Here is a 72,089-nt window from a genome sequence, read left to right as displayed (position 1 = left end):
AGAATATCTGACGAATATTTTCTCATGGTTGTACGGACTGATTCCTATAGTACATTCAGATCTTGAAGGAATCATAGCGTAGCCTATTTTGGTTCTAGATCTTATCAAGTGGTATCAGAGCTTATCAGGATGATTCTTGTTCCATTCGACTTGCGTAGATGGATAATTCTTGTTCACTAGGGAGTCCTAACTTGGATTCATCCTGAAGAAAATAAATTTAGCATATATATAAACTTATTGATAATCTAATAAAAATAATTATGTATACAACTCAATCTATACATGACTGACTCTTTTTCTTTTCTCAACACGTACAAATTTTATTCTGAGTAGAAATTCACCTAAGCCATGATCCAATCCTTTAACCATTTTTTTCCTTTTGAGTAAGCTAAATAAGAGGAAGGATTTGCAAAACATAAAGTTTACATAAGCATGTCATAGACATAATTAGATAACTTTATAATAAATAATTTTTTAATTAGACATACCTTCTCAGCACTCAATTGAGGTATAAAAGTTGCTAGAGTGTCTTTCCGGAATTTGATAACACTAGCCCATCAAAATATTCTAGGAGTCATGTTAGGAAAATTGGGTTTCAAAATCTACTAACGCTTTAGGAACCAAACCTATAATGAGGAAAGTAAAGATAGTTAGAAAGATCCAAAGTAAATAGGTTTATAATCATCAATATAATCATGATTATCGTCAATACAACGGTACATCCATTCATGAACACTTCATTGACCAAACTCCCCGTCGTCATCATGGAGTTGACCTTCTCAATTGTAAATTGGAGGGAATGTGATAAGAATGGAACGTCTTCTTTAATATCCGGATTGGTTGCAAGAAAGCAGTCCATGCAACTGAGGGAAAATATTCATCAGATATTCTCCCATAGTTAGAAAATTACGAAACTAGGGGTGGTCGATTCATAACTTCTTGATCTACGTTTTTGGTATTAACGCCCTTCATAGATTCAGATTACAACTAAGATGAAAATACGCAAAAGTGAGGGTGATGGTGGTGGTGATAAGGTTAGGGATGATAGTGGAGATGAGGGTGGATGGTTTATGAAGTTTAAGGGACAAGGATGAAGAGGAGAAGTAGCCGAAATCCCAAGGAGGAGGGAGGACTTGACAGACGAGGGAGGTTAGAAGAACACTAATGTCGAGATGGCGCATGGCTAGGGATTAAAGGAAAGGGAAGGGAGATTAGGGTAGAGAGGATAAAAGGAGATAGAAATCAAGATTCATTTATCATAATATTTTTGGTTTTCAACCACACCTTAAGAGGCTAACCGAACAAGCCAAAAATGGCAATTATTAACCCTAAAAACAGTGGATTCTTGCCAATCGTGTTCCAACGCATAAATTGTATTCTCTGTCGATGCGAACGTATGCAGGCGTTTGCACGCGGGCATTTGAACACAGTCGAGCGCGTTCAAACATACAATTTGCGTTCTCTGTCGATGTGAACACCTGTAGCTGTTGGCAAAAGTGTTCAAACGCGCCCTCTCCTACGGTCTTGCTGAAAATGAATGAGACAATACAGAAAAGTGCGCATACTTGCTCAATCTATCAACCACCACAAAAATAACGGAATAACCATATACTAAAGGAAGACCTTCTATGAAATCCATAGAAATATCTTCCTAAACACAGTCCGGTATTGGTAGAGGCTGTAGTAATTTAGCCAATATCAATATGGTTGTCTTAGCCCTTTGACAAGCTTCGCGAGCATGGACAAAACTCCTCACATCTCGCCTCAATCCTGGCCATGTGCAACTCTGTGATATTCTCCTATAAGTTCTCAAGACACCCTCATGACCAGCCTCTAGAGTTTGGTGGAAGTGCTCCAATAATTTCTACAGCAATCCATCATTTGTGAGCATCCAAATACACCCGAGGTCCAGCAACAAATTGCCTCAATTCTCCAACTCTGGATTGCGCTCCAGATCATCCAACACCTCCTGTAACAATTTGAAAACATCTGGGTCAGATGTACATGCATTCCTCAGCTCATCAAGAAAAGAAAAGGTAGATGAAGAAAAGCCTACGAGCTCGGCGGTATCGGGTTGGCGCGATAGTGCATCCACCGCTTTATTTTTTGTTCTTTTTTTGTGTTGAATTTCATAATCATACCCCAACAATTTTGTAACCCATCTCTACTGTGCTGGAATGTGAATACGCTATCCCATAAAATATGAAAGTTTCTTTTGATCGGTTCGGATAATAAATCATCTACCAATCAAATAAGGCCTTCGCTTAGTCACTGCATGCAGAATTGCCAACATCTCTCTCTCTCTCTCGTAAGTTGATAATTGCTAAGATTTTTGTGATCAAGCCTTGCTTAGAAAGGCTATGTGACATCCTCCTTACATTAGTATAGCTCATATGCTAACTTCCGACATATCACATTCCACAATGAACTCTTTGGTGAAGTCTGGTAGAGCTAGAATAGGCGCCGTTGTCATTGCTGTTTTCATTTTTTTCAAAGGCTACAATGGCTTCATCTATCCATATAAAAGAGTCATTTCTCAGCAAAAAAGTGAGTGGAGTAGCGATCTTACCATACTTGGCGATGAAGCCGCGATAATACCTAGTCAGCCCCAAGAATCCTTGCAATCCTATGGTGGAAGTAGGGATTGGCCAAGCGCCGCCACTCCTTCTGGTATGATGATGTAGCCTAAAAACGCTACTTGTCGTACTCCCCATAGGCACTTAGACTTCTTAATCTTCAGCTGGTTTTGTTTCAACAAATTCAACACATTCTCCAAATGCCACCAATACTCTATTTCAGTCCTACTGTACACCAAAATATCGTTAAAGAATACTAAGACATACCTTCGCAGTAGAAGCCGAAAAATATCATTTATGAGGTCTTGAAAAGTAGCTGGAGCATTAGTGAGACCAAAGGGAATCACCTGGAACTCATAGTGCCCGTTTAGAGTCCAAAATACAGTCTTTTGCACATTCGCCGAGTGAACTCTAATTTGATAATACCCGGCTCTCAAGTCAAGCTTGCTGAATATGGTCGCCCATGCAAGCTCGTCCAGCAGCTCCTCTATGATTGGAATGATATATCGGTCCTTGACGGTGATAGCGTTTAGTGCCCGGTAGTCGACACAAAAATATCACCTCCCGTCTTTCTTTCGCACCAATAGCACGGGCGATAAGTAAAAGCTATGACTTGGTTGTATGAGGTCTTGCTCCAACATCTTGGCTACCATCTTGGAGATAACTTTCTTTTGCACATGTGGATACTGATACGGCCTCAGGTTCGTCAGTGCAGCCCGAGGCACAATCTCTATGCAATGGTCCGCTGTTCGCCTTGGTGACAACTCTTTTGGTTCCTCAAACAGTCTAACAAATTTATCTAATAAATTAGACAATTTAATTGTAGTACTTGGACTTATTAGAGGCTCATTTCCTACTAGTCCTAACTAAAGAAGATATGCCAAATCACCCGCAAAAGGCAGCCCCACCATCGCCTGCATCGCTGGAATCGGCGGAGAGCAAACACCATCAAGCTGTACATCTTTGCTTCCTTGCTTAAATTTCATCAACATGCTCCGGAAATCAAAAGTGACCAGTCCCAAGCTCTATAACCACTGAGTGCTAAGGACAATGTCTGCTCCTTGCAGTGCCAACGAATACAAGTCCACAATGATATCGTATCCTTGCACCTGTATACCAACCCGATGACACAAGCTCTCCGCCCGAAGCTTCGTGCCGTCTCGAATAGCAACGTCAATCTCTATGATCGATTCAGCATGCAAGCCCAACTTTCTCACTAACCTCTCTTCTACAAAGTGGTGTGTACTTCTGGAATTGATAAGGATGTGCACACAATGCTTTCTAACGAGTCCATTTACCCGCAATTTCCTTGACGCGGAAGTACCCGAATATGCATGCATCGATATTTCAACTTGGATATCTTCCTCCACGCCCTCCTCCACGGCCTCCTCATGGACCTCCTCTGAACACTTTCCATCACCAACAACCTGATTGTCCTCCTCGAGACTGTCGATGAGCATCACACTCCCGATCGGTTTGGAACACCGATAACCGAGGGTGAAATATTCATAGCATCGAAAGCAAAGGCTCTTCGCTCTTTGCTCTTCCACCTAGGCAGGTGTGAGAGTTCGAACGAGGGGTCTTGTGCCTCCTCCAACATTGGAAGAGGGTCTCAAAGGTTGTCGTACCCTAGTACTAGCAGCCGCTATCTTTGAATCTGCAGAATTTCTAGCTAACGTTCTAGGTGCAAACCGCCTATCTTGGTTGCCCCAATTTGCTTTCGCTACCATCTTGAGAGCCTTGTGCTTTTGCTCCATTCTCATGGCCTTCTCAAAGGCCTCCTCAAGAGTGGTAGGACAAAGAGCACAAACATCCACCTAGATCTCCTCCCGCAGCCTTGAAATGAATGTGCTCATCAATGTCGGTTCAAGCCAAGGTGGCTCGCAATGACTACTAACTTTTTCAAATTCTGCTTGGTACTCAAATACGGTTGTCCTCTGAACCAACTTGCTTAATGTGGCATCAAAATCTTCATATGTCACTGTCCTAAATTTGCGTGTAATCCTCCAACCGGTAAATCTTCCACCATGAATAGCTAACCGATACCAATGCAATGCCATTCCTTGGAGGTGAAAGCTTGCCATTTGGACCTTTGCGTCCTCCGCTATTCCTTGACAATCAAAGTATTGTTCCACTAGAAACACCCAATCCGTCGGATCATCGCCTTGGAATTTTAGGAAGTTCAAACGTGTGGTTCTTCCCCCAATAGCATTGTCGGATTCATGAAAGATCCTTGGTTCAGGTCTAAACCTATGTGCTTATTGATCTCCTTCTCTGAATCCTCGAGCACGCCCATTACCATCTCCGAAGGGATCAACATCATCTTCTAAGTGCCAATCCTCTTCATTAACGAAATGCACCGATGCTGCATGCCTCTCAAGTTTCACCACCGTCGATCTTGGGTTGTGTATTGGAAGTAGGGGATGATGTGTAGGAATAGATAAAAAAGGATCATTGACAGTAACATGTCATACCTGGAACTATGGGGTATCAGTTCAATGTGGTCCCACCGCCGGTCCTTCTTGAGACACTGATCTCCGTCGAGGAGATGATAAAGCCAATCAGTTCATAACATATTCCTTCAAAGCATTTATGATCATTCTGCGTTGCGTCCACCCTTTGCAACATGTTTGGAACATGTCTCTAAGTTCATCTGCTAAGCCTATGTTCACACTCATAGACGTTGGTTGACTCAGTCCTACCGTGGTCGCACTAAAGGAATCAGTCTCTCTATTGATCTCTTTATTGATGCCATCTTCTTTGTTTCCACCATTAATGGAGGTCCGAGGTTAACGGAGCTCTGATACCAATGATAAGTTACGAAATGATTCCTTCAAGATCTGAATTTATTGTAGAAAGTAGTTCGTGCAACCGAGAAAAAAATATTCACAAAATATTCTCCCGTATTATAAAATTATGAAACTAAGTGGAATCGAGCTGTACTCCGTGATCTATGTTTATTTTGTATTTACACCCTTCGTATATTCAAACGGTAACTGGGACGAAAATATGATATAGTGTGGATGATAGTGATGGTGACGGTTGGAGTGGATGTTAGGGTTATGGATGATTATGGAGATGAGGGTGGATGGTTGATATTATTTAAGGGATAAAGACAAAGGGAAAGAAGTGGTTGAGATTTCAAGGAAGAGGGAGGACTCGATAGACGAGGGAGATTAGAAGTTATGAGAGACCTTGCCAACGGTAGAGGTGGCTGGTTGGTAAAGAGGGAGGAGAGAGATTAGGGTAGAGAGACTAGAAAGAAAATAAAGAGGTAAGAAATAAATATTCCACAAGCATAATGATTTTGGCTATCATCCGCACCTTTATAGAGGCTAGCCAACAAGCCAAAATAACAATTATTAACCCTAATTCTAGTGGACTCCCGCCGATCGCATTCGAATGTATCCGACCGCGTTCGAACACACAAAATGTGTTCTCTATCAATGCGAACTTGATGTAGGCATTCGAACGTGGTGTTCGAACGCGCCCGACATTTCATGTTCTCTATTTTTGCGAACCTAATGTAAGCGTTTGCAAAGACGTTCGAACGCGCCCCCTTCCACGTTCGAATGCGATATACAGAAAATTTATTTTAATGAAAATAAATAACTAATGCAATAAGAAAATACTTTAACTAGATGTATCAAAGTGCTCCAACAATTTCTACCACAGCCCGTCGTTCGCGGGCATCCAGATGCACCTGCGGTCTAGTAGGCAACCACCTCGGTTCTCCAACTCCGGATAGCGCTCCGGATCATCCAACACCTCATGTAACAATCTCTTAATATCTAGGTCAGATGTATATGCATACCTCAGCTCATTAAGAAAAGGAAAAGTGGGAGAAGAAAAGGCTACGAGCTCGACGGTATCGAGTTGGCGTGATAGTGCATTCGCCGATCTATTTTTCGACCCCTTCTTGTATTGAATTTCATAATCATACCCCAGTAATTTTGTGACCCACCTCTGTTGTCCCGGAGTATAAATACGCTATCCCATAAAGTATGGAAGACTTCTTTGATCGGTTCGAATAATAAATTGCCTACCGATCAAATAAGACCTGCACTTTATCACCGTGTGGAGGATTACCAACATCTCCCTCTCGTAAGATGACAATCACTAGAATTTCTGTGATAAAGCCTTACTGAAAAAGGCTTTGGGATGTCCTCCTTGTATTAGTATAGCTCCTATGCCAACTCATAATGCATTTGTTATGAACCAGATCTGGAACGATCTATCCGTTGGATGATTATGAAAATTTAGATGGAGGTAGCCTCGTGAGTTAGTGTTCTAATGGATCTAGTTTTACCTAAATCAGAGGTTAAGATGAAAAGATAAAAATAAAATAGTGGAGATACATCAGGGAGGGCAGAACGGTAATATCTGATGTTGTGGCCGTCGTCGGAGATGGTGGAGGGCCAAGGGTAGTGGTGGACAGCCGTGTAGTAGAGTGGCTTCTAGAGGTATGAGGTGGCTGGGGTTTGGAAGCTTGAAGGGGATCTACGGTCATGATCTACTCCTATGAAGATAAAAACAATCCAACGGTTAATGTAAAAAAATAAGGACGAGAATAATAACTGGCTAAACTCAGATTTCTCTCAATTCCATTTCATCTCATAAAATTATTACATGTCCACTCCTATTTATAGAAGTAAAAATCCATAGCAGATCGGATCGACATGCGGATTATCCGATTTATTTGAAATTCAAACAACAAGATAAAACTAGCTAACTAACTAAATCAGCATTCTTTATCTTTCACGGATTAATCCTCCGTTTCATAATATATAGATTCCAAATCTGGAGAAATTGTTAATACTAAAGTTGTAGATCTAGAGGTTGGCAATCTTATCTCGCTAGTTTGATATTATTCGGACATCTGTAGAAAATTCTACAAAAATTTTTCAAAACTGCGCAAAGCTAGATTTATCTAATTAAATAAAATCCTAACCTCCTAACTAAACCAAATAAGCAAATAAGATAACTAGACTCAATCCATTGAGTCTAATCTCCCCTTTATGTGATCCGATCTGACCCGGTTCGCATCAGCATCGCAGTCCACAACGAACTCTTCGGTGAAGTTCGGTAGAGCTAGAACGAGCGTCATTGTCATTGTTGTTTTTAATTTTTTAAATGCTGCACTTAGACTTCTTAACCTCCAGCTGGTTTTGCTTCAACAAATTTAGCACATTCTCTAGATGACGCAAATGTTGTATTTCATTTTTGCTGTACACCAAAATATCATAAAAAAAATACTAAGACATGCTGTCGCAGCAAAGGCCAAAAAATATCATACGCTTTAAAAAGTTGCTGGAGCATTGATGAGGCTGAACGGCATCACCCAGAACTCGTAGTGCCCGTTCAGAGTCTGAAATACAGTTTTCTGCACATCTGCCGGGTGGACTCTAATTTAATGATACTCGACCCTCAAGTCAAGCTTGCTGAATATGGCCGCCCCTGCAAGCTCGTCCAATAGCTCCTCTATGATAGGAATGGGATAATCCTTGACGGTGATAGCGTTAAGTGCCCAAGAGTCGACACAAAAATGCCACAACCCGTCCTCCTTTTGCACCAATAACATGGGCGATGAGTAATAGCTATGATTTGGTTGTACAAGGCCTTGTGATACGATCTCCCCTTTAGGCCAAGGCTCGATCTTTTTCGATTTTCATATCTAGACAGGATTTGATACAGAATTTTGGATATAGATCCTGAAATATGCCACCATCAGATCGATATGAGATTTTGATATGTTGTAGCCCCGGGAAAGAGCTTTCCAACATATCAAGTTTCAAACGAATCGGATATTGAGATCTCGAGATATTGTCCGATTAGTAGACAAACGTTGGAGAGTCTATCTTATGATCCATGGAAGAAGGGGGAGGATCGGGCTGCCCCTAAGGGACTAGGGTGATTGGCTGATCGAGGGAGGTTAAAAACGGCAACGTTGGGGAATGAGAGAACGGGAGAGAAGAAGATGAAGGAGATAAGGCAAAAACTCAATTCATTCAATAATCATTCCATGGTTGCCATCCACACCTTTAGAGGCTAACAAAACAATTCAAAATGATAATTATTAACCCTAAAACAGTAGATTTTCACTGACTGCGTTCGAACGCTCCCGATTGTGTTCGAACGCACATATTTCGCACTCTCAAGATGTGCGAATGCGATGTAGGCGTTCGCCGGCACATTCGAACGTGGTGTTTGAACGCACATTTCGCACTCTCTGGACGTGCGAACTTGATGCAGACTTTCACAAGCGCGTTCGAACGCACTCCACTCACGTTTGAACGCGACATATAGAAAAATTATTTTTTTAAGAATTAAACACTAAAACAAGAAACAAAGACATCCCTAAAGTGTATCTATGCTCGAGACGACATCAATGAAGCTCGAATCGTATCACCTTGCTCTAACATCTCGGCCACCATTTTGGAGATAACCTCCTTCTAGACATGTGGATACCGATATGGTCTCACATTCGCCAATGCAGCCCCGGGAACAATCTCTATGCAATGGTCTGTCGCTCATGTCGGCGGCAACTTCTTTGGTTTCTCAAACAGTCCAGCAAATTTATCCAATAAATTAGACAAATTAATTGTAGTACCTAGACTTATTTGAGGCTCATCTCCTATTGGTCCTAACTAAAGAAAATAGGCCCAACCACTCGCACAAGGCAGCCCCACCATTGATTGCATCGATGGAATCGATAGGGACTGAATGCCATCAAGCCTCACCTCTTTGTTTTCTTGCTAAAATTTCATCCACATACTTTGAAAATCAAATATGATGGGTCCCAAGCTCTACAACCACTGAGTGCCAAGGACATTGTCCACTTCTCATAGCATCAACGGATATAAGTTCATAATGATGTCATGTCCTTACACCCGTATACCAATCGGCGCACAAGCTCTCCACCCAAAGCTTCATGCCATCTCCAATATCAACCTCAAACCCTGCGGTCGGTTTAACATCCAAGCCCATCTTTCTCACCAACCTCTCATCGACAAAGTTGTGTGTACTTCTGGAATCGATAAGAATGTGCACATAATGCTTTCTAACGAGTCCATCAACCCGCAATGTCCTAAGTGCGAAAGTACTCGAATATGCATACAACGATATCTCAGCTTGAATATCTTCCTCTGCGCCCTCCTCCACGTCCTTCCCATGGACCTCCTCCGTATACTCTCCATCACCAACAACCCCATCGTCCCCCTTGAGACCGTTCATGAGTATCACACTCCCGATCGGTTTGGAACACTAATGACCGGGGTGAAACATTCATCGCATCAAAAGTAAAGCCCCTTCGCTCTCCGCTCCTCCACCTAGGCAGGTGTGAGAGTTCGAACAGGGGGTCTTGTACCTCCTCTAACATTAGAAGATGGTCTCAAGGGTGGTCGTGCACCTATACTAGCAGCCGCTGCTTTTTAACCCGTAGAATTTCCAGCTAGCATTCTCGGCGCAAACCGCCCATCTCGGCTACCCCAACTTGCCTTCGCTACCATTTTCAAAATTTTATGCTTTTGCTCCATCCTCACGACCTCCTTAAGAGTGGTAGGACAGAGAGCACGAACATCCGCCTAGATCTCCTCCCGCAGCCCAAAAATAAAGGTGCTCATCAATATCGATTTGGGCCAAGGTGGCTCGCACTGGCTACTAACTCGTTCAAATTCTGCTTGGTACTTCGACATAGTTGTCCTCTAAACCATTTTGCTTAATGTGTCAGCAAAATTTTCACACACCGTTGTCCCAAATCTGCATGTACTCCTTATATAAATTCTACTCAATCGGTAAATCTTCCACCTCGAATGGTCGATCGGTACCAATGCAATGTCGTTCCTTGGAGGTGAAAACTTGCTATCGTCACCTTAGATTTCTTTGCTGTCCCTTGACAATCAAAATACTACTCCACTTAAAACAACCAATCCGTCGGATCCCCATCTTAGAATTTTGAAAAGTCCAAACATGCGGTTCTTCCCCGAATAACATTGTCGGGCTCGCGAAAGATCCTTGGTTCAAGTCTAAACCGCTTTAGTTGTTGCTCTCCTTCTTAGAATCCTCGAACATGTCCCATACCATCTCCAAAAAGATAGTGCACCACTACTGGCCTCGAGTTGGTGTACTAAAGGTGGGGGATGTTGTGTAGGAATAAGTAAAAGTGGCTCATTGACATTAACATGTCGTATCTGGATTTGTGGGGTGTCGGTTCGATGTGGTTCCATCGCTGGTCCTTCTTGCAGCACTGATCTTCGTTAAGGAGATGACGAAGTTGACGGGTTCATAATGTATTCCTTCAAGGCATTATGATCATTCTACATTGCGTCCAACCGATGCAGCAATGTTTGGAACATGCCCCTAAGTTCATCCGCCAAGCCCATGCTCACACCCACGGATGTCGGATGACTCGGTCCTGCCGTAGCCGCACCAAGGGGATCGGCCTCTCGGTTAGGTTTTCGTGGGTCGAGTCTTCCATTATCGGTGTGCTATCCATTGATCTCCTTGATGATGCCATCTTCCTTATCTCCACCATTAATGGAGGTCCGAGGTCTGCCGAGCTCTAATACCACTGATAAGAATGGAATGTCCTTTTTAATATCTAGATCGGTTATAGGATAGCAGTCCACACAACTGAGAGAAAATATTCACTAGATATTCTCCCGTAGTCAGAAAATTATGAAACTAGGGGGTGGTCGATCCATACTTCATGATTTACGTTTCTAGTATTAACGCCCTTCATAGATTTAGACTGCAACTGGAATAAAAATACACAAGAGTGGGGGTAATGGTGGTGGCGACGGGTGGTAATGATGATAAGGTTAGGGATGATAGTGGAGATGAGGGTGGATGGTTTATGGAGTTTAACGGATATGGATGAAGGGGGAGAAGTGGCTGAGATCCCAAGGAGGAGGGAGGTTAGAAGAACACCAACGTCGAGATAGCGTATGACTAGGGCTTGAAGGAAGGGGAAGGAAGATTAGGGTAGAGAAGATAGAAAGAGATAGAAATCAAGATTTATTCATCATATTTTTGGTTGCCATCCACACCTTAATAGGCTAAGCAAACAAGCTAAAAATGATAATTCTTAACCCTAGAAACAATGGATTCTAATTGATCGCATTCGAATAGGGTCGACCACATTCGAACGGAGTCGACCGCGTTCGAACGCATAAATTGCGTTCTCTGTTGATGTAAACGTATGCAGGAGTTTGAATGCGACCGAGCACTTTCAAACACATAATTTGTGTTCTCTGTCAATGTGAACGTCTGTAGGTATTTGCAAGGGCATTCAAACGCGACATATAGAAACCTTATTTTTTTCTGAAATAAATAACTAGTATAATAAGAAAAGACTCTAGCAAGGTGTATTAGAATGGAAGAAGAACTCATGGACAGCCAATTAATAATTATATTTACAAATATATTGAAGATTAGGGATAAGCTCTAAGGGGCAAGTAAAATTACTACGCTAAAATAAAATAGTACTGAAAATTAACAAAACGTACACTTTAACAAAATCAATGACACTCTCTTCATCGTCTAAAGGTGACAATTTTTCCAACACAATCTTCATTTATTTTCTCGTTATTATCATTCCATGAATGAAGTGTCTCTTTACAAAAGGAATGTCGTACCATTCCTCATTCACTTTTCCACCTTTTAGATTGCTCATGCCGAAGACTACCTTTTCACCATTTAAAGGTAATCCAAGAATTATGATAGTTTTCACTACCTTTAACTGAAGCTTACATTTCCTAAAAAAGAAAAATGTTGATCCACTTCTCCATCCCTTAATTACCTCTCGAAGGAGTGGTGTGTCTTGTGCAATATTAGGAAAGTCAAATAAATATTGAAAGGTGTTTTGGAAGCAATCTCCATATGTCGATCACGAACAAACTTTGAACATCTCACTTATTTTACTTGTATAGCATCGTAAAGTAATCAGGCACAATTTAAAGGGCCTGTATTTTCTCCACTGACTTTGAGAATCAGATCCCTCTATAGCCTTATCAATCTTCTTCTTTGATGGAGATGTCTGACTAGTTTGAAAATTATTATCAGAATCCATCATAGAAAGGTCTAACTTGATTGAAGTTCTTTCAATTCACCGCGGTTAATAGAATCTCTCTTCCTCTTTGATAGAAGTGTTTGACTTGATTGAAGTCCTTTCAATTCACCACGATTAGTAGAATCTCTCTTCTTGGTCTTTGCCATTATATTTATTTAAATTATTTGCAGAAATAATAAGAACATAATATTTCAGACATCGAGCATGTATTTAAGTGTTTAAATAGCAAAATGTATGTCTAATTTTGCTAATTAAAATTCAAATAATAAGTACAAATGTTGTCAATAAACTACGAAACTAAAATAACAACTTCGAAAGCAAAATAATAAGGAAGAATGTTATCAATAAACAGCGAACTAGAAATAATGACATATATTGTCAATAAACTACGAAACCTAAATAAAAACAACGATGAATTTTGTATATAAACTGCGAAACCTAAATAACAAGGAAGAATTTCATCATTAAACTGCGAAACCTAAATAACAACAAAGACGACTTTTGTCAATAAACTGTGAAACCTAAATAACAATAAGGACGAATTTAGTTAATAAACTATAAAATCTAAATAACAATAAGGACGAATTTTGTTAATAAACTACGAAACCTAATTAATAGCAAAAATAAATTTTGTCAATAAACTGCGAAACTAAAATAACAAAGATGAATTTTGTCAATACTGGGAAACCTAAACAACAACAAGGATGAATTTTATCAATAAACTACAAATCCTATATAACAACAATGACGAATTTTGTCAATAAACTGTGAAACCTAATTAACTTTTGTTAATAAACTGCGAAACAAAAATAACAAGGATGAATTTTGTAAATAAACTTTGCTAATTTAATTAAGAAAGTAACATCAACATTACAGCACAACTATTCACATCTTCTCATATTCACCAAAAAATGGTATCCCACGAAATTGCCCCAAAAATTCTTATAAATTGGAAAAATCTTCATTACAAAATACGAACAAAAATAAAGAACTCCGACAGTAATTTAAGAGAAATATTTTAAACGATAACCTCAATGCTACTAGTCGAAAGACGGAGAGAAAGATCTTGCTTACTTACCGGTGATAAAGAATACCTTTAGAGGGAACCTTATATGAGATTTCGAGGAGAGACGATCGATAAACCGAAAATCCTAGAGTAGAACAAGACTATGGCTACGATGGATATCCCCTAGCCAAACCCTTTTTCGTTCTTCAACTACGAAAGAAGATAATGAAAATATTACTTTTTTTTAATTTCAAGTAAATAATTTCGCTCTTTGCAATTAGACATGATCAAATGGCCTAGCCCGCCCATGCCCGGCCCGACCCGGCCTGGTTTGGACCGGGCTAAGCCCGGCCCGGACCCGGTTTAGGCCCGGCCCGGCCTGAGCCCGAACTACCCATGGGTGGCACGGGCTAGCCCTTTGCCCGCCCGACCCGGCCCGAAAGCCCGCCCGTTTAGCCCGCAACTAAGCCCGCCCGTCTGCTACAGTGCTTTGCCCATTTTGCTACAGTAAAAAATATTTTAGTATTATACCATTTTGCATTATTTTAAGCAGACTTTTAAAAAAATTTTAATTTTTTAAAATTTTTTTTAAATAGAGGAATATAAATATTTAAAAAAAAAAACTAATAGTTAAAAATATTCTAAAAATAGCTGAAATATGGGTTGGGCCGAGTGATTGATGGGTTGGGCTGGCCCGGCCCGATCTCTCACGGGCCAACGGGCGGTAACGGGCTAGACTATTCTAGCCCGGCCCGAACCCGGCCCGGCCCGAGTGATTAATGGGTCGGGCCATGAATAAAGACTTAAGCCCGCTTGGCCCGAAAAGCCCGACCCGAACCCGGCCCGGCCCGCCCGGTTATCATGTCTATTTGCAATAAGGCAGCAATACTCGAGTACGAGAAAGGTAAACTTGAAAGAAAAATATGGAAAAAGTATCAAGTGCAAGAGAAATCGAAAATAACCTTTGACTGCCAAATTGAAAACCAGGTAAGTTTTCGGTGCAAATAACCCAAATTCAAATATAAAGACTAGGTCTAGGTCTATCCTAATCTACCTAGACTAACATTTCCTACAATTCCCTAAAGTGCATGTGAAGCTACTCTTCATAACTTATTTGCTTGATGTCATTATGTTTGCAATGCTTTTTATTGATTAAAAAATAATATTTTTAAATTTTATTATAAAGTCAAAGGGTATTTTAGTTTAATTAATTTTATATGTCATATAATTCCTTAAATTAACAACACTTTTTTTTCAGTCTATTTCAATATATGTAAATCATGACCAAGAAATAGGGCAAACTAGTCATGTTGGGAACTTAAACTCAAACCAGACATACCATAAATATATATATATATATATAGTCATATAAGATTTTCTTAGATAAAGCTATAATAGGTATTAAAGTTTACTCCTTAGAGATAACTCTTTAAGTGCATCTAAATTTAATAAGAACTAGGTCTATCTATCCTAATCTACCTAGACAGTTCCTACAATTTCCTAAAATGCATGTAAAACTAATCTTCATAACGTATTTTTTTGATGCCATTGTGTTTGCAATGCAGCACTACAATATAGTTGTTGCTCAATTCATAGACATCCATTATTCTATAAGCCCTTATTCACTTGCATAATAAGAATAATCTTATCTATTCTCTCCTCATCCATCATCTCAATCTTTTCCATCTATAATTTTTTTTTTTATACTAATATAGCAAGTAGACAATTATTTATTTGAATCCTAGTTTATTTATCTCAACCTCTCATGCCCCCTTTTTTTTTTTTTATCCACTATCTTTAATTAAACATCATTTCAATCACTCTCTTTTCTCGTTCTCGTATTTTCTTATCATCCATCCATTTTAAATGTTATTTTAATTATTTATTAAATTATTATTATAACTTTATATTACATTGAATATAATTATTATGTACTATAATAATTTACAAAGAAATACTAGAATAACTTATAACAGCATGCAAATATAAAAAAATAAGCATAGTTATATTAGTATAGAACTTATTCCTCGTATAATTTGTCTAAGGCCTTTATCTCTGTAGTATATTAACTATATAATATTCGACTTTTGAAGCAAGTTAGTACCGTAGAGAAACAATTCCATAAAGTTTATACTATTTTATATTTAGGAGTGAGAGAAAAGCTATTACAATTTGGGGGGCAAAAAAAAGTGACTACCCAAGGAGAAAAGAGGATGAGAGAAAAAATTAGTGGCAGAGTAAACAATTGTGGGTAAATTCATGACGGTTGACTATAATATAGGGATTGGGTAAGAAAGGAGCAAGAAGATAGTTGCCAAAAGTGAAAGAGGTGATCAAGAAGTCTCGTTGTCTTCTTTATTGAGAAGATACGAGGTCTCATTGTCGCTGTATTGACATAACAAACTCCACCTCCATTGTGTCCACCGTGATCCTCTTTACACCCCCACCTCATAATCCATGCACCCTTATTACCTTTAGATGAGCAGCTTGAACCTTTCCTAATTTGCACCTCTCTTTCCTCCCCTTCCCCTTCTCCTTGAATTGTTGTTGCTGCTCCTCGTCGCTCAATCGATACTAATGATAAATATGAGATTTGAGTTATAGTGGTGGCGTCGCTATAACAAAAGTTCTCTCCTTTTGTATCAGACTCACACTTTGGATAGAAAAGCTCTTCATTAGTGAACATCTTCACCCCAGTGGAGGTACAGGAGTTGTATCTCTTTGCCATTTTTTATCCATGATCAAACATTAGTGGGGGTAGAGGTGGTATCACTTTCTAATATTTTTTTATTGATCATTTAAGAGTTTAAAAAATAGAAATGAGTTGGACAAATGGCCAACACTACTAAACCTAACACTACTAAGCCTTAATCAACATATTAAACCATCTACTATAGGTTTTAAACTATGTGTTTCATTGAGCTATTTTTTTAAACTAAATACTATCGAGACATTACTCTAAACTATACACTGCAAAACTGCTATTTTAAATTACTGTAGCATTGAGCCATCAAATTTAAATTTGCCACCAAACTATCGAACCAGCAAACATGAATTTGTTACAATTATTTACTTGGCAGCGGTGACCGACAAAAATTGAAATAGGGCTCGTAGCAAATCAAAAGACGGCAAGTCGTTAATGTATCCCAGACTCAACTCCACCTCTGACCTCCCGCCCACTTCAAATCGCTTTATATAAGAGAGGGAAATCCCCAAATTTTGAACCCCGAGCGAATACCTAAGCCTCTTCCCCATTCCAAACCCTAGGGTGTTGTTCCTCCTTTCTCGTTTCTCTCCTCCTGAACCTCAAATATCATCAATTTGCAGGAAGCAAATACCCATGAACACTCCAATGGAGGTCTCTCTCCCAGAAACTTCCGACATTGGAAAACCAGAGGAGGTCACCGCTCCTACTCCCATCTCCACAGAAGACGATAAAGTCCTCGTTTCAGGTCAAATTTTTCTGATCCCATTCTCGTACCATTTCCGGTCTCTTCATTTTGCCCTGAAGCAATGCTTCTTAGTGTTGCTGATTTGGGGGTTTTGGTGTCTCTGTAGTTGAGGTGTTGTTGAATCCCTCGAGCACGGCTCGAGTTGAAGATATCCGCACGGCTGTAGAAAGGTCCGTCTTTTCAGTTATTCGCTCAATTTATACCATTTCCAATGAGGAAGGATAAGATGGTGTTCAGTACTCTTATTCAAGTAGGAAGGAATTGTTAGTATATTTTTCTTTGTTTCTGTGCCTTTCTCAGTAGAATGTCAACATTCTTTGTTAACTAAACTTTAGCAGTTAGGGACCTAATTAACTTCTCTTGAATTTCTGTGGAGAAATACAGTGAGGAAGGGGGAAGTGACAAACTTGATGGGATTTGAGAACTTTCTCACTTGGTTATTCATTACGATGATATATATTACATGCACATGCGCACCAATATTTACAAACATCCCATACATACTGGGATTGCATAGAGGCATTTTTTCAATAACTTCATAAATAACCATAGTTATGCATGCCTATGCTTGTGAGGATTTTTTTTGGTTTTTGCTTTGGAGAATAAAGCAAGGGAAGCCCTGTTTCCTTGTTTAAAAAATTCCTCAATCTCCTTGATATTCTTTCCTTGTTAGGAAGGTGCTATTTGACTCATAGCATCTTTGATGCAAAGTAATTTTTAGATTTAAAGGACCTACTGGTACGTGGAAGAATATTTTACTTTTGAAATCCATGCCAGTTTCTTCTGGCCAAGGAGCAAAACCCTCAAATTATTCTGTGACATTTGTTCATCTTTAAGACACACATGGCACAAAAGCTAAATAGCTGATTAGGTGCAGCCCCCTATGCGGCAAATAATTTAAAACAACAGAAACAGAGCCGGCCATGCATGGTGCTGAATGCTTTATTTAACTTAGTGAGCAGAAACATTCAATGTAATATTTAAATATTCCTATATTCTTACAAGATATCCAGGGTTGCATAAGTTAAATATTGAGAAGAAAGAGACTTACTCAAGAATATAAAGAATGGCGAGAGATAATGCTGATGCTTGTTTGTTATTTCAGTTTGGGAACTGCTTTAGAGTGTGTGTAGCCATGAGTTGCTTAAATCAGTTAGTTAGGATTGAATTTGAATGTTTTCAAACCTATTCGGTTAAGCCCTGAAATTTTATTGGTCTACCTTGGTTGATTAGCATTTATATGTGACCTAATTGGAGTTCAGATTCAAGATAAGATAACCTATGTTTGTCAAATCATTAAATTTTACTGTATACCAGTCTAATTGAGTGGATCAATTGAGTCCTATCTAGTTTTCGATGAATCTATTTGTTAAATACACAATCAACATTGTCAATTGAATGGTGCCACTTTTCAGTCATTGTTAAATATTTAGCAACTCAATGAAGCTCATGAAATTCTAGGGTTTTGATCCAAACACTCCTAATTTCATGTTCATTTGATAATGTCCCTAGTTTTGCATGCAAAAAATGACCATGTTGCCCATATAATGTAAATTACATGATAATTAATATTACTTATTAAATTTGTCCTACGGTTAACATAACGTGGATATTTACTTAATTTAACTCTGCCTATTTGAAAATACTTCAGTTCATTCTTGTATAGTCATGCTATTACATCACCTATCTGGGAATATTAGTGTAGTAGTAAGAAAAAGACAGGATAGCACTTGATTTGGCACAAAATCTTGCATTTATAAACACGCATATAGGCTGTTCTTATAAGTTCTTTGACATCATGTTCATCCTAAACCTCTTAGTTTCTAAGTGCATATTCTTAAATAGGTTTTTACTCCCTTATTTTTCTCAATTTATATTCAGGATGCTAGAAAAACGAAGCTTAAGCTATACTGATGGTCCTATTCCGGTGCCTTCTGATGATTCTTTTCTTTTTGAAAATGTTAAGAGAATCCTAATTTGCGACACAGGTAGAATAACTCACCGAAACTGGCCCATGTTCCTTTCTACCTTGAACTTATTTGCATGTTCTTTTGTGTTAATTTTGCTGATCTTTGTTGTAATTGATATTCTTCTGCAGATGAGTGGTTGGCGAACCATGAAGTACTCTTGTTCTGGCAAGTCAGGCCTGTTGTGCATGTTTTCCAGGTATGCACTATTTTGGAATATAGAACTTTTGTATGAACTATTTCTATTTTCACTTTTTCAGTCATTGAACTTCTTATTTTTTACTTTCATGTGCCCATCTTTATTTTTCATATGCTTTTCCTCCTGTATGTCAGTCTTCATGCATTTTGATATTTTTATAGAAGTTTTTCTGGTACTATTTTTATAGATTGGTAATTATTAGATGTACATCTGCTACAGCTTAGTGAAGATGGTCCAGGTGAGGAACCAAGTGAAGACGATACACTTTCTAGCTTCAATGAGTGGGCTCTACCTGCTAAAGAATTCGATGGACTGTGGGAGAGGTTCGTTATGCAATACTTCTTTTTTGGTGATGCCTTATTGATGTCTATACTGTTTAGTGATTTAATTTATTTGCAGCTTAATTTATGAAACTGGTCTCAAGCAGAGGTTGCTGCGGTATGCTGCAAGTGCTTTGCTCTTTACTGAGAGAGGTGTAGATCCTTGTCTTGTTTCATGGAACCGGTAAGGAACTTTTCCCTAAGCCACATATTTGAATCATTAATATATACAATGGTTCAAAATGTAGATTTAATCTCTCTTTTAAGATGAATATTTGGGGAGTTGATTTGTCATGATATTGCTAGGGTGGTTTTGCAGATTCTTCTCATATCAGTTTAGGTAAGCACTAGCATGATAATAACTACATGTGCCAACTGACAATCCTCAAACATAAGCTTCAACAAAAGTCCCTTGGCTTCCTCTACATGATGTAACCAAATGCACTCAGTCTATCATCAAATTATAATATTGTCAATGTCAAAAGGAGTTCAAAATGTTGAGCAAACCAAATTACAAGATCATAGATTGTCATGTTGCATAATGAGAGATTTAGTTTTTATCCTTTATCTTTTAGGATTCAGATTAAATAAATTAAGATCTTAAATTACTTACCTTTTTCATATATAAAAAGAAGGGAAAACTTAGAGTAAAATGAACCCTAGAGGGAGAGGTTTTGGGGAATGTGGGCTTGGTATCGTAGCTATAGTGCTGTATCAAAAAGAATAAAGAGAGAAGAGAATTATAAAATAAATAAAAAAAAGAAAAGAAAGAGAGCATATCTGGTTCAGATAGAGAGAAGGGAAAAGAAAAAGAAGGAAAAGAGGAAGGTACAAAAATAGAGGGCATTGGAATCCGAGCATACTACGATTAAGAGTCCTAATAATTTGATTCCTACTCAAATTTTTTAAAATTTTTATTGTCCTGAATAATATAGAATAGAATTGAGCAAAAGTTATTTTTATTGAAGAATCTTTTATTAGATCTATTTTATTTTGTCCAATCTACTGATGTGAGAAATTTAATTTGGATGATGCTAATTATGCTACACGCATAGGAAATTAAGAAATTTATTATTTAAGTTTTTATTAAGAAATTAGAGATATCAAGATTAGATCATTTTATAGAAACACCTATTTATGATATTTTTTAGAAAAAGAAAAGGAGATTATGATTTCTTTATATTTCTAACAGGTTAGAAATATTATACTTAAATGGAATTTCTTATTTCTGCAAATATTTAATATTCTATTTTATTTCTAGAAAATAAGATATAAGGGGAAATATTAATTTATAATATTTTGTTTAGAGAAAATAGAAAATAGGAGATCTCTCTTTATTATATTTTCGTCAGAAGTTGAGTTGAGAATCTTTATCGGATTAAATCTTTGATTATTATTTACTCATGTTTTATATACATGACTTATAAAGAGGACTTGAGATATATATATCTTTGAAAATATTGTCAACCTAATGTTATTTAATTATGGATAATTCATACATGAATTATAGTGAGAAGACTAAGTCTAAGTCACCTTATAGATAAATTTGGTGAATGAATTTACTTAGTTTTACTCTACATCGTAGTTTACAAAAATATTTGTATACTAGTTGTCATAAATTACCATATTCTCCATACAATGATATTTGCTATATTATTTTTATTGTCATTTTATCTTTCGTGCAATGTTTTATTGTGTGCATCATTATTCTTTGTGCAGAACTTTAAGAATATTGATCATTATATCTAAGACTTCATGAAATGTTTTGGTTTGGTTTCGGTGTTGGTCTGTAGAAGTATTCATGAAGAAACTCAAAATCTATAGCAATATGTATAAAACATAGCATGGCTACTGCAGTACATAAAGAGGTTATTTGTATTGGCCATTAACAACTCTAGAATCCTAGCTCTCCATTTGAAAAGCTCAGATAAATCCTAACCATCCAAATCATCAAAAGTCACATGCTAATTACATGACCCTTTTATTTTATGCTAAAATACTGAAATACATAATAAAATAAGTATTTAGCTTAAATTATGTTCCTGCTTCGTATATTAGTATTTGGTGACATGGATGTGCTGCACATAAATGTACTAAGGGAAGATTAACTTTGCCTCTTAACCCATACCATCAAAGGTTTTGTAAGATCAGTATAATTAGAAGTTTTCCATATAGAGTTTGATGGTGGAAAGCAATGTACTTGAAATGCAGTTTACGTTAAAACTATCGTCCGTTAGCTTTAACAATCTTGAACTCTTGATGTCTCTTATCTATAGAGGGGCAACATTCATGCAACTGGACTTGGTGTTAGGAGATGCAGTATCTAAAGTGGACGATGATGATACATTTAATCTAATAAAAACCTGTCAATGGGGACAACAGATGAGGGTAATGTACTATAGACAGTCTGCTATTTTTTTTTTGTTTTACCCCTGGCCAACATTCACAAGTAGTCTAAGTTGTTGGTTATAGTGTTACACCAAGTTTTGTTCTTTCATGAATTAGCCCAACCAAAATGTCAATCTTGTGATCTTGTTTTGTTAATGATCTTTTCTTATGTAAATTCCTAGCTTTTTTAGTATCCCTTTCATTCAGTTTATTTAGATCATAAGACCGTTCTGGACCTTTTGGTTGATTTACTAGCTAAATAAGGAGAGGTTGCCATTTGTTTGCTGTTACCTGTAAAACATATACATACAGATATATATGATAATATCTTGTTCATTTGATGGATTTTTAAATTGCTTTCATGTATCATATATAGATATTTTATCTTGTAATTTCTTCTATGCTCTGAGGTTTAAATGCACATCTTCCTACTGCTGCATTTCATGTCACATATGATAATGTCAGCTAATTAGATTAGAAAAGGATGCCCAATGTGCTACTCTTGTCCATGTAGGGTGTGGGAAAGAAAGATGTGTGCACCCTTAGCTTTATTGTTGAGGCTATTTCCATGATGTAAACTTGTGACCTTTTGGATGCAAGGGACAAACCTTACTGTCCTACCAAGTAACACTCTCAAATGTCATATAGCAAGATCTTCTTTAGTTTTTAACATTAACATCGCAGAAGTGCATGAACACAAGCATCTAAATCTAATAGAAATATATCTAAGAAAATTTGTGTATGCCGGGGAGAGTCATAATCTCTTTGATTACATTTGCCCTGTATTACAGGATTATTCTTTTGCATGGACCACCAGGAACGGGCAAGACTTCTTTGTGTAAAGCACTAGCTCAAAAGCTTTCTATACGCTCCAAGTCAAGGTTTGTGATTGACTAAATTTCTTATTGATTATCAATAATCAATACACAATTTTATTCGGTCGATGTCTTTAATGATTATCAACTAGGTACTCCATGTGTCAATTGGTCGAAGTAAATGCTCATTCCTTGTTTAGCAAATGGTTTTCAGAAAGTGGCAAACTGGTATGTTGTTGTACTCCACTCTTACTGTTCCTTCAACAAATATCCCTTGTTCAGTTCTTTTCATGGGAGTTATTCTTTAGTGTCATTGAATTTTTTTCTACTCCTATAACTTTGCATATTGTGTAAAAGAGAAGTCAGGCTCCTCTTTGCAGTGTCTGAGGCTATAGGAAACTTTACCTGTGTAGTTGTATGCAAGTATTTTGTGAGATTTGAGAATCCATTTGCAAAAGTTTATTAAGTGTAGTTCAGCAACTAACAAACCAAGGACAACCCTTTTGAGTCTGACTAAAATGCATCTATGTCTTAAACCAATTCTGGAAACTTAAGTTTCTTTTATATGCTGTATCTATGCATCTTTTCTTTGATTTAATATGTTTTGACTCTTTTGAGGATAAGAACCTTTGCTGATTTTAATACAATTCCAATATGATGGTTAACTTGTCGAAATTATGGAAGCTGGTGAGAGGGGTAGAAGGTTCTCTCAAGGATTGCCGAGGTTAATACCCATAATTTGTTGGTACTATCGACTGTCATCAAACCGAACAATCTTGTCAATATGGGAACTCTGGATGATGGTTGATTTAATTGGAGCAGAGGGAGATGCAAAAGAGGAAATAAGGAAGAGGTTCTAAGGCATTAGAGAACAGGATTGTTTTTCATCTTTCCAGATAATTTTCTTGATATTAGTTCATTTTTCAATTTGGTCTTGTATTCCATAAGTAGCTGTTATAATGTTTTTTATTGTAACCAACTTGATTCAGTTAACTGACTTGATAATGCTTCAATACTATCTTGAAGACTTGAACAGATTAAAAGCAAATTAGATCTGCATGGTGAAAATCTGGCTGGAATCTGGAGAGTTGTTTGCTCATTTTGTTCAATCTAATCTGATGAGAAACTACTGACTGAACTTGCCCATCTTGAATTTACCATTATCTTTTTAGCTTTCTTGTATCATCATATCTTAAAACTTTGGGTCTTTGATATTCTTTATCTTTTTCAATCTTTACATTCAGGTGGCAAAACTTTTTCAGAAAATTCAGGAGATGGTGGAGGAAGAAAATAACCTAGTCTTTGTTTTGATTGGTTAGCTTCTTTTTCATCCTCTTTCAATTTCCTTGTGTACAAGTAGTGCACGTCCAACTAATGATTGGTTTGGTCGGGAGTTGGTATTGCATTACTTGATTTCTAACTTTTGAGAATTAATAACCTTTGAGCGATGAGGCATAGACTTGTGATAAATTGATAACGTCTAGTAGTTACTACTGTGGATAAGTTGTCATATTTGGGAGAAGACATGTATTTAACTATTTACAACCAAAAAACACTGTTCATATATACTTAAATAACAGATCTTATATCTCATAATGCTTGCAAGAAGCAAGTTCTCATTGCAAATTTTCTTGTAGGAGGCAAGTGTTCATGTTTTCCCTAAATTAGCTTAGTCTTGATTAAATTTGGTTGTTGTCAACTCACTTGTGGTGTCACAATAAAATCCCTTTTCTCAAGACTCAGAAGGATTACTGGCTTACAATTAAATTATCCAAACATACTACATATTGTTCTTATTGACCAAGGCAAATAACTTTATTATCTTGAATATTTTCATTATTTTCTGTTCCTCATTTTCAGATGAAGTTGAAAGCCTTGCTGCTGCGAGAAACGCTGCCCTCTCTGGATCAGAACCTTCAGATTCTATTAGGGTATTACTGAGTATTTAGCTTTTTCTTTGCCAGTAATCACACAATCTTACATTTTTTATGCTTAACTTAAAATTAAACACTTCTAAGGATTACATATATCCTTTTCTCATCTCACCCTACTGTGCTCTTTGCTTAAATTTTCAGGTTGTCAATGCTTTGCTAACTCAAATGGACAAGTTAAAGTCCTGGCCCAATGTCATCATTTTGACAACATCAAACATAACTGCTGCAATTGGTATATATTCGTTTCTTCTATATCTTTTTTCAGTTTTATAATATTTTTGATTTTACTAACCTGGAAATTTTTTGTGAGTTCTTTTTCTTGCTTCTGATCATTTTTCCACTCGACTGCACCTCCTTTTCATGATGAATCTGATGTTAATTAAAATTTTCATACTATCCTAGAAATATTTAAGATTTCTCAGTCGATACAAAGGAATTTGGATATAGTTAAACGATTAGAAAAACCCTAAAGTATTTTCTCATTAAGAATTAAGTGTTTATACATGTTATTCTCATAAATAAGTTTATTACATGTATATGTAGGGTAGGTTATTCCTCGGGTATAATATAAGAGTATTACATTAACAGCTACAAATCCCCCTTTAAACTCAAGGTGGATCAAATTGCCAACTAGATATTTAAAGTGTGTCATGGGATGCAACTTAGTGAAGAAATCAGCTATCTGCTTCGTAGATTATATATAGGAAAAATCAGTGTATTGAACGGTGATCGCGGGTTGCGAGTGGTCACCCCACCACCTAGGCATAAATGGAAGGCATGCACCAAGGCGGATGCTAAGGCAGTCCAACATTTCTAATATATAAAAACTGAAAAAAAAATTAAATATGATATATTATAGTACTAATATAATATATAATTGTATGAAGTTTTTAATAGTTCACTACACCAAAATTATTAAAATTAAGGATGGCTACACGACACGTGTTGCAAGAAAGGGAGAGAAAAAGAGAAGGAAAATTATTCATCTTCACGTCGCTCACCATTGACCTTGCCACCGACCACGAGGTTGATGGCGAGCAATGAAGCAAGCTCAACGATGAGGTCGGTGGTGAGCGGCGAAGGGCGAAGACAAGCAGTGACGACTATGGTGAGTCGATTGCTGCTAGGAGGGATGCCGTGCCACATGTGGTACGCCGTAGGCACGACCATCATTGATTAAAACATAGATGCCGACATATTTCAAAAATAAGTTACACAGTTGGAGATTAATTTTTGTTCGTGTTTGGGATGTGAGGTTTTTTTGAAATAATTGAAGACTTATCCAGCACGTGTGCAACACCAACTCTACCTCTTTCAACTCCATCACTTCCATTAAATAGTAGGAGAATGAAGGCAATGGGATCTCTGCTCCATATTGCAACACAAGCCCAACTCCACGTTGCTGCCATTGCATGACCTTGATCTTGATGATGCTATTGCCGTGTTGCATGAGCTTGACCTCCACTATGTCTCACAAGCTCGATCTCTAGTGAGAGAGAGAAGGAGAGAGAGAGGGGGCTCACAGAGGAGCTCACCACCGTGCTCAGCTCGCCGTGGGCCCACTGTCAACCTCGAGAGAGAAAAGAGTTAAAGAGAAGACTATCGAGAAATTAGAGATTTAGGGCTCATTTTGGAGAATAGAGGGTTTTCTCTTGTTAACTTAACTACTCTTACCTGAGCCATTCTCATCTGACCCACATAGCTCGTTAAGTTGGCCAGTTAGGCTTGTCAACTAACAAACTGGCTTGCCAAAAATGCTCTAATACAGTCCAAATGTATAATAGGGGCACATAGCAGGTTAGCGGCGGGTGCCAAAAATGCTTTTTAAAACATTGAGAAAAATTGATAGTGCCAAATAAAAATTGATGCTGAACAAAATAACAGTCTACCTCAATGTGTTTTGTTCTCTTATGGTATACAAGATTGCTTGCATTTTGTAGCACTTTTGTTATCACAATAAAAATAATAGTGGGCATAGGAGTTGACATGCCATTGTTGCCTAATAGATGGTGAAGATGAATAGTCTCCTTATTAGTGGACAAGGTTTTATATTGTGTTATGGTACTAGATAGAGATAATATCTTACTTCTTGCTTTGCTAAGATATAAGAGAGTTATTAAAGAACACATAATTTTGTGTAGAACGATGAGTGGTAGGATTACTAGCCCAATCAGCATCAGAATAAGCTTGAAGAACAAGAGAGGAGTGAGTAGACATCAAAAGAGAGCAAGTAATAACCCCCTACACATATTTGAGAATTTAAAGTAGTGCTACTAATGAATAGATTGAGAGGCTGTCACAAACTCACTAACTATGTTCACAACATGAAAAATATCTGGTCTAGTGATACTTATGTCTAATCTGTCACAAGCTGCCTATATCTAGTCGAATCTGCTAATGACACACCATCTGTTGCGATGAATCTTTAGATGAAGCTCAAGAAGTGTATCAGTTGTCCTATCATCAGGTATAGCTTTTCGATTGATCAAATTAGAAGCATACTTTCATTGAGATACATATATACCTATCTTGTTATGAGCAATTTCAAGACCAAGAAAATAACTTAGGCGACCCAAGTCTTTCATCTGAAAGTGTTCAGGCATGTGTTTCTGCGATGATTTGAAAATAAGTTGAATTAGTACCTATAATAATCATGTCATCTACATAGAGTAGTAGAATAACCAACCCCTGCATCAAAGTACACGTAAATATAGAATGGTCATAATCAGTCCAACCTCTATCATAGCTCGATGAAACTACTAAAACCAAGTTAGGTGACTGCCATCTACCCCATTTTTCAAACAAGTCAGGAGAAAATTGCATTCAATCCCATCCTATAAGGGCTATACTTTGTGGGCCTCCCTACTTTTCTTTGCTGGATCCTCTTTGCTATTGTGCTGCAGCTACTACTTTGCATCCCTATGGCTGTGCTATGCTTGCACAGCATTGCAGAAGAGACATGGAGTAAAGCTAGAGGGCAGAGCCTCACCATGCTTTATCCTAAGTTAGAGCTAGAAAACACGCAAAGCAAGATTGTGTGGTAGTAACGTATAGGGTAGTAAACTAGTAGACATAATTGTCTGGTGCTCAACCAACATAGAGCATCTTAAAAGTTTGCTTCGTTTACTTTGGTGCATTGGGGAATCTGTTCACTGACATCATTCGAATTCCAAAAACTGAAATTTGTTTGGATCAAAGTGTAAGTAGTGGAGTTCAGTATCAAGCCATGTTAATTTATTGCTTTACATGAGAACCCCCTTTTCTTATATGTTTGTCTTCCCTTAAATAAGTTAGCTATTGTTGTAGAGAACAATAATTAATTAATTATTTTTATATTGGTAATTTCAAGATCTTTTTCTTTAGTTTACATTCAAAAGATGCTTGTATCTTTACCCATCAGTTGTTTTTGAGATGTGCTTACTGGACTTGGAGATATTGTGCTAACAGTTGTCATCGATCTAACTTGGAGATATTGTGCTAACAGTTGTCATTGATCTCCCTCATCTAGAGTATTCCATATCTGGAGGACTTTTTCAAGGGCTAGCCAAGTGACTGAATTCTACATAGGAGAAAGAATTAATACTAATTCATCAACATTTATGTTCCGCCAAAATATGCTATAGCGAGCAAGTGAAAGGCAAGCCTAGTGTGAATTAGCATCAAATACCAAGAATCGATAACTAAGCACACTCGGTGCACTCAACTACTCAAGTACATTAATTTCTCTATATTAAGTTGGTAATTTTTTTGTTTATTAGTTGAATCATAACACCTTGTTGACTTCTTATTCTGAACCAAGGTGCATATTATTTAACCAACTTATTTTTTGACCATCATTGATCAACATCTATCTTCAGATCACAACTATCGGCAAGGATTGTCGTGCTAGTGTTGTGCTGATACTAGGCACACAGCGTGTCGGTGGTACTTCCTTGTTTTGAGGTGTGTTGCCTTGTGTTGACGTGTGTCACTGCCTGTATCGCTAGTATTGCTCTTGGTATGCAGTGGGTATCGAGTAGCACATCATGAGTGCTGTTTGATACCTATTTAGCTTACTTAGGAGACTTCTTTTTTAGGTTTATTTGTTGGTAGGCTTATCTCCCAAACCAAAAAAATGAGGAGAAAGAGAGATTTAGGAGAGGTCAATCCAAAGGTGGGAACTTGAAATCTCATCAAAAGATATATTTTTTCATTTATTTTCTTTTCCTATTTGTTTTTTTTTGTTTAGAAACCAAATTCAAGATTAATCATTCTAGATGTAGCAAAATGAAATTAGATTTATCATTTGTAAGTCATTCTAAACAGATCTAGCATTTTGTGCTACATCTATATAAAATACTCTTAAAAAATATAGGAATCAAAGAGAAAGGGAATTTGCTTGATATTATGTGTTGAATCATATTTTTACTGAACTTTTAGCATATTTAGGTCTTTTACAATATTATCTAAGAATAAAAGACTCTAATATAGGTTTTAATATATATATATATATATATATATATATATGCCCTAAAAAACCTATTGAGGGTGTGCTAGTCGCACACATAGGCGTCGCTGAGTCGGCACAGGGAATGCTGACAGGTACGTGCCATGCCAACAGAATATCTACATAGCACATGCCACTAGCAATAGAATTCTTGGCTATCGGTATTAATTTATTAATTTAATTATAGAATTGACCTTCCCTAATTCATGTTTTTCTTTTTTTCCATTAGGAAGGTCATTATTTGTTTACTATAGATTATTGCTGGATGTTTACTCTCTTTTCCACTTTACATGAATTCAAAATTATGGAAAATATTTATTTATCTTTTGTAGCACTTCGTCGTCATGTAAGAACTCACTTTTGTCTAGATTGCAGATATTGCTTTTGTTGATCGAGCAGATATCAAGGCATATGTTGGCCCTCCAACTGTTCAAGCACGATATGAGATTTTGAGATCATGCTTACATGAACTTCTACGTGTAGGAATTCTCACATATCCCAAGGTATTAGTTCCTCACGACCAGTTAAACTTGCTTGACCATCTTTAACATTACAAGTTTCTCATTGTTATTTAAGTCCTTGAAATCGATTCTTTCTTTGCATTATTCTATTAGTGGTAAAGGGCAGGGTTTACTGTCACAACCCCTATCACTACAAAAGCAAATGGGTATAGCTGGCCACAATCCCGTAGAGACAACTGTGCCCTAATTGAGTGCACAATAATCATTTCTTTTTTGATCTAGTGAGCTGAACTCAGTAATTAAAATGCCAAACTAATGTAGCGGTACATCTAAGAAAACAATTTATAGAAACCATAAACTAGAAAAATAAAAATACAAGCTATATTTACAACATCTCCAAAAATTGTTATACAATACCAAACATAGTGGTTAGCATAGAAATGCAAGCTACATGTGGCTAGTAGCTACCCTTGAGAGGGTAGGATATAAAAGGATACCACTAGTGTGCTACCCAAAATTCCAAATGCTAAAATGATGTTGCCTAGTGATTTCTACCTATTCACACTTCGTAAGAGTCATCGAAAAGAAGGGGATAATGAGCTCACATCGCAACTTAACAATCAGAAATGTTTTGAAAACCAATTACATAATATATAAACCATATTGCAAGAATCATATAATCATAATTCTAACTTTGAAGATACAAAGCATAGTATAGAACCAACCTACTACTTAGTATAAGATATAACAATGTATTCTTATAACCTATGAGTTCAGGTAACCATGGTACAAGCCCATCCAATTTGAAGTTTGAGATACCAAAGCATCATTACATTGGCTCTACTAATATATTTGTCTCTGTTAACTTACCAGCTATTTTAAAAGTTAAGGTTATTAGAAAATGGTAATTTTCATATGTTATATTTTAATGCTTCCTCTTGTTTCTTTGATAGGCACAAAATGGGTGGATATTTTATATTTTAAACAATAGATTGTCTTGACAGAATTTAAATTTAGAACCTCTGCTGTAATACCATTTTAATTCACGAACTACTATAAAAGCTTAAGTTGTTAGAGAATAGTAATTTTTATATTCTAATAATTTCTATTAATCTTCTAAGTACACTCTCAGATACTAGAGTTTTTTATTTGAAACCATATGGCCATGTGTTCTTGCCAGCTAACTAAGCTTGTAAATAGATGATTCTTGTCAATAATATTTTTCAAGCTTAGAATCCAACATATAGCTCTTACACAATTTTTTAAATAATCACACAATACAATCAGCCCATATAGGCTCATAGACCAAAATATCACATGACCCAAACTGAAGAACAATAGAAAAAGTTTCTAATGTGAAGAAATGAACTTAAAAATCAGAGTCATGTCTAATCACAAACCAAGCTTTAGCACAAATGATTTGGGAAAAATTTGTAGCTAATAAGTATTGCCATGTAACTAAGGTTCCAAATATCGGTATAAAGATCGGTCGCTCTAAAAAATGATATATATCAACCGTTTTAGTATCGGAATACTTTTTGACTACTATAACATTTTAGAAATATTTTAAAATGCATGAAAAATCGTAAAAAAGTTGGAAAAAATAATAGGAAAATATAGAAAAAAATTACTCATATATAAAGTCTAAAATTTGAAAGAAAATACTATTTCAATCTTTGTCTCTCTTTCTCTCTTCCACTCTCTCTCTCTTCCTTTCTCTCACACAAATAAAAAGTCTCCGTCTCTCTCCCACTTTCTCACTCTTCCTCTATATCTCTCTCTTCCTCTTCCTCTGTCTCGCACTCTCCTCCTTATATCTTTCCTACTCACTCATTTTAACTCCTCTTGCACGTGCTCTAGTTACTGTAGTAGAATGGTTGTTGTAGAACAGAGAGGAAGAAAGAAAGAGAGAGAGAGAGAGGGGACGAGGTATTAAGAGAGAGAGAGATAGAGATAGAGAGAATGATGCTTGTCAGAGAGATGATGTGAGGTCATCGGAGAGAGGAGAAATGAAAAAAACCAAAAAAGAAAACTAAAATGAAAGAAAGAGGACTTACCTAAGGTCGTTGGAGTGGGATATCACTGGATCCATCATCGGAGCTCACTCGACATCTACTTTGACATATTTTACATTAGAGGACTTTGCTAGTTTGGAGTATGTGGTAGAGAAAGATAAAAGTAGGTAGGAGGGGGACATGAGGACATCATTTATTGATGTTCTTGGGTTTGTTTAAGGTCAAATCCAAATGAGCCCCAACCTATTTCACTAACTCATGTCGGGTCATTTTGGCCAATTCGACCGAAACTGACCCAAAACTAGTCAATTGAATCATGAATATAACACTATATAGAACAACCCATGGAAAGTACAAAATCTCATAGCTAGTAAAACATATTTCACAAAAGATAATACTTGCCCAGTTCTACTCACCATACTTGCAAATAAGATTTTAGAAACCATTACCAATCCTATTAATATGCACTTAAGTAGTAAGAAAACTAATTTCATCAACTCGTAGTTGTATACAATGTTTTGAAAGGCAGCCGCGGGCAATCACCCCACTGCCTAGCGCCTAGGTGGAAGGCGGGCAACAAAGTGGTCTAACATTTTTAATATAAAATAAATAAATAAATAAACATATATAATATACATAATCATAATCCACAACCATGATAACATAAATATATAAATAGCAACAAGTTCTAAACCAAAATACTAAATAACATAATCATAATTCACAATCATAATAACATAAATACATAATTAAATATTTAAAATTATCACAACTATAGGTTCCTAACAACAAGTTCACAATCATAACAAATAATATGATAAAAAATATCAAAATCATAAGGTCCATAACAAATAACATATAATTAAAATTATCAAGTTTATAACAAGTTCACAACTGAGGCCATCTTCTAATCTTCTCCACAATCTATTGGAGGAGCTTCATCTACCAAAAGATTATTATCGGAATCATGATCAAGCTCTAGCTCAACATCATCCTCATCATCTATTTCTTCATCCAACTCAATTAATTGCTCATCTAAAGAAGTGGAAAAAGTGTTACTAGTAGTAGCTTGAGTAGATCTAGCGCTCCTTGATCTTAAATATTCTTTGGCTCCTAATGCTTCTGTTACCATCTCCTAAGTTAACGCTTTACCTAAAATGACCTCTAGCTCTACATGATCATTATCCAACTATTCTCTTGCATTATTTCTTTCTTTTGAAACAACTGGATCCTTCTCTTTCGCTATCTTTTGATCCTTCATTTTTGTATTAAATTGTACATAAATAAGATCATTTAGTCTCTTCACTTCCAATCTATTTCTCTTCTTTGAATGAATATGAAATTAAAGACTAAATCAATTTGATAATAAAATTCATCAATTTAGCTTAGTCAATACAATGATTAATGATATATTACCCATTCAAAGGAGCTCCAGTTTCTTTCACATTCTGAGGAGCTACATGTTAAATTAAGAATCTTAACCACCATGCATTTCAAATAGGGGGCACCGACTCTATATATACTCCACCAATGAGCTATAACAATAAAAATTAAAAAGTAACTCAGTAACATACAAAGAGTAAAACTGTAAAAGACATGTTTTACACTTTTACTACATATGCTAATTAATAATTATTACTTGGGTTGAATTCATCATTGTTAACTTCTCTTGTTAATCTTGCTAGCGGTCTCCTAAATATTCCAGTGGCATCTTTATATGTTTTCATCTCTACATTTGAAATGTGAATTTGAATGGCTTGATCTGGATAAAAGTTCTTAATACAACTAAGAACACCATCCATTATATTTAAGTCAGTCTCTATCTCATCCAAATCTCTATAAAAATAGTATAGATTTAAGTAATATGCAGCAACGTGGAGATGTGTATCAAGCTTTCCATTTGTGTAGTAATCAATTACATCTAGAAAAGGCTTAGAAGATGTCTTATTATTATTGAAAATATTTTTTATTTCTTTCTTGACATCTTTCAACCCATCATATATGAATCCCGTTGGTGGCTTTTTTTCACTATCAACAATTCGTAGCAACTTCACCAAAGAAGTGAACATTTTAATTGTTAATGACACTTGTCTCCAAAACTGGTTATTGAGGATAGTATAATAAACCCTCTTTCTTTTTGTAGTTTTTAGCCATTTGTAACTTAAAAATATATTGGAAGTAAACATAAGCCTTAATTTCTCTTTCTTCTCTAAAATACTAATGTGAGAAATGAAGTGGCAAATCTTATAACCCCGGGTCTCACGATCTCCATTTTTTATTTAAACTGACGCATCAAACTCAATATTTTGTGATGTTCATAAATGAAGACAGTGATTTCCTTTCCACATTCAATTAAACCTTTAATTCTTTCTTTCTTTGATATCATCTCTAATATCAAATCTATACAGTGGGTGGCACAAGATGTTCAATATATACGAGGATAGTTTTGCTTTAGCAACCGTGCAGCTGCTAAATTAACAGTAGCATTATCAGTCACAACTTGAAGTATATTTTCCTCTCTTACTTCCTTGATACCCTTAACAACAATATTATGGATGTATTCATCTGTATGTGAATTTTTAGAACAGTCAACTGAACGTAGAAAACTAACCCTCAGCTCACAATTGACACATAAATTCATAATGTTTTTTTCTTTTTAATTTGTCCAAGTGTCAGTTAAAATGGAGCAGCCATTTTTCTTTCATGTAGCTCTATGGTTTTTTAAATCATCATTTGTTTTATCCACTTGCTTCTTCAAAAGTGGTTCACGTAACTCATGCATAGTTGTCAACTTGAACCCCGGATTATACTGACCAACTACTTCCATCAATACATGAAATTATTTATTAGTAACAACATTAAAGGAAATGCTATACTTATAAACTCAATGAGCTAAGTACATTAGCATTCTATCTCTTTGTTCTTTTGTAAAAGTATTTTTTATACTTGTTCGTACCATCTTTCTCAGCTCTCTAATTGAAACTTCTGGATTAATGGAGGTGTATTTGTCTAAAGGACCTCTACTTCTTGGCCTTTTATTTCCAACTTTTAAAATTTTTGGATCTTCCCTTTCTTCAAATATGTTTACTTATGCTCTCAATTCTGTTTCCTCTTTTGATTTATTCTCTTTTCTCCTTTTGTTTCCTTCTATATGCTCTTTAATAACTTGTTTTGTCTCATCTGTAGCTTTTGGATAAGGCTCAACATTACCTCTAACATGAGCAATATGCTTTTTGAATCTACTAATTCCTCCCTTAGTAAACTTCTCACAAAATCTACATTTCACCGTGTTAGCATCAGTTTTATTTGGAAGGTATCCATATTGCCATTCTGGATTATTGGAGCCAACAAGCACAAAAAATTCAGATGAAGTTGACCCAACCACATATAGTGTTTGAGAGAAATTAGTAGTCATATCTAACTACTTGTATTCTGTAATTAAATTGGGCAAAAAATAAATATGATTGATAATTCACATTTTAGATTTAAAAACAGTAATTAATTACTGTTTTACCTCCAGTAAAACAGATAGTCAGATATTCACTAATTATTGATTACTGATTTACTTTCTCTAGTTAATACTTAATAACTTAATTCAGTAATTCACTAATTCAAGAGAAATGTTAAAAACAGATTAACACTAAAAGTTAACTCACTGTTAAATATTAATCAATAATCTTAATTTTTGAATTAATTAGAGGAATTAAGTAATAAGAAACAGAGAAAAACATGTTATTAGACAATTACTGAATTAATTTCTGAATCAAGTAATCAACAATCTTAATTAACAGAATTAGAGAAAAAATAGAGGAAACGAGGAATTAAGTAATAAGAAACGGAGAAAAACTGAAAAACATATTATCAGATAATTACTAAATTTCTAAATTAAGTAACTAACAATCATTAACAGATTAACTAATTAACATTCAAGTATTCAATAGATTAGCAGAATAGCAGATAACTACTTTAATTAATTTCTAAATTAACTAGAGGAATTAAGTAATAAGAAACACTGAAACAGAGAAAAACTGAAAAAAACATATTATGAAATAATTATTAAATTAATTTCTGAATTAAGTAATTAATAATCATTAACAAATTAAGTGATTAACTAAATAACGAACATATTATGATTATCAGATGATCACTAAGTCACTAACAGATTAAGATTTAACTACTTTAGACAGAATTGAAAATAAAAAAATTAAAAACCCTTCGATATGAGACAGAGTGAAATTGTGAGAGAGGAGTGAGATAGGGAGATCGTGAAAGGGAGTGAGATTGTGAGAGAGAGAGAGAGAGAGGCCCATACCTCTGTAATCGACTGTGGAAGAAAGAGTCGGACAGAATGTTGTCGCAAGCCAGAGAGAGCTGCAACGAGAGAGCGGGCACAGCGAGAGAGGGCGCAAAGAGAGACAGGGCGCAACGAGAGGGGGATTAGGAATTTAGGGATTTTAGTGAGACAAAGGGCGCAACGAGTAGCGAGAGAGAGCATTTTGTATTAATAGTTAATGGTTAGTTTTTTTAGTGGATATTGGATAATTCGATCCACTATAAAAAAACCTGATAAGGCGGTTTGGCGGGCTGAACCGCGAACCCGCCTTATCGGGCCGTGTGAGCGCCTTTTGGTGCTTAGGCAGCCCGCGAAGGCGGCAGACCACCTTCTACAAGTGCCAGGTGAAATGGTAGGGCTGCCAGTGCGTCGCCTCACCATGGCGGTCGTCTTTTCCGTAATTTAGTCAAAATTTTAAAAAACCGTAGGTGGTAGACTGGCGGACAAGGGATCATGTAGAGCGTAGGTGCTATGCCTATGCGAGTGCCCAAAATTTAAGATAGTTAAAAAAGATAAACAAATAAAATAAATAATAGTTATAGAAGAAGTTAAAATTAATACATACAATCTAAATAATATACTAATGAATTCTTGTTAAGAAGGAAAGTAAGCTATTTGAATCCACTAATTCGTTAACATATATAATAATTTTGAATTTCAGAGTCAATCTACACATTAAAATATGATATGAGATGCTAAAGTGGTCATCTAGGTGGGATCTAAACGAAGCCTAGTTATATTCTATCTAAAGTAGGAGCCTAGGTGTTAAGGTGGAAATTTTTTTAAAACAATGACTTTAATAGTAGGAAACTAATTCTACTTCTCATAATGCATAATATGTGTCACAAAACTGTTTGCTTGCATAGATAGGATAACCAATTCTACTCACTTATTGGTAATAAATATATTTCATTTCATTTGCATAGATAGGAAAACCAATTCTATTCATCTAAATAATAGATTTAGATAATCATAATGTTGCCCCAACTCTATTTTCAAAGAGCTTTTGAATCTAAACAACAATACTTAAGGCACTATCCACACTGTAGCGCTGTCAAACTCTAACTAATTGACTATATTCTTATTAAGGTCTTTCAAACTCTAAATTTGCAGAAGTATGATGTACAAGCTATTTGTAGTTGAATTACAATTAAGGTACTACTCACGTATGCAATCTAGTAAACCACTTTTATGGCAGTTTCTTGAAGAAGACAGTTTATGAACCATACTAACAATAGAGAAAATCAACTTCTTTAGAGTTTGGACAACAGCATGCATGAAATACTTTATCTAGTCATTATTAAGAACCCAAAATTCTGGATAGGAAACTTTAACTTAACATCCCATAATTCTGGTTGTGTTTCTCTTCCTCTATATCTACTCATTAAAAGTAGCATATCAGGATCGAAAGAATATAAGAACTCATATCTTAACCAGTGAGAATTCAATATTTAGTAATGAAAATCCTACAAAAGAGAGTTTTGTTTGGGAACCTTATTTTCTCCCTTCTCTTCCCCCTCTTTACTTCTCTTTACTATAGAGAGAAAAAGACATCTAGTTGGTTTCCATAGGTACAATTATCTTCCTCTAACAAACTACTAAGGTGTCATATTCTCAACATATTAGGTGTCACTTAGGAATATATGGAATTAAGCATCTCATGTTTGCTGAATTACAGTAAAACCTAAAATTATGTTCTCATTTATAAGACACTCAATTAGTTAATTATTTTTAACCACAGAACTTCAAGTTAATCAGTAGCTGTAATCTAGTCACTGAGCCAAGTAATCTAACATTGCATTACATAATCACCATGAAGAAACATTAACCATTTCTTTGATTCTTTTTAAGCTTAACTAGCTCCTAAACCTGCACAGCAAGATTACTACTACTAGAAAAAACATTTTATTCACAGCAACACGAACAATACTAAGCTAATTCATAAATGCCACTTGTGATCGAATTGAGGTTTATTTACCGTTAATGGTTATCACATTCTACCATCATTGAAAGAAGTTTCGTACTACAAAAGTACAAAACTAAGCAACTTCAGTTAGTGACAAAATAGAGATTTATTCAAACTAAAATCCACGGCATTTACTAGTTCTGTAGGCTGCAAGCAGGCAATATTTTAGTTGGTATTGAAATTCAAAATAAACTTGTTTGATACAAATCTAAACAGCAATAATACTTGGTCAGGTATTTGTCAGTCCAGGATTTATACTAATCGATCAGCTTTTGATGGTGGATTATGGCAAGTAGAGAAGCAATAAGTAAATCAAGATGAAATATATAAATGCAGTTATAACATAAAGACATCATTCAATTTAAGTAGGGCTCTTCTAGCGACTGGCGAGATTCTCATTTTAACGAGTCGTCAATTTAAGAAAGTAATTCACCTTACCTACACATCTTCCAATAAACTTTGCATTCGAGAACAAAATAAATGGGAAGTTGGCAAAGAGATGTCAATGTTTGTAAGACATTGTCTAGCCAAGGTGCATAAATGTTATAATTTGCTGAAATGTGTATCTAAACTCAATGGCTTTGCAATTCTAGGATTATGATCAATTTTCAGTTCCAAACTATTCAACCTTAAAGGAGAAGCTGCACTCCCCCGAGACGGGGGAACTTCAAGGGCCATTTTATCTCTCCAGACTACTGCTTCAAGCTGCAGAAGTAAGCCAGGTGAAAGAATCTGACTTGTTAGGTTAATTGTATGCTAAAATTCAAATATCTATATATGCTTTTGTTAGCTCATAGTACAGTTCCTTGCATTCTTTACCAGGGACTAAGCGGTAGAACTTTGAGGAAGCTTCCTTTCTTAGCACATGCAGCTGGTACCAATCTTTCTAGTTGTGATCCTTCCAGCTTCCTGTATACACTTGTACAGACTGCAGAAAGAGAGTTGGCTGAGTCCCATGCTTAACATCTGGATTGTGTATCGTGTACTAATTAGTAGTTAGAACTGATGTCGAAGTTTCTTGTGGCTCAATTTTAACCTGCATTTTGCTGGTTTAAATCTCAGGCACCAATGAGAATTGCAGGTACTAAGGAGTTCTTTAATCTGAAATGTGGTCTTAATTAATATTCACAATAATTAAAAATTGTATGAGTGCTCACAAATGCAGCATATTGGCTGAAATATCTTTTTTACATGAACATTACTGTATGTGCAATCTTAAGTCTACATATCAGATGTCTTGTTTAGTAATCCATGAAAACCATAAACCTAGTGCTTGTTCAAGGCTGTTTAATAATAAATCTAACATTTCTTCTCTTTGCAGGTTATGTAAAATTGTTATCCGTCTGTCAACTCTGTCAAGGCTCAATAATGTTGTGCAAAAAGCCTAGTGCAAAGTTTTCAAAATTGAAGCTGAAGCTGATAAAAAGAAATTTTTATCCACAAAAGTCCACTAGGTGTTCATTTCACCTTATTTATCTATCTGAACTAACTGAAGTAGTTGGGCCATTATTAAACTTAAAAATGTCACCTCTGTTATCTCTTTTTATAGCATTTCAAAGTGATCCTTAGAATGTTTTGTTGTCGCGTACCGCATGTATTTGTAGTGGAATCTCAACTCCTGTTTGCTGCATTCTGATGCTTCACAGTAATCATTTCCATTGGAGCACTTAGCAATTGCACTTATTTTCTCTCGTAAGGCCAGTCATCTCACCATCCTCTACATTTCTTTTGGTGAATTTTATACATCATAATTCACAAGCTACATCGTAGACTTACCTTATCGTTATATATGGATCTGACTTATTTTTAAGAACTATTCGCAAACCTCCAATTTAGTCACAATAATAATAATAATGACAAATAATAATAATAATAATAATAATAATAATAATAATGAATAGGGCTTCTCTCATTGCCAGGATATAAGGAAGTGGAGGTGAAGAAATATGGTTGTACCATTATTAAATAAGTATTTCTAGTGGCGCAAATCCATGAATACTTTTGGGTGTCAAGAGTTGAGCCGTACCGTGGTAGCAAGTACTTCCCAACGCATCAAACTCATTTGAATCGGCAATGAACAACATCTAATCATGTAAAGCTCAACTGTGGTTTAAGCTGCTTGCTGCTCAGACACTCCACTGGGAAAACAAATTTTGACATCAGAGTAGTAACATTCACAAAGTTATCAACTTAACTAATAATGAATTAAGAAGCAAACACCTAAAACAGATTTTTAGCATTTAATTTCCAGCATGCATTTGTAGACTTGCTGATCAAGGATGAGATATTCCGTCCATCAGAGATACGTTTGCTATCTATCCAATCAGGTGATCTTCTGTGCCTGAGACAGCATACCAGATCTAAACCATAAGAAATATATTATTAGGGATACACACTTTGACAAGAACTAATGCTCATTTAGCTTATGATAATTGATAGATCTTACAAAAAATCATCAATCATGTCGTACATAAGAAAACATGCCAGCATAAAGCCATTCTACAGTACAGCATCTCATCCAGAATGCCAACTTAAAATCCTGGTGATACTGCTGAATGGAGAATAGAGCCCTAATTCCTGGATTCTGCTGTTAAGATCGTCTGAAAGCATGAGTTCATTGAGGACGATATCTTCTAATGCACCCTCTAACTTTACCTTCGTGCATATGCTGGGGCTCTTGCCAGATCATTTGAACTTACACTACTCATACCACTGTAGGGATTAGTTCCTTCTCCTGTTGCAGCTCCAGCGATCGTAGGAATCTGTGGCCTCCCATAAACATCAGAGTACCCAGCACTGCTCACACCGCTGTATAGATTCGTTACCTCGGATATTGGCCCACTGTTCAGTGGGTTTTGATGTCTTCCATAAGCATTAGAATGGGCGGTAGGGGCACCATAAGCAAAACCAGATTCTGAATAGCCACTAATTTGACCAGAAGTACCTTCACTGTGGCTACCAACTTGGCCATAGCTATAATCTGTGTATCCACTCACTTGTCCTACTGAGGGATATGCAGGAGGTGGATTCGCATAGACACCTCCATAAGAGTTTGTAGCTACACAAAAAATAATTTATAAATCAGAAAAGTTTGAAACTAGATATGGGAAAAAAGATACAGAACTGCACAAAATGAAAATTGAAAAAGGGATAAGTACCATGTGTTCTGTTCTCAGCATTGAGTACCTCGACTCTTAACTTCTCAACTTCTCTAGCCATTGATATTAGGTTCTTCTCCATTCCTTGCATTTGCTCCACTTGCTGCATGTTTGAACCTTTTTCATACTCAAATTCAGCCCTGTTGCACAAGAAATAGAAGAATTACTAACAAGACAACAATAATGAAGAATTTAGTCTTATGAAAGAACATAAAAAAATGGAAATGTTTAGTCACAAGTATTTGGCGGCAGCTAATGAAATGTTGACCTCTTCGCTGATCACAGTCCTTATCTTTGAAAAGAGCAACAGGCCTTATTTCTTACTAGGTATGATGAAAAAGAAGGGAAAAATAAAAACTCCTTGAAGGTGTCCTTGAGGTGATCCATAGCTCCTACAGTGTGGAGAAAATAGTATACAGTCCATGATTTTTCCTTCTTTGTGCCACATTTTGCTCGAATAGTTTAAGCGAAATAGTACATTAGTCTATTCCGAAAATGCACGGACAATTCAAATAGCACGTCGTTTCTATGTCTGACAAATGTCGGACACTTGGAAACTTGTTGGACACATGTCAGACATTAGTGCAACTTAGTGCAAAAATCACAGATTCCTATTGTATTGTAGTAATAATTTGCAATCTTACAAACCTATAAACATAAATATGTAAAGAGAAAATAATGTTAGTCAATTTATTCCCATAATACTAAATTGTATTGTCAAAGTATTAGCATTATGACTTATGACTTGTTATAATATTTGTGACCTTGTAAACACTTTGATTGTCTCTCATGAATAGAATGTACATGCTTGTGTATTTAGTATTTACTTGTAAGTTAGCAAAATACTTCTTAGTTGTATCAATATTATATATAAATTATGTTTTTAGTTATTTATTTTGCCCTGAACGTGTCATATCCTGTTCTTTCAATATTTGTCATATTGTCATGTCTGTATTGCAGCGTATTCGTGTCTGTGTTTCACTGAGCTATTCGAATAGATTTTTATGGAATCTTTTGTATATGTACAAGTGATTAAATCATTCATGGTTCTATGCTTATAATTCTTTTTTTTAATTATTCCACAGAATGGTTTGTTTGAAAAGGGGTTATATGTTCCACGCAAGAAGGACTTTACTTGCTCACATCTGTGATGATATCCTGTCTCTCTTTTCTTGTCCTTCTGTTCTCTTAAAGGTTCCACTCATAAGCAAGATTCCTCAATGTCTAAATGCGTGGGGCTCCCGCTAGTGCATGGGTGGGTGAGAGCAAGATGAATGATGCCTTGCCTCCATTACCAGATAACACTTATAGAGCAATACCATCAGGAACTTCTACAAGAACTCCAGAAAGGAGCTAAACGTATAGGAATGAACGAGAAAAGAAAATTCATATATTTGCTTACCGTAATTTCTGATGCTCCTGCCTCAATCCATCTAGTTCAGCATACATCTCAGGCAAGTTTTTACTAACAAAAGAGAGTTTCTCTAGTTCCTCTGTCACTTGCTGGATTTTGCCACTTAGTTCATCTCTTGCAGCAATTAAGGCCTCTGCCTCCAAATTTGCTTGTTGCAGTTCCTTCCTCAATAACTCACCAGCACGGATATCAGCTTCCATTTTTCCAATCTTCTCTAACAAACCTCTGATTTGGATATCACTCTCTTGGTGGACACCACCAACATGGGCTTGCAGCATATGCAGTTCTTTTTGAGTAGCAACAAGCTCCTGCCTCAAGGTGATATGGCTTACAGCCAACCTTTGGTTTTCTCTTGCAAGGATGTCCATCTCAGCTGCCTGAACTGCAACTTTGTTTTCCAAGATTTCTGGTAGGGGAAGAGACTCTAAGGGGCGTTGATCAGCAAGACCACGCCCAGGAAAAGGGCCATGACGCATCATCCCAGGAGCTTGAATAGGTCGTCCTTCAAATCCTGATGGTATGCGTCCATGGAGAGACATGGTTCTGCTGAAGAAAGGACCCATTTAGCAGTGAAGATTAAAAAGCTACTATACAGTAATGCAGGTGCATTATAAGAAAGATCCATTTTTACATCAAGTTATCAACAATAAAAAATAACCACAAGTTGCAATTAATTAGAGCCTACTCTTTAGCTCTACCTTTGGCAAATTGAAATTAAGCATTGACTGAATGTAAATCTTTCTCAATCCGTTAGGGCTTGAAAATCAAACTTGCCAGCAGGAAACATTTTACATAACATTAATTGTTTAACATAGATATTCTAGATAGTTGGGACTGGAAATATTTTCATTGTGTAGCGATAGATGCAAACTTGCTGCACAAATGGACCATGTATCAGTTTTGGAATTGGGAAAGCTGCCCCAAAAATGATATGTATTTGACCATATAAATTGTATCGGTCATTGTATCGGCTGTCTCAGTATTAGACTATTTTTAAATTATATAGAATTCTAACAAAAATTATAAATAGAGGAAAAATCTAAAATAATTCAGAAAATGACAAGAAAAATAAGAAAAATCACACATCCTCTCTCTCTCTCTCTCTCTCTCTCTCTCTTAGTTACTGTAGTGGCAAAGACAGGGCTACGGTGGCAGGAGGAGAAATGGAAAGAGAGGGGGAGAGTAGAGGGAGAAAAGAGAGGAAAAGAAGATGATCTTGCTGGAAATTACTTGTTACTCACCACTGGTGCTCAACATCATTGCGGCAGGGGAGGGGCGATGGCAGGGTGATGGGGGTGGTGGGGGAGTGAGGGAAAGAAGATAGCTATTATTGGTTTTGGATCTGACACGTTAATACTAGTCTGCTTTGGCCCAATACAAGCGATATTTTAACCCGGACCGAGATTGGCTAAAACTCCAATCCGTAATATCTTCACCCTCAACCAATTTTGTAGTTGTCGTAAGTGGCTCTATTTAAATATGTTAGAACTTACAGCTAAATTCCCAATCCGTGCAGGATGGGGTGCTCTATTCATAGGCACCTATGGTTTAAGTATGTCCCATTTTCCATACAATCAGTTCTCCTAAATTTTACTTTCAGCAGCTCTTCCAATAGATGTACTTGGTTGGCTGAGATGCCCATGAACTACAAATGTCTGAAAAATTCCACTGCTTTTACTTGAGGTGATTCACATCTAGTGAAAGGAAGGCCTCATGTTAATACCTGAGTCTGCTAAAGAAATTTAGCCAAGTCAATGAGCTTGAAAAAAGATGCTCCTCTTGTGGATGAATTTTGGTCCAACTAAGGCATTACTGATCAAGTCCCTACTCAAGATATAGGCATATATAAGGCTTCAGATGGACATGGAATCACCTAGACTATAAGCAGAAATCTGAGTGGCAGGCTGGTGGGGACCTATATAAAAAGTGAGAAAACATATCCATTATAAGCTATCATAGTCTAGATGTGTAGGATACCTACAGGATGGCTATTACAAAATAGTAGCATTTAGTTGCGCTATGAATAATTGGATTAGCGTGTGAGAGGTGACCCTAAATTTTGTTTTGACTGTAACACCCCCTTTAATAAAAAGAAAAAAAAAGAAAGAAAAAATTCTCAGTGCACGTACACTCTTTCCCCACCTGCAGCACACATGCCAAATGTGTGTGCTGCCTCCCCTCACCTCTTCCCCACCTCTCGCAAGTAGTTATGAGAGGTTGAGAAAATTTTGCCTCATCGGAGTGGAGTTCGGACTCCACTCCCTTCACATCACCTCCCCTAAAAAACCTTAGCCCTCCTTTACCTAAGAAATTTTTGTAACTAGCCACCTCCTCCCCATTGCCTTCCTCTTTCTCTCTTTTTTGTGCAGCTAAAGAACCCGATGATGGTCGTAGACCACTAGAGCATCGTGCTGACCAAATCAAACCCCCAATCCAATTTGCAAATAGTCCCCTATCCCTCATAGTTAATATGAATTTCATGATAAATCATAGTTAAATCGTGGCTTTACTGTTTTTGTCTTTGCCGGAGGAATTCACTGGTCAGCGACTTCAGGTTGATAGCCCACTGGTTAGGAAAGTTCCGCCGCGTCACCATCTATGGGTGCCATATTTGGGTACCCACGAGGTGTATGCGTATCTTGGGTTGTGATGTAAATCAGGTTAGATCGGATCGCATCATGAGGATATTGAGTTTAATGGATTGAGTCTATTTATCTTTTAATTGATTTATACTTATGTAAGCTCTTAAGACAAGTTTAGTTAAGTCATGTAAGCCACTAAGACAAGTTCAATTAAATCACATAAAACACTAAGGCAAGTTTAATTAAATTATGTAAGCCTCTAAGGTAAGTCTTAATTCGAGTTGTATAAACCTTTTGGACTAAATCCGAGTATGACTAATTATATCCGACCTCTATATGTAGAGAGACCGGGCTTCTTTGTTTATTCATCTAAGCATTGAAAAATTATTTTAGTCCTGAATTTATCTTAGGTGTAAGAGTAATATAATTTAGGAGTAGAAGTTAATCATAGCCATTTTTTTCCTAGGAGTAGATTTAAGTTAGAAACCTTAATTCTATTTTCAACCCATAGCCACCATCACCTTCACAAGCCATCCTACCTTACGGCCGTCCACCACCACCCTTGGCTGTCCGTTACCCTTTGAGGACCAGCGTAATGTCGAATATTTATCGTTCTACCCTATTCTAACCTTGCTCCGCTATTTTAATTATATCTTTTTATCCAAAGATTCGATTGACGTGAAACCAGAGCTATTAGAACCCTATCTCGTGAGGCCATTACAGCCTAAATTTTTATAATTTTTTTACGTCCGGATCGATCCAGATTTGGTTCGTAACAGGTTGTGTGCGATTAATATAGATAGTGGTGGCCTCGTTCTAACCCAAGTCAACCTTGTCGACTTTGGGAAGCAGAGTAGCTTGGCAGCCGATGATCACCATCACCAACAGCATCTTCAACCTTCCTCTGTCTTCTTCTCTAGGAAGAAGGCAGAGCTAGGTATGGGGTTAGACCAAATCCTCACCAGCTCGTGATGGGATACGGGGTAGAGCACATGCCCGTAGCCAACACCTAATTTCTGGGTGGCCTATGGGGTGAGCCGCAGCAGCCCACACCTGTAGCTAGCGTGAGCCCACTCCACTCAATCTTTGGGTGGCTATAGGGTAGGTTGTAGCCTATGAAGCACGGACATCTATATTTAGGAGAGGTGCCCCTGTCGGACATGTGTTAGACACGGCCATGCATGGGACACGTGTCTAACACGGATTAGAAGCATCTTGATTTTAAAAAATAAAAATTAAAAATAAGACACCATGTGGACACGGTTTGGACACGGTGTGCTGTTATTGGGCAAAACGAGTTGGGTTTGAATTGTTTTTTATTGACCTAGATCCAAACCTTAAACTAAATAATCAAACCCTTACTCAACCCCAATCAACACCCCTTAGCCCTAAAAAATTCCCAAATGCTCACCTAAAACCCTCGAGCGGAAGAAGGCAGTGCAACGATGACAATGACTGGTTGAGCAAGTCGAAGGCGACAATCGGCTGAAAACGACAAGTGCTTTGAGCACAACGAGGGCGATGGGTTGCTGAGCACAACGAGGGCGACGGGTTGCTGAGCACGGCAAGGGCGATGGGCTACTGAGCACGGCGAGGTTCTCTCTCTCTCTCTCTCTCTGCCTTTCTAGCTCTCTACTCTCCTTTAAACCCTTTCAATCTTTTATGTTTGTTTAATTTTTTATACCGATAGGACTTAAATTTAAATTTTTGTTAGTTATTTTAGTTCTAATTAGTGTGATAAACTAATAATGTGATAGATTGATAGGCAAAAAAATTAAGAGTTAAATTGTTAGATTGCAAACTTTACTAAATTTTTAGATAAACCGATAAAATGATAATGTGATGGCTTGATGTATGTGTATTTTAGACTATTAGATTGCAAACTTTTATTTTAGATGTATCAATAATTATATATTGTTTATTTATTTATTTTGCTCTATCCTATGCTATGTTCCTGTTCTATATTTCCAAATTTTGTCATGTCTGTGTCCCGTCTCCGTGCTTCATTGGCCACAACCTATGCCCATAACCAGCCGTGGGCCGGGCCTTTTGAGCCTAGTCCACCCAACCCTCTAGGTGGGCTACGGGGTGGACCGTAGCCCACATCGTAGCCAATTTTTTTTCCCCTTAGCTTAGTTGGATTGCTCATCTATTTATGCATAGGCTTAACTAATCCAAACCTGTGGGTCATAGTTTGGCCCATTTGCAGTTTTTATTCTTTTTATTTTACTTTTATTTCTCCTATAAATTATTTTTCTTTCCATAGAAATTATACTTTTTCCTTCATCATTTAATTAACCTAAATTTAAGAAGATACATAAACTAAATTGGGAGGTTTAGACTTATAAATTCTTATAATTTTGGTACTAATGTTTTTGACAATTGTAGCTAGGTATAATTCAAATTTTACTATCGATGACCCAATTTAATTAATATAAAATAATACTATAAATAGGGAAGAGTAAATGCAAGACCAAGTCAAACCTAAAAAATCAAACTTAATTTATGCAATAAGATAGTTCTATAAGTTCGTCTTTCTTATATATTGTTTTATTTTTCTATAAATTATTAGGCCCTTTATCGTGCAAGGAGGATCTCGAGCTCAGAAGGAGCCTAATTGTTAAAGAGTTAAGCAGATTCTAAATATATTTCAGGCGAGTTAGATCTTAAGTTAATCTACGAGCAATGTAATTATTGTGATGATAATTATTTTATGTATTATTACTTAATTTTGCATGCATGAGAATTGGTACTTAATTATTAATTATTTACAACTTATCGCTTTATTCATGGTAGACTCCATGCTAATTATGACACATGTTAACTTGATGATCATGATGTAAATAAGGTAATAGGAGATGTGGCACCATATGCACATATTATTATTAGTCTATTCCAAACTATGCAGTCCTCTTTTACTCACTTAGCCCGAGGTTAAAGATGAAGTGTATTGTATAGTATTATTATATTAGCAATCTACACCTAAAGTTGATAACTTGTGGAGCATTTAGGTAATTACACAACCTTGCTTGAAGACTAGACTAGGATAATAGTAAAAAGATTCTTGAGAGATAGGGTTATAGCTCTAGCAATACCCGATGATGCAAGGGTATTAGCGTCCCTTGAGCTGTAGACTCTTTTCTACTCTATCCGATGATTCGGCTACAAATAATAATTTTGTTGTGTGTGATAATTTACTAGAGCAGTGATGATGATGATGTTGGGATATGCGTCTACGACTGGGGTCCTTAGTCTAATGGTCACAGACAACTAATCATATGTAATGTCGCCAGACATGTATAGGCGATACTGTTAGATGACTATTCTTCCATATTATTATGTTTGCTATGTGGATTATGATATTATTGATATATTTTCTATATGGTTTATAATACATTGTGAGTTATCTTGATGATATAAGAAGTTGTTCTATGTTATGATGTTATTATGTGCTACCGTGTCTTATGATTAAATAAAAATTCATTATAAATTACATTGAACATAATTATCTCGATATGTTGATAATTATAGGCATGCATTAATACTTATTAGGCATTACATTGTTCATAGACTATTATTGAATTATATTTACTAGGCTTTATGCTCACCATCTTTTTGGTGGAAATATTTCAAAATTAGAGAGAGAGGATGCAAATATCGAGTAGCAAATTTTTTTTTTTAAAATTAGAGTTGTTTATGCTTATTCTATTTATTCCTAAGTGGATTTAGACCTTACGAGAGTTTTTATGTTTTAAATTTATATATAAACATGTATTTCTGGAGGCTTGTTGAGACTTGTGATACTAGTATTTTTTTTGGATTATTTTAATTGGATTGCTATGGTATTTTAGACTTATCTTAGATAATTTATGAGAATATTATACTGACAGGTTATATGAAAGTCATGTAGATTTTTCCAAGTAAAAAATATGTGATTTTTGGAGGTGGACGTTTCATTGACAATCAATAGGCATTAAAGGTTGAAATTAAGCAAGAAAAAGTAGTCACTTGCCAACTTAAATGTATAATGCAACTACCTCACCCTCTTTCATATTATCACATCATTAGACAACAACCAATAGAAAGGCAGAAAGAAAAATTATAAACAAGAAGGATATAGAAAACACGGAGAAGCAAATATTATGCAGCTCACAAGATTGACTTCTCAAAATAGTGATTCAAGAAATTGCAGATGCTATGTTTGAAGAAAAAGTAGGGTTTATTTTGTTCAAAATAAATTTCCTTGCTTGATCAAAGCAGTAACTAATGCAAATGGTTAATGTTTCAAAGTTTCAATCCATAATAAGTGTTACCATTGAATTTATGTCTCATAGATTTTCCAGTAAGGCAATAACATTTACATTCAAAACTGTCCAAACTAAAAGCAGAATGATAGGAAATTATATGAACTATGAAGGAAAGAGATTAGGGAGGAAAGGGAAGAAATGAGTAAAAAGAGATAGATATCTTACTTAGGTACTTTTGGTCATGGTTTAATGTTTCAGCCAACACAGAGCATTCTAGCCGAAACTTAATCAAAAGAAAGCCAGAAACTCATTATGCAAGGCCAAAACCGTTGTTGCTGATTTAGACATTACTTTCCAACCTCATCAATAAAAAATGATCTGTTTCGGCCCAAATGTTTCATTTTCTCCAAGGGTCAAAACTGAAGATGGCTGAAACTGAAACCAATCTGTTTCTTATGGCATTTACAGTTTCTATTGGGTAATCAATTATTTATAATTTTATAAAATTATAAGTATCAAATGTCATAGGTGACCAAATTTACCCATCTATTTTTGCATAATTTGTTCCAGCACTCTTTTTTTCCTCTTATAGCACTCGACAACTATTTAAATGTTCTAAAACAAAGATATCCACGGAGGATGGTTCATTTGAGCTCTAGTTGGCTACCTCCCTTATTTGATTGATTGCTTTCAGGCTAATTTTGGACCTAATTAATTTCATAAATACCCAATACAAATAAGAGGATAAACTCTTGTATTCACCTATTCCCCAATTAATTGAATTTTAATCTCTAATTTTAATGCTGAAAATGTGACCTTCAATTTCTGATCCAAACTCCAATAGATTGAAGCAAGATTGCCAACAATTGATAGGTGACTAACAATGATTGAGTTATAACCAACTATCTCCCAAGCCAACTCATTTTTTGGCAGTTTTTTCTCTCCTCTTTCTTCTCTGAATCTCCTTTCTTTTTCTTGCAAATCTGATAGTTGATAGGTCAAGTCAGTTAGCAACAGTCACCTCTGTCATTAATTTAGTCGCACGGCCACCTTTGCAGGGGATGGGCTGAGGCACATCTGCCAAGTAATTCTTCGAGTCCTTCAATGAAATTTTTCTTTAGATTCACTTTGTGGAGGTTTCATATCATGATTCTAACAGCTATGACATGCCATAACAATAATAGAAACAACATTAATGATTTATCTCAACATTATTACTCTTTGAGCAAGTAGGGGTGAAAATGGATTGGATACAGATTAGGATGGCACTCCACTGACATTCGAATCCTGCTCTGAATACTAATTTGGCTAAATATACTAGACATATAATAAAATTCAAAGCCATATCTGCACTAAATGGATATAGATATAAATTGGATAAGAACTAGATTTTAACCAGATCGGGATATATATTGGATAAGTACTGGATTTTAACAGATTTATGAACCACTATTTAATATTCGTCCTTTCTTAAAATACCTTGAATGATGATCTAAACCAAATAAATCATCACAATTTTGTTGGGGATTTTCTTTTCTATTGCATTATTTTAAATAGTCAACATGGTTTTTAATTCCATCGTCAGTTAAACATCTAGCATACCATCAGAGAATACAAAAAATCTATTCAACTGCGTCATGAGCTATAACTTACTGTTTGTAGGGTCACACTGCAATGACAGTCTCAATAAGGATGGCCATTATCCCGTACTTACCCGATAATGCAGTCCCAATCTAAACTACCTTGTTTTCTTAAAATTTCTTGGTTATCTACTGATGAACTTTACTCAGTCTCAGTGTAGTGTATGAATTCGAAAAGAAACAAATATATATTCCGATTGCGTCGTATTGTTTTCCTGGATTCCAACTTTGGGCAGACAATTACTAGTTTATCTCTGAAATAATTAAGGTTCACCTCAAAATTAAGAGGATCCCAAGCACAATGACACAAAAATGTGACTACTGAGATCTGAACCTAGAAAGAGGAAAGGAGAAGGAGAGATCGGAGAACACGAAAGGAGAGACCATACCGGAGTGGTAGGCGACGGCAACGCCTTGGGCTGGAGGTCGGAGCCGTGGGCGACGGCGACCGCGACGACGATAGCTTGGGAGATGGGAATTGGTAAAGGATGGTCGATATCTCTACGGAGGCCTTTGTGGAGTCGAGGGAGATCGGGTCCGGGGTCCACTTATAAAATGGTTCACTGCCTAAACATCAAATTTTAATTTTTTATAATTTAGTTCTGTACCCAGCTACCGCTTTGTTTTGAGTTCAGGGATCCTAAACTAGTTCAGGAACCTAATCTAGTTCAGGAACTAAATACTAAAATAATTTTTTTTCTTAATTGATTGAGTTCAGTCCTCAATAAATAATTAAATAATAATATATAAATTTTAATATTATTTCAATTTGATTATGATTTTACTCTTAAGATGACTTATATCTATCAATTTTATGTCTCGTTAATCTTATCTCTCCTCTCTTACAAAATACTCAAATATTTTATATTGTAAATATTATGTCCTTATATACGATTCGAACTTCATCGATGTCGTCTCGAGTATGGATATATTTTATGAGTATATTTTCTTAATTGTTTTAGTATTTTGATCAGAGAAAAATAAGTTTTCTGTAGGTCGTATTCGAACGCGGGTGGGTGCATTCGAAAGTGCTTACGAATGTCTACATCAAGTTCGCAAAAATAGAGAACGCGAAATGTGCGTTTGCACGCAATCGGGCGCATCCGAACGCTTGCATCAGGTTTGCATCGACAAATAACGCTTTTTATGCGTTCGAATATGGTCGGTGAAAATTCATTGTTTCTAGGGTTAATAATAGTCATTTTTGAATTGTTTAGTTAGCCTCTAAAGGTGTGGATGGCAATCAAGGAGGCATTATGGAATGAATTGAGTTTTGCCCTAATCTTCTTCTTCTTCTTCTCTCTCGTTACCTCATTCTACGGCTTCGCCGTTTTTAGCCTTCCTCGACCGGCCACTCACCCTAGTCCCTTAGCGGCGGCCCACTCCCCCTTTTCTTCAAATCTATCTACCCTTACCCTAACCCTTTCATCATCTATATTCCCTCCATCACCACTTTACCCACTAGTGCCACTCCATTACCATTGGCTTACCACCATCCATCATCACCTAGGATCTTCTGCCTCCATCCACAGATCCATAGTCGGTCTCCCTGACATTCGTCTACTTATTTGACGATATCTCAAAATCTCGCTATTTGATTTCCGTGAAATTAGATTCGTTAGAATGCTCTTTTCTAGGGAAACAACATATCAAAATTTCATGTTGATCTGACAGCTATAACTTTCAGAATCCTTTTTCAAAGTTTCGTGCTAAATCCTGTCCAGATCTGAAAATGGGATAGATCAAATCTTAGCCCAAGGAGAGATTGTATGAAGAGTGGTATCAAAGCCACCGTTTCTCTGACACGCGCTTTCGATAACGACAACCAAAGCCATGGCTGCACGGCAAAACAAGGAGAGCGAGATCTCCCCAATAGAGGAGGGGGAAAAGGTTGTAGGAATTTCCACCCGCGAAACTGCCCGACTGAACCCAAATACGAAAGAGCCTAGCATTCAAGTCATGATTGGGTCTCATTCCGAAAAATGGCCATCAATAATCAAATGATGATGGAGTGATGCGAGAAATACGGGCGACAAGAGAAGCTATGGCAATCGGAAATGCACCAACGAACCCCCGACGTGAGTCTACCACCATAAACTTGTCGCCATCAGTTTAGAATCTTCACTAGCAAGAACCTCTACTGCCACAACCCTATGGGTGGAGACAAGCAAGGATGGTTCCACCAGGCCAAGTTGCGGGTGAGCCCGTCTAATGAGCAAACCTAAATGGAGATCATCTTAGAGATCTAGACCCTTGGGCGGAGCAATAAAAATCAGAATTGCGTCGAGTTAACATAAACCAAAGGAGGGATCATCAACCATTCATGGTGCATCCTCCTTAGGTTAGACAAGAGCTTGGATATGATCTAGACTAAGACAATGGTATCTGTGGGCGAACTGTGCGTCTCAAATTTTCCAAGTTCAAAAGTGGTGACCCGATCGATTAGTTATATAAGGCGAAACAATTCTTCGCGTACCAAGGTACAGCGGAAAAATATAAGGTGACGCTTGTGAGCTTCCACCTTGAAGATGTGACACTTCATTTGTTTCGGGCAGCCAATGCCCAAGATACGATTGGAAGTTGGGCCAATTTCTACATCGATATTACGCGGCAATTTGGAGTGTTGGGGGGTATGAAGATTTTGATATTCTCCTCTCAAAGACTGTGCAAAGGACCATGGTTGGAGCATACCAAGAAGAATTTGAGAGGATAAGTAGCTGTTGCCAATCTCCTTGGACTGATCAATAATTTTGCAGCACTTTCATCTCGGGACTACAGGGAGACATACAAGCCGACGTGAGGGCTTTAAGGCCTTCGAGGATGCAGTACTAATGGAAGACAAGCATTAAGCAATGAAGCTACACCTCAAACAAAGCTGGGTGAGCCAAGATAGTCGCAACCCAATTTGGGCCTACCAGAGCGGCAAGGAATGCAGTCGGCGTACCAAGAGCTGCTACTACAATGGTGCCTCCTCAAGCACCCTTAAGACCCTTCCAAGATGTGAAGTATGCACCTAGAGGTCTAGGTCGAACAGTCACACCTGCTCAAGTGGAGCAACGAAGAGTCAAAGGCCAATGCTTTCGCTGTGATAAAAAGTTCGTACCTGGTGCTGCGCTAAACCGATAGGATCGGTGATGTTAATAGATGGATTAGAGGAAGCGGAGGATGAGGTTGTAACTGAAGATGAAGGCGTGGCTAAACAGCAAGAAGGAGTAGCAGAGGAGCGGCCCGTGGAAGACATTATGGCCAAAATCTTCCTCCACGCCTATTCCAGGACAGCCGCACCAAAGACCTTATGGGTGAATAGTGTAGTCAAGAAAATCATAGTGAGAATCTTGATCGACACCGGGTCCACCCACAACTTCATTGACAAGAGACTTTTTAGGAAGATTGGGCTTGAGTTAGAATCCATGGACGGGTTTGATGTGATGATCGGAGATGGCACCACATTGTGGGCAGATTTTATTTGTGGAGGTGTGGAGTTGAAGGTGTAAGGCTAAACTTTCACATTACATCTTTATCCGTTGGCATTGCGAGGTGCCGACATTGTCTTAAGGACTTAATGGCTTCGAAGCTTAGGGCACGTGACATTTGACTTTACAAACCTCACACTCACATTTTGGAGGAATGACCGGAGAGTGATGCTGGACGGAAATCATCCACGACAAAACCAACGTTGCAACCGCTGTTTGAACTCCCATGTGTAGGGGATGCAAGTGAGCTCGCTTCTTTCTCAGCGCTCACTTTTTCCTTCTTCTCAAATCTACGGAGAGCTAGCGCGGAGGATAGTGATCTGGTTTGACTCATAGAGGAGCTGAGAGAGAACCCCTCAAGCCATCCTAAGCATGAGGACCGTGACGGGTTGGTACTCAAGCGCGGATGGATCAAGGTACCCGGGGATGAAGGGCTACAAAGACTCTTGATAGCACACTTCCATGATACCCCTGTAGCAGGCCATGAAGGGGTCTTATGCACCTACAAGCGGCTGGCTCAAAGCTGTACATGGATAGCGATGAAGTCGAACGTGAAGAAATATGTGCGTGAATGCTAAGTCTGCCAACAAGCCAAATCGAAGATGCTTAAACCAAGCGAGCTATTGCAACCACTGCCTATACCGGAGCATATTTGGGAGGACATCTCTATGGACTTCATCGAGGGGCTACCAGAGAGGTTCGAGGCCAATCAATGGTGTTCGTTGTGGTGGATAGGCTGAGCAAATACGCTCATTTCATAGCACTAATGTACTCGTTTTCAGCGAAGAAGGTTGCTAAAATTTTTGTTCAGGAAGTGGCGCGCTTGCATAGGATGCCTAGGACAATTGTGTCAGACCGGGATCGCATCTTCATCAGCAAGTTTTGGTCCGAGTTCTTCAAATTGCAAGGGACTCGAGTCAACCTTAGTTCAACGTATCACACCGAGATAGATGGCCAAACCGAGATAGTGAATCGCGGACTAAAGCAATACTTGTGTTGCTTTGTGGCGGACCGACCAAAGGATTGGGTCAAATTCCTTCCATAGGCTGAGTGGTCCTGCAATATAGCTCACCACTCTAGCATTGGCATGACCCTCTTTGAGGCGGTCTATGGATGCACTCCCCCTGTCTTGCATGCTTATGATAGACTCGTAGTGGCGGATTGGACCGAGCTCGACTTGGAACTTGCGGACCGAGATGAAACCTTCAGACGGCTCAAGATTCACCTAGCATCAGCCCAAAACCGCATGAAGCAGACTCACGACAAAAGCCGACGTGAGTGAGAGTTTGAGGTAGATCAGTTGGTGTTCGCTCGAGCTCAATCGTATCGATAATCCACATTGAGGCCGATTTTGAACCATAAGCTAGGTCATAAATACTACGGGCCGTATCGAGTGCTACAATGAATCGGACTAGTAGCTTACCGGTTGGACCTACCTGAGAGAACTCGGATTCATCCGGTTTTCCACATGTTGTCATTGAAGGCCCAAATCGGGCCTAAACATGTGGTGGGTTCAGCCTTGCCCGAACCAATAGAGGAAGATAGCCCACCTGAACCGATCCAAGTCTTAGGCTATAGGAGAAGATGCCATCGATCCAAATTGGAGACAAAAGTGTTGATCGAGTAGCTAGGCAAGCCCACTAACGAGTCTACTTGGGAGCTCGAGTCAGATATCATGAATCGCTTTCCCAATTTCACACCTTAAGGACAAGGTTGCGGAAAGTATGGTGGATTGATACAATTCGGACTTTACCGATGTCATCTCGAGTATGGATACATTTTATGAGTGTCTTTTCTTAATTATTTTAGTATTTTGATCAGAGAAAAATAAGTTTTCTGTAGGTTGCGTTTGAACCCGAGTGAGTGCGTTCAAACGTGCTTGCGAATGCCTGCATTAGGTTTACAAAAACCTAGAACACGAAATATGCGTTCGAACGCAATTGGGCGGGTTCAAACGCCTGTATCAGGTTTGTATCAACAAAGAACACTTTTTGTGCATTCGAATGCGGTCGGTGAAAATCCACTATTTCTAGGGTTAATAATTGTCATTTTTGAATTGTTTGGTTAGCCTCTAAAGGTATAGATGGCAACCAAGGAGGCATTATGGAATGAATTGAGTTTTGCCTTAATCTTCTTCTTCCTCTTCTTCTTCTCTCTCGTTCCCTCATTCCACGGCTCCGTCACTTCTAGCCTCCCTCGACCGGCTACTCACCTTAATCCCTTAAGGGCGGCCTACTCCTCCCCCCTTTTCAAATCTATCTACCCCTATCCTAACCCTTTCATCATCCATATTCCCTTCGTCACCACGTTACCTACCGGTGCCACCCCATTATCGTCGGCCTACCAGCATCCATCATCACTTAGGATCTCGTGCCTCTATCCATAGATCTATAGTCGGTCTCTCTGATGTTTGTCTACTTATTTGACAATATTTTGAGATCCCGCCGTCTGATTTTCCTAAAATTAGAGTCGTTGGAAAGCTCTTTTCCAGGGCTATAATATATCAAAATTTCACATTGATCCGACTGCTATAACTTTCGAAATTCTTTTTCAAAATTTCATGCTAGATTCCATCCAGATTTAAAAACGAGATAGATCAAGGGGAGATTGTATCAACCTAAACATAAAATAAAAATTATCAAAGAAAAAGTGTAAAATAATTTGAGTAGATAAAATATAATTATTTTAAAAGCATTTACTAATAATACCATTTAATATAGGTTTAATAAATAATTATATAAAATAAAAGTAACTCGTTGATTAGGGTGTTAAAGAAAAAGTTGGCCATAATTATCGGTATACCGGCTTGAAAGAGAAGCCTCTTAATATTAAAATTCAATTTGCATGGCTAAAGTGAACTAAATTGGCTGGTTTGCGAGATTAGAAAGCAACAAAGGCTAGTTGGCTAGCTTACAAAACAAGCTAGCAAACGTTGTTTTGGTAGCATAATATAAATTTGCATGCGTACAAAGGAAAAATTCTAAGTAAATTAACCATACACATCCAACTGTTGTGTAATAAATATCACATGAGGTTTATTTTTTAAAAAAAAATATTATGTAATAAATCACTACTTTGACATTTGCAAGCTTTATGTTATATATTTGCGAGCTTAGTCGTATTATTTGCTGGCTTAGAAGGTGAAGTCTGCAAATAAGAAGAATAAATTCGTATATAGATAGCTGCGAAACTATGTCTAATCTCATCTCTGTCCTTTGTCCTCTTCTCTATCCTCTCTCTCAGCAATGAGAATGGCTAAGAGACGGTGGAGAAAATAATTTTCCTCTTACTCTAACTATCAGCCATGTTTCGCTCGCTTTCACTCTCAGCCGTGCACGCCTTCTTTGACGAAGCAATGACATCCCAAAATTTGTTGTGTGCAATAAGTAGCATCTTCTCAACCAGTGGTATCCTATTAGAGAGCCTGGACGATTCCAAGTATTATAATCCTTCTACTTTCTCACATAATTATAGATTTGATAAATCATATCCCATTTATTATATGTGTTGTTTCACTTAAGTAACAACAAGATAATTTTCTATAGAAAATAACTTTACGTAGATTAGGCTATGAGTTATGCATGTTGTATTATTATTATAGGCTATGGGTTATAGAAAATATTATTTCTGTAACACATCAAAAATATATTGTTGTTTTCTTAAATAGATGTTTTTCTTCATATTTCATCATTATGGAGAAAATGCCAAAAAATAGAGATAGTGGATACTAATTTGGCAAGAGGATTAAAAATTGGACCGATGAGAAAGATGCAATTTTATTAGAGCACCTTCGTCGCCAACATGATGTAGGGAGAAAAGAGTGGTAAGAATTTTATTAAAGATAGTTGGAATGAAGTTGTGAAAGTTTGGAAACTGAGTATCGGGACTAACACACAGAAGGATCAGTTAAAAAGTAGATGGAAGAGGCTTTGTGAGTATTACATAAATTATAGAGCCTAAAAGATAAAAGTGGATGGGGTTGGGATGACATCCTCTATAAGCCGGTCGTATTTAATGTTGAAAATTAAGATTTTTTGATAAAGGTATATTTTAATAATGTTTTCTCAAATTTAATTAAATTGGTCTATTTTTTTATTTTTTAAACTAATATTGTCACACATAGTAATACAAAACTTTTTCCACTTTCTAGAATGACATAAGATACGAACGATGTTGAGACAAAAGATTTGTACACTTTGAAGATATCGGTTCTTAATGGGTAATAATATTGCAATGGGACGGTATGCTTTTGTATCTACTAAACCAAATGACAAAACAATGAAAGACACTAGTAGAGATGTATGTAGCAAATCCCTTGTTTATGAGAATTAGTTTGCTAATTGCACTTGGCAGAATTAGTTTGCTAATTGCACTTCACAAATACTACTAGAATCTCGTCTAATAGTAAGAGACGAAATCAAAGTGGATCAACTACGGCTAGAAAAAAAAATTCTACATTAGCAATGGAACTTTTGATAAATTTTTAAAAAAAGCAAGATAGGATGCGATGATAAACTTTGAATTGAAAAAATTAAAGAGGGAATGCCAAAAGGAAAAAGATAAAGATATACAACATTGTGTCTTTAGCCTATGAAATTCTTGGTATAGATTGCAGAAAGATATACTTTCTTGGAGAGGCTTTTCTAGATAATAATAATAGATCAATATAGAAAGGATTACAAACTGTTCAGAATCATAGCTACTAGACGCTTCAAATGTGCCCGATTTTATTTGATTGTACTATTATTGAGTGTATTGTTAGGCGTTATACTATATATTGATGTACTATGCGATATTTATTATTTATTATTTGTGACGTACAATATGGTATTTAGTTTTAATTTCGATATCATATAGTGATTGTGAACATGTATTATCATCATCATTTTTATCACATATCAGAAAACTTTATCGATAAGTTTATATTATTTGTATATGAAACTGTGGTTGTGACCATAATTTTATCTCATATCATTTCAATTTCGGTACTAGTGGCTGTGACCATATTTAAAATATACTGTTTGTGTATTGAGTATGCTTTATTTATAAAAAGTTTTAATTATTAAAATATTCTAATTCATATTTTATTATTGCAGAAAGTGATAAGAACACAAATATCTCATAATTGAACAACAAAATTGGCATGTATGATTATTCGTGTGTTATGAATCGGCCTAATCCGATTCGCAACGGTTTTGGACTCGATGAAGCACGTAACTTTCAAGGGGATTTGCGAACAATATAACCAATAGATCCTCTTGAATTTTGGATATGTTGTTGCTCTTGGAGAGAACTTTCCAACGAATTCAATATCATAGAATTTGGACAGTAAGATCTCAAGATATCGACCAAATAGTGGCTGAAGGTCAATTAGACCCTAGCTTGATAGCCCATCAATGGCTAAATAGATGCTAGGTTTAGTTCTTGGTGTGGAGGAAGAGAAGTTGATGTAGAAGAGAGTGGTTAGAAGCTGGAAGAGGCCGACCAAAGACTTGGGCGGTAGAAGAAGGGAGGTGGGAGAGGGCGCCAATGGTTAGAGTTAAGTAGAGAAGGAGATAAGACTAAAACAAATTCCAATAATAATAATAATCATCATCATCATCATCATCATCATCATCATCATCATCATACTCCAATTAGGATTTTTTCTATATATATATAGAGGCTCACTCTAGAGACTCATCAACTAAATTAAACAACTCTAATAAATCATAACAAATCAACAACTAAGTTAAAACCCTAACAAACCAACTAAACCAGTCTTCCTTATCTTTTCGGATTAACCCTTTGTTTCGTTGCAGATAGATTTTGAATCTGGAGAAGTCATCAATATCAAAGTTGTATATCTGGAGGTTGGCAACCTTATCCATCTAGTTTGATATTATTTCTTTATGTGTAGAATATTCTGTGAATATTTTCTCGAAACTACGCAGAGCTGAATTTAACTAATTAAACAAAATCCTAACTTGCTAACACTCTAACTAAACCAAATAACTAAATAAGCTAATTAGACTCAATCTATTGAGCCTAATCTTTCTTTGATGTGATCCGATCTGACTCGATTCGCATCATCATGCTATCATTTTTACTCTATAGAACATGGTTAATATATGCTACAACTATTTACAAATTTATATTGCGAATAATAATGAATAACTCCATATGGAAATTTTCAAAAGAACAAGTTGATATTGATTATAATTCAGATAGTACTCCTTTATATAGTAGTAGTGTATTAGTCACTAGCATACATAACAACTCATCAATTTCGAAAGAGTTGGATGAATTTCTAGATGAAGTTGAAGAATATTTCCTACCATTTAGTTCTATAAGATCTACACCAAGGCCTTGTAGAACTAGATCATTTTTTGGAAATGATCTTGTTAATGATATCCTAAATGACCATCCAAACTGTTGCATCGATGAATTTTGATTGAGCGTTGAAATTTTTACTTATTTATGACAACTATTTCAAAAAAGAGGGTTGATTAGGAATACAAATATCTCAAGAAGTGAGCAATTAGCTATCTTTTTATATATGATTGCACATGGGTATTAATGAGGACTCTTGCAAAAAAAAAATTCAGTACTCAAATGATACATTTAGTTAAGATCTTTTCTTACTGTATTAGTTATTTATTTTCATTAAAATAATTCTTGTAGGTCGCATTTGAATGCAGGAGGAGTCGCGTTCGGATGCGGTCGGGCACGTTCGCGCATCCGAACGCGATGCAGGCGTTCGCACATACAGAGAATGTCTTTTGTACGTTCGAATGCGATCGGTGGGATTGCACTAGGATTAGGGTAAGTTATTGTTATTAAGGCTTATTGGCTAGCCTCTATAAAGGTGTGGATGACAGCTAAATTTATTATGCTATTGGATTATTAATTTTTTGTATCCTATCTTTCCTCTATTCTCTCTCCCTTCACCCTCTTTACCAACCTACCACCTCTATTATTGGCAAGGTCTCTTCTAACTTCTAATCTCCCTCGTCTATTGAGTCCTCCCTCTTTTTGGAATCTCGACCACTTCTTTCCCTTCGTCTTTATCCCTTAACAACCTCCACCATCCACCTTCATCTCCATAATCATCCATAACCCCTACATCCACTCCACCCATCACCACCACCATCACCCTCATTTTTTCGTCTCAGTTGAAGTTCGAATCTGAGAAGGACATAAACACAAAAATTGTAGATCATTGAGTTACCGATCTAATCCACTTAGTTTCGTAATTTTATGACTACAAGAGAATATTTGGTGAATATGCTTCCACGATTGCGTTAACTGATTCCTGTAATAAATCCAGATCTTGAAGGAATCGTTCCGTAGCTTATCTTTTGGTACCGTAACCCATCATCAACTCAAATAATTTGTGAGCATGTTCATGATGTTGCATAGTCATTAAAAAAAATTGGGCACAACACGACCGACCACATTGTGGCTGGCCTCATGCCCAAGCCGAGCCCAGCAGGTGAGAAAATTTTATTGCTTGCCGGGGCAAGCCATAGGGTTACCACGCGTCACTGGCTTGGCCAGTTGGTGTGGTGGGCCCTATCGTCGTAGCCCCCTCCCATACCGCCTCTCCCTTTCTCTCTCTCTAAACTCCTCTCTCTCTCACTCTCCTCTCTCTCACACTCTCTTTCTCTCCCCATTACTGACGTCGACCTACCGTCGTCCCTAGAACCCGTTGCTGCCACCTCCACTGAGCGCCGGTGAGCATCCTCCCACTTCCTCTCTCTTCTTCTCTTCTCCTCTCTCTCTCTCTCTCTCTCTTGCACTTGGGCTTGGGCTCACCAGAGTCGAGCCGCCGGCCGTTGGCTAGCCAGCAACAGCCCCTCCTTGCCGCCCTGAATCCGACCTTCCTACCCTTCCATTTTCCTACCCTTCCATTTTCTCTCCTTCTTCTTCCCTTCTTCTTCTCTTTCTTCTCTTCTTCTTCTTCTCTTTCTTCTCTTCTTCTTCTTCCTTTTCTTTCATCTATTTGTTTTCCTCTCTCTACTAACAAGAACAAGAGAGCTTTTCTTTTTCTTTTCTTTTTTCCTTTTTGGCTTATTTATTAATGTAAAGTAGAGGAATTAGATAAGTAATTATATATATATATATATACTTATTAACATAGTTATTAGCTAAGTATAATTAGTATAGTAATTGATTAATTATAATTATCAATATCTGTATATAAATATAGCTATAGCTTATACATGATTATTAGATTCATATATATAGATATTTTGATATTAAATATGATATTCATGTTTATATTATATATAACTATCGAAGCATTTTTATTATGATATATTGTTTTGTATAAAATGAAATACTAAGCTATGATAATTATTTTTTTATAAACAGATAATAATTATTTTATTTATAACTAGTGACTAGTTAAGTAAAAGTAGCAATTGCCAAATAATTAAATTATACTTAGTTATTTTATGTATATGTATTTTTAAATATATTATTGTATATCTGATTCTCGTATGGTATTTATTATATAATTATTATATGCCTAATATATAATTAGAATAAGGTTATCACAATTATATATATATATATAATATAAACCTAATTATTTAATAAAATCTAATAAATTATTATATTTTACACCAATGAATTCTAAATGAGATAAATGACTAACTACATACTACTTAAACATTTCCAAATCCGACACTGCTAGCGATGAGTTGACACTTGATTGACGGATGTGATGTGAGAGATATGTGGTTTGTAATACCCCAAACCCTAAACACGTGCATGGCACGAGCCCACACGGCACGTGCGTGGCACCTGACCATTTGGTTAGTTACTGACAATCAAATAAACCTATATCAACATTATAATTTTATCCACAACATCTAAACTAAGAATAATTTAAGTCTGACTGTCAACAGCATACAGATAACCCTACTAAGGCCCCACACAGGCCACAACACATCATCAAGAGCATTTCACTAGTATATATACATAACGATGATATATACATAATTCAACAAGTACAAAATCACCTGCTAAAATATAAGACAAGGGTAAAGACACACTCTGATATGACAACTAATACATTGGATAGCATAATGCATCTGGCATTTAACACTAACCACACTCTACTCTTTACCTGTTGACAAGACCTCTAAGGGAGTATCCTGCTCCAATCCAAGCACCCTTAACCTTAACGCCTACTCGGGTACCCATATATTTTTTCTATTAACTTTTCTATTAATGAGATTATGCATTTTCTTCTATATAATAGATCACGTGTATATATCCAGTACTATAACAAGTCATGCATATTAGGAATTTAGGTGGTAAGGAAGTCAAGAGAAAAATAATGCAATGTAATCTCCAACCATATATTTAACACATGCATATCTCTACTAGTCTATCACATGCATATTCATTCTAAGGATCATCTCGACATAACGTCATAACAGTATAATTATCTCCAATCATCTCTATATGTCATCAGTATACTCATATCCCAAATCAGTCTAATCAAATGCATGATAAAATATGCTCAACTGAAATTATCTCTAGATAAAGTCATATAATCATGCTAGAGGCCAAAACATGCATATACATAATTATATAATAAATCCTAATTTGAGAAAGGTGACTAGGGGATAAGACTACTCACCATCACTGTATTTACCAAACAACCACTCGTTCACGTTGCTACAACAACGATCATGCCTCAATAGCTAAGTCTATGGAGTCTGGAATCAAAATCTAAAATTATTTATTCTATTAACTAAAATTAATCCGGTTAAAAAATAATTTCTCATTGTAATCATATACTCTTCATTCCTATATTTGTTTTGTTATTTATTAACCATAATTATATTATCTAATAGTGTATTTAAAACATAATTATCTGCCTATTATTCTCTTTGATAATTAAGAAAATAAGAATTAAGTTACTACAAATAATTACGCAAGAATATACGTACACAACCCTAATAATTACTCTACCTAGCTAGGATTAATATAGTAATTTATATTGCAGGTATTTTGCTAAACATGATATAATTAAATTTATTTACTAACTATGATATAATTAGATTTAATTCATATAAATTAAATACATTAGATTAACTAAACTAATTAAATAACTAATAAGTTAATCAAATATAATTTAAATAGTAATCAATAATATCCATAAATATATATTTATATTTATTTTAAAAAAACTATACATTATAACCAAGAGGAGGAAAGAAGGGAAGGAGGAGGAGGAGGAGAAGAAGAAGAAGAAGAAGAATAAGAAGAGGACGAAGAAGAGGATGAAGAAGAAGAGGAAGAAGAAAAGGGGAAGAGGGCTGGGTCGTAGGGGAGGGGTGCGGTCGCTAGTGGCCACTCAGCGGCTGGCCTCTGGCCGGCGGCTCAAACTTCTGGCAGTCCTTAGAGGAAACTGAGAGAACCAGAGAGAGAGAGAGAGAGAGAGAGAGAGAGAGAGAGAGAGAGAGATGGTCACGCGGCGGCGGCGAAGTGGCCGGTGGGCTAGGTCCACCTCCATGCGTCGCCGCGATGTGGAGAAAAGTGGCTCAGTGGAGGTGCATGGCGCCTCCACCGCTGCCATGGCATACATAGCATGCTAGGCACGAGGCCGGCCATAGCGTGGCCGGTCGCGTCGTGCCTAGCAAATTTTTTTTTCTTTTTTTTTTACTACTTGGGTTATTATATGGTTCATGTATTTTGATCAAATGTGAGTAGTCTTATCTCCTAGACGCCTTTCTCAAATTAGGATATATATTATATAATTATGTATACGCATATTTTGGCCTCCAGCATAATTATATGACTTTATCTAGAGACAATTTTAGTTGAACATATTTTATCATGTATTTGATTAGATTGATTTGGGATATGAGTATATTGGTGATGTATAAAAATAATTGGAGATAACTATATTGTTATGACTTTATGTCAAGACGATCTCTAGTATGAGTATGTATGTGTTAGATATATAGTTGAGACTACATTGTATTATTTTTCTCTTGGCTTTTTTACTACCTAAATTCCTGAGTTGCATGACCTATTGTAGTACTAGATATATGCATATGATCTATCATGTATTAAAAAATTATGAAAATACATGTATATGTGATGTGATGGCTGGAATCGCCTTCTTCATGGCTTCAAATGCTTCCCTTGCTTTGTCCGTCCAAGTGAATGCACTATTCTACAATAAGGCCGTGAGGGGAGCCGCAACCTTGCCATAGTTCACCACAAACTGATGGTACTAGCCGGTTAAGCTGAGGAAGCCACGTAGCTCCGTGGTAGTCTTAAGCAGTGGCCATTCCACCATGCTTTGTCTTAGGGTCATCCTCCACACCATTTTTAGATATGATGTGGCCCAGGTAGTCGACCCTTCACTGCCCCCATGAACACTTCGAGTGATACGATTCAGACTTTACCGATGTCGTCTCAAACATGGATACACTTTATGGGTGTCTTTTATTCTTCTTTTAGTGTTTTATTTCAGAGAAAAATAAGTTTTCTGTAGGTCGCGTTCAAACACGGGTGGGTGCATTTGAACGCGCTTGTGAACCCCTACGTTAGGTTCATAAAAATAGAGAACACAAAATGTGCGTTCGAACACGATTGGGCGCGTTCAAATGCTTGCATCAGGTTCACATCAATAGAGAATGTCTTTTGTGCATTCGAACGCGGTCGGCGAAAATCCACTATTTTTAGGGTTAATAATTATTATTTTTAAATTGTTTGGTTAGCCTCTTAAGATGTGGATGACAACCAAAGAGCCATTATGGAATGAATTGAGTTTTTGCCCTAATCTTCTTCTTCTCCTTCTCTCTCATTCCCTCATTCCCTGGCTCCACCGCTTCTAGCCTCTCTCGTCCAACCACTCACCCTAGTCCCTTAGGGGCGGCCCACTCCTCTCCCTTCTTCAAATTTCTCTACCCTTGCCCTAACCCTTTTATCATCTATAATCCCTCTATCACCATTGTACTCACCGATGCCACCCCATCACTATTGGCCTACCACCTCCATAATCCACCTAGGATCTCATGCCTCCATCCACGGATCCATAGATAGACTCCTTGATGTTCATCTACTTATCTGACAATATCTCCCAATCCTGCCATCCGATTTTCCTACAATTAGATTTGCTGAAAATCTATTTTCTAGGGCTACAACATATCAAAATTTCACGTTGATCTGACAACTATAACTTCTAAAATTCTCTTCCAAAACTCTGTGCCAGATCCTGTCCAAATCTGAAAATAAGATAGATCAAGCCTTAGCCTAAGAGGAGATCATATTATTGAGCCCTAGGCCAAGTACTGTCTAAATATGTCGTATGTGCTCCTCTTACGTGCGGCTGTATACCAATATGTCATCAAAGAATGTTAGCACATATTGCCTCAAATGAGATCTAAAAATGTCATTCATTAAGCTCTAAAAGGTGGCGGGAGCATTGGTAAGACCAAAGAGCACAACGAGGAACTTGTAATGCCCATCATGTGTTCGAAATGCCATCTTGTGCACATCGGACGGTTCTACTATGATTTGCTGGTATGCCGCCCTCAAATCAAGCTTTGAAAAGTAGAATGCACCCGCCAATTCATCTAGCAAATCTTTGCTAAACTTAGTTAGGATATTTTCTTATTACATTAGTTGTTTATTTTTATTAAAATAAAATTCCTATAGGTTGCGTTCTAACGCCCTTGCGAACGCCTGCATCAGGTTCGTAAATACACAGAATGCATATTATACATTCGAACGCGGTCGGGCGAGTTCGAACGCTCACATTCAAAAGCCTGCATTGCGTTCGCATATATAGAGATGGAGCTTTTGGTGTGTTCGAATGTGATCGGGCGTGTTCGAACGCGATCGGCGGGAATTCTCTAGAATTAGGGTTACATATTGTTTTAGGACTTGTTGGCTAGCCTCTATAAATATGTGGATGGCAGCCAACTTCATTATGTTATTGGATTATTGATTTTTTGCCCCCCATCTTCTCTCTAGACTCTCTCCCTCCTCCCTCTTCACCATCCTTCCACCTCTACCGTTGACAAGGTTTCTTCTAACTTTTAATCTCCCTCAATTATCAAGCCACCCCTCTTCTTTGGGATCTTGACCACTTTGTTCCCTTCATCTATATCCCTTAATCACATCACCTTCATCTCCATACCTATCCATAACCCTAACATCCACTCCACCCATCACCACCACCATTACCCACGTTATTCCATATTTTTTCTCAGTTGAAGTTCGAATATGTGAAGGGCATAAATACAAAAGTTATATATCAGGAAGTTATGAATCTAATCTACTTAGTTTCGTAATTTTCTGACTATAGGAGAATATTTGACGATTATTTTCCCATGATTGCATGGACTACTTTTTGGAATAAATTCAGATTTTAAGGAATTATTCCGTGGCCAACCTTTTGGTACAAGAACCCATCAATTTGATATCAAAGCTTATCAAATTGGTATCAGAGCTTATCACTCTTCGATCATCGATATAGAATACCGATCCTTGGCGGTGATGGAATTGAGAGCTTGGTAGTCCACGCAAAATTGCCACAATCCATCCTTCTTCCACATGAGCAAGACCGGTGAAGAATAGCCGCTTCGACTTGGTCTTATCACCCTGCTGGACAACATTTCTTAGACCATCTTCGTTATAGCCTCCTTTCGAATGAACAGATAACGGTATGGCCTAACATTTGCTAGACCTGCCCCAGGCATGATCTCGATATGATAATCTTACGTCCTAGGTGGAGGCAATCCATATGGTTGCTAGAATACATTTTTAAATTCCTACAAAATAGCCTTTAAGTCAACAGATAAGTACGTTGGATCATCCACATCTTTAGCCCCTTCGATGAGTTGCATGAAGAATCCGCGGCACCTGGGTTTCAGCAACCCTTCTAAGGACTACAATGTGCCCTTGGCTTCCTTGCTTGACGCGGCTAGTAGTTGGATCAATTGGCCTTCATGGTTGAACTCCATCGTCATGATGGTGAAGTTGAAGGTGACCGGTCCAAGATCCCAAAGCCATTGCACCACAATCACCAAGTCGGCTCCTCGTAGAGCTAATAGATATAGATCAATTTGGAAGACATGGCCTTGAATTTGTAGTTGGAACTTGTGGCATATGCCCTCCGTTCTCAACATGGCGCCATCACCGATAGCCACATCGAAGTCATTGGAAGGCTCCGACTCTAATCCCAAACACCTCACCATTCGAGAATCCACAAAGTTACAAGTACTTCCTGAATTAATAAGAATTAGGATTTTATTCTTCTTGATTGTACCTTTGACTTGAAGAGTTTTCGGAGTTGACTCGCCGACGAAAGAATGAAGGGGGAGCTCGGCTTGGCCATCAAGCGAGCTGTCCTCTTCGGTCTGGCCACCATCCTCCTCTTGTTGCACCTCTAGATCTTCTATGGGATCATCCTCAATCATCTCCTCCGTGAGCATGATGGCAATGGGTTGTTTGGTGCATTTGTGATCAGGTACGAAGCGCTCGTAATAATAAAAGCATAGCCTTTTCAAGCACCGATCATCGATCTCCGCTGGTGTGAGGTGTGACCCATCATCTCTGGCTGTCCCATAGGGTCAGGGGCTATTTGTGGTGGGGTAGCTGATTAGGTTTGGCTACACCCACCCTAAACGGGCCACACTTGAGACCGGCAGTCTAGGGTTAGAGTGTGGGTCGCTAGTGTTCCACACTGGACGGTGTGTCGCCTTTAAGTCTCGTATCTTCTTTTCGATCATTTTAGCTACTGAGAAGACTTCCAACAAGGTAGTAGGATGAGTCGCCTTGACTTCTGCTTGGATATCACGACGAAGCTCAGAGACGAAGGTGCTTTTAAGAGCAGAGCTCGACCGCTAGTGGACGTGATTGCTAATTCTTTTGAACTCCTCTTGGTAGGCTCTTACAGAGGTCTTTTGCATTAGGTTCGTCAAGGTAGCTTGGAAGTCTTCATAGTCGGAGGGTCTGAAACGCACATAAAGCACATTGGAGAATTCATCCTAAGTAGTGAAGGCGCGCGCGCGATGTGCTGCTTGAAACCACCTCACTACTATGTCTACAAGGTGGAATGAGGCCAGAAGCACCTTTTGGTGGTCAACTGTCCCTTGATAGGTAAAAAATGTCTCCTCCTTATAGATCCAATACCGGTTGCCCCCATTGAATTTAGAAAAGTCAACTTGAACAGTTTGGGGTTGTAGCATTTAATCGCGTCTGTTCTCGCATCCTCGGTGAAGTGGCTCATGTTACTAGACCCTTGGTTGATATGGGGGGCTCCTCCCACTCCTCCTAAGGTTCCTCCTCTAGGTATGGGGCCATGAGAGCTCTTGGGTGCAAGGGTGGCAAATCAATGCAGCGCCTTTGCGATTCATTGCATTGCTGCCAGGGTGCAGCTAAGATGGGTCGTTATTGAACTCGATCATATGGTAAGGCACGATCCATTGGTCTGATAATGATCATGAGGCGGAGGTCAACAATTTGGTTGGGCAGCAACCGATGGTGGGGCCATAGAAGCCGCAGCTGTGTCTAGTTCTTCCTCATTGTTTCTAGATAGGATGCTGCCTTAATTAACTTCTCCTCGATTGATATGCTCAAGTGTACGCCTTGGAAGATTTTGGTTCATGTCCACTATGGTTGCCATGATCGCTAACATCGTTTGTGCCATGAGTGCCAATGTTTGTGAGAGATTGGGAGGGTCTTCCATTTGTCCTCGCGAACTCTATGGGGATGGCAATCTTGACGTAGTCATGTGGTCCGTCTCCATGTCTTGGTCGCTCATTTGCTTTGCTGCCTTCGATCTTGTGGTAGCCATGATGATCTAAGGAATGTTGGCTCTAATACCAATTGTTATGAACTGGATTAGTCCGATCCGTAACAGTTTTGGACTGGTTTGAGGATGTGACTTTCGAAGGGAGTTGCGGCGGCTATAGCTATTGGATCTTGCTAAATTTTGGACAAGCTGTCACCCTTGAAGAGATCTTTCTAATGAATCTAAGATCGTAGGGTTTAGATAGCTAAATCCTTGAGATATCAGTCGAATAGTGACCAAAGGTCGATGAACCCTAGCTTGTTAGCCCTTCAATGGCTAGATAGGTGCTAGGAGAGCTTTTTTAGTGTGAAGGGAGAGAAGTTGCTGTAGAAGAGGGGGATAAGGAGTTAGAGGAAGTCGACTAAGGATTTGCGTGGTGGAAAGAAGGAGGTGGGAGAAGACGCAAATGGTTAGAATAAGGAGAAAGGAGATAAGGGCAACAATGTCATTCTAATTATCAGATAAACTTCTATTAGGGTTTCCTCCACATATTTATAGAGGCTCACTCTTATGACCCAAACAACCAAATTAAAATCCTAACAAACCAACAATTCTCACTGTGGTGCGTTCGAACTCGCCCAATCGTGTTCCAACGCGCAAATACCATTCTCTATCATTGTGAACGCATGCAGGCGTTCGAACGTGCAAATCACATTCTCTGTTTTTGTAAATGCGTGCAGGCATTCACATGGCCCATTCGAACGTGGTCCTTGGCATTTAAATACCCCCGGCAAAAAGCTTTATTTTCTCAAGTAAAAATCAAATTAGATAAATAGGCTCATCCCAATGAACCTAATATTATGAGTGGATTCAATCTGATTGAGTCACATTAGAGATGAGGTAAGAGATGATAAAATTGTTAATATTATTCTCTAATCCTAAAATCGCTGCCTTCCATATATTTAGAGGCTAACCAAAATTTAAACTAATTCAAATTAACTCTAACACAACAATCTTAGCATTGGGTGTTCGAACGTCATTGAACGGACTACACTCTTAGGTTAGGGCATTCATAAGACAGGTGGTAGACATTCAAACTCCAAAACCCGAGAGCAGTCAGCATGTTTTGGTGTTCGAATGCTGGGTTGTCACTGTTCGAATGCCAAAATACAAGAGCACTTATTCTTCGATAGAGCTATGCCATACGAATGCCAACCTGAGAGCACTTATTATTCGATGGGCCTATGGCGTTTGAATGTTTGGTTGTGACCATTCAAACACTATAGCCTAAAACTGCTACTATTGAAAAGAAAATCCCGATGATAACCTAGTTCAACCCAACAAACCTAATCTCCCCTGTGAGGTGATAGGATCGGACTTGAATCACATCATTCTACCATGCTTTCGTTCACTTTGTCCTCATCGTGAAAAAATTAGGGAAGCCATCCTCCGTGGCCTAGAGTGGAGCTGCTATTGGTTGTAGCAACTCCAGCACATCTCCATCTGCCTAAGGTGGTTTAGGTAGCCGTACCATCTATTGTAAGGTGGTGTTGAGTTGGTGTTGAATCCCATTAAGTTGCACGTGCGACCCTTTCTATTTGTAGTCTAGCCATATCTCCGCAAAGTCAAAAGTGACTTAACCCAAACTATAGAGCCATTGGGTGCCTAGCATGATGTTCGCTTCTCGGAAAGCCATTGGGTAAAGTCCATTGTCGGCAAGCATTCTTGGATCTTAAATGTGGCCAAGATTGAGAAAACCTTGGGCTAGATTCAGGTTTAGCTCAAGTGTGGCAAAGGTTTGGGCTTGGATGCAAGAGGATGATCTCGGTTGGCTCAA

At 37.3% G+C, this 72,089-nt stretch overlaps 2 protein-coding genes and 1 long non-coding RNA gene across 6 annotated transcripts; 1 reads left to right on the top strand and 2 right to left on the bottom strand.

The window, feature by feature from the left end:
* Window positions 1-16,815: 16,815 nt before the first annotated feature.
* Window positions 16,816-39,566, top strand: LOC140766338 (pachytene checkpoint protein 2 homolog). Of its 2 annotated transcripts, XR_012105387.1 has the most exons (15): window positions 16,816-17,103; window positions 17,210-17,273; window positions 18,985-19,091; window positions 19,202-19,269; window positions 19,489-19,592; window positions 19,669-19,773; window positions 22,769-22,858; window positions 22,945-23,020; window positions 24,037-24,106; window positions 24,653-24,723; window positions 24,868-24,958; window positions 29,588-29,715; window positions 38,581-38,709; window positions 38,810-39,068; window positions 39,309-39,566. XR_012105387.1 is itself a non-coding variant. In XM_073105767.1 (14 exons), the coding sequence occupies exons 1-14, from the start codon at window positions 16,992-16,994 to the stop codon at window positions 38,948-38,950; spliced, it is 1,356 nt and encodes a 451-aa protein (XP_072961868.1). In that variant the 5' UTR covers window positions 16,816-16,991; the 3' UTR covers window positions 38,951-39,226. The 2 variants fall into 2 exon arrangements, 1 of the variants encoding a protein (XP_072961868.1); XM_073105767.1 differs by lacking the exon at window positions 39,309-39,566 and having other exon boundaries at window positions 38,810-39,226.
* On the bottom strand, window positions 38,557-39,669 carry LOC140766396 (uncharacterized). The gene is made up of 3 exons (XR_012105438.1): window positions 39,577-39,669; window positions 38,807-38,915; window positions 38,557-38,692 (listed from the first exon to the last, which is right to left on the bottom strand). It is a non-coding gene; the product is annotated as an uncharacterized lncRNA (long non-coding RNA).
* Window positions 39,670-40,383: 714 nt separating this feature from the next.
* On the bottom strand, window positions 40,384-51,565 carry LOC140766359 (protein FLX-like 4). 3 transcript variants are annotated; one of them, XM_073105770.1, is made up of 5 exons: window positions 51,418-51,548; window positions 50,410-50,487; window positions 42,548-43,102; window positions 41,146-41,285; window positions 40,384-41,045 (listed from the first exon to the last, which is right to left on the bottom strand). In XM_073105770.1, exons 3-5 carry the CDS (start codon window positions 43,096-43,098, stop codon window positions 40,639-40,641), a joined length of 1,098 nt encoding a protein of 365 aa, XP_072961871.1. In that variant the 5' UTR covers window positions 43,099-43,102; window positions 50,410-50,487; window positions 51,418-51,548; the 3' UTR covers window positions 40,384-40,638. The 3 variants fall into 3 exon arrangements, with proteins under 3 accessions (XP_072961871.1, XP_072961870.1, XP_072961869.1); XM_073105769.1 differs by lacking the exon at window positions 50,410-50,487 and having other exon boundaries at window positions 42,548-43,105; window positions 51,418-51,565; XM_073105768.1 differs by lacking the exon at window positions 50,410-50,487 and having other exon boundaries at window positions 51,418-51,565.
* Window positions 51,566-72,089: the final 20,524 nt, after the last annotated feature.

This window comes from Typha angustifolia, chromosome 1 (genome assembly GCF_048772165.1).
Source record: "Typha angustifolia cultivar Huaian chromosome 1, ASM4877216v1, whole genome shotgun sequence".
In the NCBI taxonomy this organism is placed as follows: Eukaryota; Viridiplantae; Streptophyta; class Magnoliopsida; order Poales; family Typhaceae; genus Typha; species Typha angustifolia.
This window is presented reverse-complemented; position numbering and strand designations above follow the sequence as displayed.

What these genes read in the sequence shown, in the direction of transcription:
- LOC140766338 (XM_073105767.1), top strand. Translation starts at nt 16,992, where the DNA reads ATGAACACTCCAATGGAGGTCTCTCTCCCAGAAACTTCCGACATTGGA. An exon ending in TGTCTTGTTTCATGGAACCG is followed by an intron (nt 19,774 to 22,768) that starts GTAAGGAACTTT and finishes CCTGTATTACAG; the next exon opens with GATTATTCTTTTGCATGGAC. An exon ending in TCTATACGCTCCAAGTCAAG is followed by an intron (nt 22,859 to 22,944) that starts GTTTGTGATTGA and finishes ATTATCAACTAG; the next exon opens with GTACTCCATGTGTCAATTGG.
- LOC140766359 (XM_073105769.1), bottom strand. Translation starts at nt 43,098, where the DNA reads ATGTCTCTCCATGGACGCATACCATCAGGATTTGAAGGACGACCTATT. An exon ending in CAGGAGCATCAGAAATTACG is followed by an intron (nt 41,286 to 42,547) that starts GTAAGCAAATAT and finishes CTTGTGCAACAG; the next exon opens with GGCTGAATTTGAGTATGAAA. An exon ending in TGCTGAGAACAGAACACATG is followed by an intron (nt 41,046 to 41,145) that starts GTACTTATCCCT and finishes TTTTTTGTGTAG; the next exon opens with CTACAAACTCTTATGGAGGT.